The 70,767-nt window shown below is 24.4% G+C and overlaps 10 protein-coding genes across 47 annotated transcripts in view; 8 read left to right on the top strand and 2 right to left on the bottom strand.

Moving 5' to 3' along the window:
- LOC126907377 (short/branched chain specific acyl-CoA dehydrogenase, mitochondrial) overlaps positions 1-1,898 on the bottom strand; it is a 9,602-nt gene extending 7,704 nt beyond the window's left edge. Inside the window, exon 1 of the mRNA XM_050688605.1 lies at positions 1,744-1,898. Coding sequence (XP_050544562.1) covers positions 1,744-1,776 — 33 coding nt within the window. The 5' untranslated portion in view covers positions 1,777-1,898. The remainder of the gene's footprint in view (positions 1-1,743) is intronic.
- Positions 1,899-15,881: 13,983 nt separating this feature from the next.
- LOC126907392 (zinc finger HIT domain-containing protein 2) lies at positions 15,882-20,404 on the top strand. Of its 2 annotated transcripts, XM_050688639.1 has the most exons (8): positions 15,882-16,180; positions 16,246-16,258; positions 16,335-16,460; positions 17,839-18,022; positions 18,155-18,251; positions 19,026-19,235; positions 19,316-19,487; positions 19,612-20,404. In XM_050688639.1, exons 3-8 carry the CDS (start codon positions 16,400-16,402, stop codon positions 19,767-19,769), a joined length of 882 nt encoding a protein of 293 aa, XP_050544596.1. In that variant the 5' UTR covers positions 15,882-16,180; positions 16,246-16,258; positions 16,335-16,399; the 3' UTR covers positions 19,770-20,404. The 2 variants fall into 2 exon arrangements, with proteins under 2 accessions (XP_050544596.1, XP_050544595.1); XM_050688638.1 differs by having other exon boundaries at positions 15,885-16,180; positions 16,246-16,460; positions 19,612-20,398.
- A 1,373-nt stretch (positions 20,405-21,777) lies between these two features.
- On the top strand, positions 21,778-27,479 carry LOC126907391 (heterogeneous nuclear ribonucleoprotein A1, A2/B1 homolog). Of its 11 annotated transcripts, XR_007704506.1 has the most exons (15): positions 21,779-22,043; positions 22,120-22,253; positions 22,325-22,445; positions 22,628-22,835; positions 22,911-23,081; positions 23,446-23,520; positions 23,590-23,793; positions 24,049-24,150; positions 24,297-24,381; positions 25,527-25,583; positions 25,721-25,789; positions 25,861-26,603; positions 26,665-26,779; positions 27,042-27,132; positions 27,260-27,479. XR_007704506.1 is itself a non-coding variant. In XM_050688637.1 (10 exons), the coding sequence occupies exons 1-9, from the start codon at positions 22,032-22,034 to the stop codon at positions 24,359-24,361; spliced, it is 1,089 nt and encodes a 362-aa protein (XP_050544594.1). In that variant the 5' UTR covers positions 21,779-22,031; the 3' UTR covers positions 24,362-24,381; positions 24,517-24,777. The 11 variants fall into 11 exon arrangements, 2 of the variants coding, with proteins under 2 accessions (XP_050544594.1, XP_050544591.1); XR_007704502.1 differs by having other exon boundaries at positions 25,721-26,603; XR_007704505.1 differs by having other exon boundaries at positions 25,527-25,789.
- Positions 27,480-28,913: 1,434 nt separating this feature from the next.
- Positions 28,914-34,449, top strand: LOC126907401 (heterogeneous nuclear ribonucleoprotein 87F-like). Of its 21 annotated transcripts, none has more exons than XR_007704513.1 (14): positions 28,915-29,116; positions 29,191-29,339; positions 30,198-30,318; positions 30,382-30,589; positions 30,653-30,793; positions 30,958-31,077; positions 31,458-31,550; positions 31,634-31,682; positions 31,820-31,882; positions 32,331-32,570; positions 32,644-32,696; positions 33,111-33,254; positions 33,320-33,406; positions 34,048-34,449. XR_007704513.1 is itself a non-coding variant. In XM_050688660.1 (9 exons), the coding sequence occupies exons 1-8, from the start codon at positions 29,105-29,107 to the stop codon at positions 31,678-31,680; spliced, it is 888 nt and encodes a 295-aa protein (XP_050544617.1). In that variant the 5' UTR covers positions 28,915-29,104; the 3' UTR covers positions 31,681-31,682; positions 31,824-32,152. The 21 variants fall into 21 exon arrangements, 4 of the variants coding, with proteins under 4 accessions (XP_050544617.1, XP_050544616.1, XP_050544615.1 ...); XR_007704515.1 differs by having other exon boundaries at positions 32,644-32,713; XR_007704514.1 differs by having other exon boundaries at positions 32,331-32,583.
- Positions 34,450-35,052: 603 nt separating this feature from the next.
- Positions 35,053-39,323, top strand: LOC126907413 (polyadenylate-binding protein-interacting protein 2). The gene is made up of 5 exons (XM_050688683.1): positions 35,053-35,416; positions 36,527-36,710; positions 36,996-37,105; positions 37,164-37,251; positions 37,430-39,323. The coding sequence occupies exons 2-5, from the start codon at positions 36,531-36,533 to the stop codon at positions 37,514-37,516; spliced, it is 465 nt and encodes a 154-aa protein (XP_050544640.1). The 5' UTR covers positions 35,053-35,416; positions 36,527-36,530; the 3' UTR covers positions 37,517-39,323.
- Positions 39,324-40,336: 1,013 nt separating this feature from the next.
- On the bottom strand, positions 40,337-42,543 carry LOC126907405 (PRADC1-like protein). Of its 2 annotated transcripts, none has more exons than XM_050688674.1 (5): positions 42,324-42,543; positions 42,100-42,242; positions 41,722-41,840; positions 41,536-41,654; positions 40,337-40,723 (listed from the first exon to the last, which is right to left on the bottom strand). In XM_050688674.1, exons 1-5 carry the CDS (start codon positions 42,397-42,399, stop codon positions 40,716-40,718), a joined length of 465 nt encoding a protein of 154 aa, XP_050544631.1. In that variant the 5' UTR covers positions 42,400-42,543; the 3' UTR covers positions 40,337-40,715. The 2 variants fall into 2 exon arrangements, with proteins under 2 accessions (XP_050544631.1, XP_050544629.1); XM_050688672.1 differs by having other exon boundaries at positions 41,487-41,654; positions 42,324-42,540.
- A 3,277-nt stretch (positions 42,544-45,820) lies between these two features.
- Positions 45,821-51,074, top strand: LOC126907381 (venom protease-like). 3 transcript variants are annotated; one of them, XM_050688614.1, is made up of 8 exons: positions 45,821-45,952; positions 47,056-47,140; positions 48,831-49,220; positions 49,339-49,492; positions 49,611-49,777; positions 49,836-49,937; positions 50,263-50,411; positions 50,501-50,838. In XM_050688614.1, the coding sequence occupies exons 2-8, from the start codon at positions 47,071-47,073 to the stop codon at positions 50,660-50,662; spliced, it is 1,194 nt and encodes a 397-aa protein (XP_050544571.1). In that variant the 5' UTR covers positions 45,821-45,952; positions 47,056-47,070; the 3' UTR covers positions 50,663-50,838. The 3 variants fall into 3 exon arrangements, with proteins under 3 accessions (XP_050544571.1, XP_050544570.1, XP_050544569.1); XM_050688613.1 differs by lacking the exon at positions 45,821-45,952 and adding an exon at positions 50,922-51,074 and having other exon boundaries at positions 46,773-47,140; positions 50,501-50,687; XM_050688612.1 differs by lacking the exon at positions 45,821-45,952 and having other exon boundaries at positions 46,773-47,140.
- A 3,273-nt stretch (positions 51,075-54,347) lies between these two features.
- Positions 54,348-64,178, top strand: LOC126907369 (serine protease 7-like). 4 transcript variants are annotated; one of them, XM_050688591.1, is made up of 8 exons: positions 54,351-54,698; positions 60,600-61,737; positions 61,796-61,943; positions 62,026-62,192; positions 62,271-62,372; positions 62,434-62,582; positions 63,606-63,797; positions 63,880-64,036. In XM_050688591.1, exons 2-7 carry the CDS (start codon positions 60,738-60,740, stop codon positions 63,765-63,767), a joined length of 1,728 nt encoding a protein of 575 aa, XP_050544548.1. In that variant the 5' UTR covers positions 54,351-54,698; positions 60,600-60,737; the 3' UTR covers positions 63,768-63,797; positions 63,880-64,036. The 4 variants fall into 4 exon arrangements, with proteins under 4 accessions (XP_050544551.1, XP_050544548.1, XP_050544549.1 ...); XM_050688594.1 differs by lacking the exon at positions 62,271-62,372 and having other exon boundaries at positions 54,348-54,698; positions 63,880-64,178; XM_050688592.1 differs by lacking the exon at positions 63,880-64,036 and having other exon boundaries at positions 63,606-63,873.
- LOC126907188 (tigger transposable element-derived protein 6-like) lies at positions 55,499-57,777 on the top strand. The gene has a single exon (XM_050688296.1). It carries the CDS (start codon positions 56,275-56,277, stop codon positions 57,775-57,777), a length of 1,503 nt encoding a protein of 500 aa, XP_050544253.1. The 5' UTR covers positions 55,499-56,274.
- A 3,250-nt stretch (positions 64,179-67,428) lies between the features above and the next one.
- Positions 67,429-70,767, top strand: part of LOC126907186 (transmembrane protease serine 9-like) — an 11,328-nt gene continuing 7,989 nt past the window's right edge. Inside the window, exons 1-6 of the mRNA XM_050688294.1 lie at positions 67,429-67,641; positions 68,528-68,947; positions 69,012-69,159; positions 69,221-69,387; positions 69,443-69,544; positions 69,623-69,771. Of these exons, the coding sequence (XP_050544251.1) occupies positions 67,572-67,641; positions 68,528-68,947; positions 69,012-69,159; positions 69,221-69,387; positions 69,443-69,544; positions 69,623-69,771 (1,056 nt within the window). The 5' untranslated portion in view covers positions 67,429-67,571. The remainder of the gene's footprint in view (positions 67,642-68,527; positions 68,948-69,011; positions 69,160-69,220; positions 69,388-69,442; positions 69,545-69,622; positions 69,772-70,767) is intronic.

Here is a 70,767-nt window from a genome sequence, read left to right as displayed (position 1 = left end):
AGAAAATAATGCAGTTATTTTTAAACAATTTTGAGCAATATAAGTTATAGCCAACAATTATATAAATTATTATAGTAATTTTAGAGAAAAAAATTATAATATTTGACACGATTCCCTCGAGCCGTATTGCTATTCACTATAAGCTGACGATGGACGAGAGACACCCTACAAATTTTAATATAATGTATCTGATAATATCAGAAACGTCTAACTAAATAAAAGTATAAATTAGTACATTTTTACACAAATGATATCTATAGTTTAATAATTTAGTTGTAAAATGATATCACAACTTTTAGAGCTGTTTATTTTTTATTATACTTCGTGTTTTTTAAATGAAGTTTGGCAAAATGTTATTTTGGAATAATTAACTACTAGAAACATTGATTTTGTTATCTTGATGGCTATTAAAGGATATAACCACTTGTGTTATCCACAATTATTAAATTCATATTACATAATGGCCAACAATTTTTTAGCATGTAAAATCAAGCAATTAATATAACATATTATAATATAATATATGATGTTATTTTACAAACATAAAATGTAATAATAATATGACAAAAATATATATTTTTGTTATTTATTTTCATTTAATTAAGATATAAATTTCTTAGTTGTATAATTCACGAAATGTATCAATCAAATTTAAATTTATTTTTTTTAACCAATATAATATTATATCGTTTAAAAAATTAAACTGTGTATAAATATATTAATATAAAGTTTATATCTTTGTAAAAATTAATGTCAAAACAATGGAATATATTAATTATAACTAATTATAATTATTATTATAACTTCATTATAAGAGTTCCGTTGTTGTATAAAAACTTAATTCTATGAATAAACTAGATAAACATTTTAAATCTAGTTTTAATATGGACAATTTTTTTTTTCTGACACTACCATAAATAATTATTGTATATCTTATCTATTATAATGTTTCTTAGATTTTATCAAAAATAAAGAGATCCAGAAAAAAAATTTTTGTGTTTAAGTGCATTAATAACTCATTAATTAATCAATGATAAATATTAGTAACACGTTTTTTCTCTTTTAACTAATGAGGGTGAACCGCACTGACTCTCATCGGAATATAAAAAGTCATGAATATTAATTTAATTATTTTAAATTGCCTTTACTAAAAAAAAAAAGTTTATTAGTAATACTAATTTCTTAAATTTTGTTTGCTATAGTATGCAAAATTAATTTTAAATAGGTTTCAAGGACACATTTTTCTTATAAAAAAATTTAGTTTAAGGATAAAAATATAAAATATAATTATATTACTGGACAACATACATTTTTTTACGTATGTTTTTTATAATTGATTTTTTTATATTTATATCATTGTTTAAGGTGTAACACATCTTATCTTGTCTTACCAAATTTTCGAACGCCAAATATAACTATTAAAAAACTAAGCCATTTTTTAAAAAATATATTTATTGTCATTATTTTATTTATAATTTAATGATTTATCGTTCAAAAGTTAAATATTGACTAAAAAATTAAAATTTACAAATCAGTCATCTGAAATACTGCCATCACTTATTGACCAAAATTGAACTTGGTTAATGTGTAAACCGTAACTATGTAGTTACTAATAAAAAACAGTTTCCAACGCTTTAAAATCTTATTTTTACAAATATTTTTTAAAAATATATTGATGATTTTACTTTAATACTTAACATAGAGTTATTTAAAAGTTAAAATAATTAAGATTTTATTATTTACCTTTAAATGATTTCTTAAAACTATGGATCTCATTTTAAATTTTTCGATGATTTATTTAAAGATAAAAATTGCTAAACAAAAAACACTTATAAAAAAAAAAATTAAAAACTTAAAAAATATTTATATAATAATTAATTTTGTTTGAAATAGCTGTAAGCTTTCATAAATATACGAGTTATATATATATATCAATGTTCCTATTCACTAACATCGACATCCAATTCAAGAATTTTATATATCTCAAACAAGTTATACTAACATGATAAATACAATATCAATTGAGATGGTTAGCAATTATCAAGTATACACTAAGGCCAAGTTATACAAATGTTGTCCCTACCACAAGTTATAGTGTTGTATAGTTTACGCTATTACGTCAATATTTATTATAAATTAATCGTGTTCCGTACGTATTTTATGAAAACTTTGGTTTCTTCTCTTATCATTTAGTTAAATTTTTTTCAACAGGAAAAAGTACAATGATTTTTTTCACATGCTATTGTATCAAGGAAAAGAGAAAAGTAGTGTGTCGGTCAAGGTAACAATAATCCAGTACAATCAATATAATTGTATAGTTTACAAAAAAAAAAATGAACTTCAATTATCTAGTGATTGGTAGTAGCTCGTGTGAATAAGCTACAATATATCATTCTATTTTCAGAATAACGTTGCTATTTCATAAATATAGTTACAATTCATATGATTTTTGATGTAAATTATGTATAATTTTACTTTTTGACTTTTTATATTAAGTAGATATTAATAATTATTTCTACTAGTGGATCATAGAACGGTAAAATGGGAACAAAACAACCTATAAAGCACAAGTCTCTATATATATCCGAAAAAATGTTATTCATTGTTTTATATATTATATTTAGAGTATAATAAAGAATATTATGATACAATATTGAAATACAATCCTCAATTTTCTACAAACACATCTTTTACATAGTAAATAACTGGCTATTTCTATTTATTTTTATTTTTATCATGGAGACGCAAAAAATGATATAATTTTATTTCTAAACTTTTTATATTATTTTAGGCAGAAAAATTAATTTTTCTATCGGATATGTTTAGAGATTTAAATTATTGAAAAAAAATAATTTCATTCAAAAATATAGACTAGTTGAAAATCTTTGTCCTAATTTAGGCTAGTAAGTAACCATAAAATAAACGATCATGATGCGCGCTAAAGTACACATCAGCTAACATAAATAACGGGAATCAACTTTATTATAGTTAAAAAAAAATATAAGATGCAAAGATCAAAGTGATTGTAAAAATACTTCAAAAATGACAATGTAGACTTTATTTTAAATTAGTTAATATATTAAAAAAGCTTGCTAAAAAGAGGATACCATATTTGTGAAGTCTACTATTGGCTTGTCATTAAATGAAATCCAGACAAAATTGATTCGAATGGTGAATTAACTAAAAACAAAATGAGCGGGTAAATATTGAACATCACGTAACAATAATGAAGAAGACACGCTAGAAAAAAATTTAGGAACCTTTGATCAAACAATTCGGTGACTAGATTATAGGGCAAATTTGCTAAATAAAGATATTTATGAACCAAACACTCATTATATAAATTACTTTTAATTTCATATTATAGTTACATAAGATTTTTAAATAATTAATAATCAATTTGTTGGAATAAAAATTGTCATTTCATACTGAGTTATCTGGTATTTTATTGATCACGAGATAGTTAAGATTGACTAACTTACCTAAAATACAATTCAAAAATTTGTTCATAATAAAAGTTAATAAATTATTACCATGATAACTAGAATAAAATATTCAACGTTTATACACAATTATTTCTCTTTGATAAAAAATTAATTATTAATTATTTAAAGAACACACACGGAAATTGAACAGTTTCCTATATCAATATTTTTGATAAATATAAATGACCTACTGACTCTATTATGCTATATAATTAGTGTTTAATTATTAATTAAAATTTTCTTAACATTTTATAACACACCAAATACGGAAAATTTTAAATGTAATCAATGGTGTATTTAATATTTTTTCTAAGTTGAGATTTTACATAAGTAATTTTTTCTTCCCTTCTACGTTGTATCAAAATCATGTAATTTTTTCAATTTAGGCGTTGACATGAGACCATCCTCGTAAATATACTTCTGAATGTGATTTAACATGTCTAAAAACTTATATTTTCTACGGAAAGGATAAAATTTTAAGGAAAAATAAATTGAAAAGATTTTTTATAAATTTACAAACGTTTCTCTATTATTCAGTAGATCCTAACAAATTTTCTACCTAAAGATTTTATTAGAAACGATAAAATGATAAACTTTTTATCTTTAAACGGTTATTTATAAAAAAATTTTGTATAATAAATTTAGAATAATACAATTACTATAAATAAAGTGATTCTTTTAACATTAAACATTCAATTTCTCTTAACATAATAAGTTTTTTGGATTTCGTCCTTTATCCCTTATAAGAGTACTATATTTATTTTTTTAAACAACAACATACTTAATTAACCATCTTATGAAATTGAAAATAATCCAATTAAGAAAATGATTAATCGATATCAAATTTTGAACCAGTACTTCGGAACTTATTAGCATTTTTATATTATGGCAGTTTGAAAAGTGCGGCCTAAGATTGTTAAATAATAAAAATGGTCATCTCGAATCACTATTATACAAGAGCAATAAATTGAAAACTACACAACATATTGGCAACAAATTCATTGGTTATTTTTAATTCTATAAATAGATATTTAAGATAATGAATACTGAAGTCGATGGATTCAGGTAGTAATAAAAACAATAAATATAAATAACCGAGTTAACATACTTAAAATGACATAGGTGTATAACATACATGTCTAACACTATACACTAGTTTATATACAGGGTGTTCAGTAAGTCAGGAAACGGGTTTCTATTGTTCTCATTGTTTGTAACAATGAGAACAATAGAAACCCGTTCCTGACTTACTGAACACTCTGTATATATCTGATGCATTATATACTTTGTACAAACTGCATGATAGAACGTAACTCAGCGGTCAAATTGCAAGATAAAAGTCTCCTGTCTTATTCAATAGTCACTCAGTTGCGTTCTCTTGTGTCCTGTCTGCGGTATAGCAAATGCATAATTTCATAAGTAAACTGGCAACGTTGGTTTAATAAGTCTGTATAGTTAAAAGAGACAGAGTGTTAAAAATATTCTTATAATTGCCATGTTGCCAGTTTATTTATGAATTTATCATTTATTGGAATTTGTCGCTCTTACTACCAGGCTCGATTGACTTCAGTATTAATGTACTCAAATATCTGTCCATCGAATCAAAATAATCAATGAATTTGTCACCGCTTTTAAAATATTGTTTCCGTCTGCTGAAAACGGTTGTTTGAATTTGTCGCCCTGGTATTAGTAATATGTAATGTATTGTTACTAACAGTATTCCTGGACTGTCTTATATATCTATTTGTCGGCTATTAGTGTTACAAATATATTGAATTTATCAAATGTATACCTTTAATTATGTCGGTTTAGTCAATTGTTGGTACATATTATTAAAGTACCACTTTTACTACATTATTGTCTTTTTTATTCTATTTTTAACAGAAATTATTATTATATTTGTATGACAGTATAAAATTTTCATTATGTGTTTTATTTATTTTAACTATTGTTATAAATAATTGTTATTTAACCCTAATCAAAATGGTTCTTTATTTAACTTCTTTCTCTGTTTAAAAATGGAAGATGTAAAATTTCAATTTATTTTATTAATACTTACTCTACTTCTTTATTTTTAAAGCTAGTCCATGGAAAAATGTTTGATTATTTACAACCAATTACAATATATAACAAACAGTTTTAATAAATAAAATCATCAAAATTTTTGTTATCATTATATTGCATTAAAAAAATAATTCTATGGTATTTAGTGTTTTTAAAGCAAAAATGATTTAATTTAATAAATTATTCTAATGTTTTAATAAAACTCTGTGAAATATTTATCATTGTCACTCGTTTTGATTGTTATTTTTACTACTTTAGCTAAATTAGGAACGTTAGCTATCTAATATTATTTTATTAGAAAAATATTTATTTTAAACTAATATTGATAGTAATTATTAAATTAGTAACAAACAGAACCGGATTTGTCGGAGGTTATAAGGAGAATTGAGAAAAAACATGTAAAAAAAAATAAAAATTGGTTTGAATAGTTTTAAACAAGATTAAAATGTTTTTAACATGAATTTTTCTTAAATATCTTTTTACATATTTTAAACAAGTTTTAATCTCAATTTATTCACGTTCAAATAAAATAATAAATTCATATTATAAGAATTGCAGGCTAACTCAAGGTATAACAATATTATAACACTATTGCTATAACCCAATAGTGTGGCGATATCATAACATTTGTTTACATCTAGTGTTTCATCAGCAGGTATTAAATGCATATTTTCTTCTTATGGTACAATATATACAAAATTATGATACAGGTCAGGTATAGAAAAATCTTCTAAATTAATTTCTATATTTAAAAATCCGAATAATATTAGTCATCATATTTTATTGATTAAAACTTGAATTTCCATAATATTTTCCTAATTTGTTAATTATAATGCTTATTGAATTAATATGATTGTTAATTTATTTTTTTATGTTATTCAACTTTTTATTTTATTTAATAATATATGAATTTCTGTTATATTTAATTAATTACACTCAATATAACATTACATACTACTAATAAAATAAATAAGTAATTAAATAGATTATTTTATTACTTGACAATGGTACTTAATGTTGAAATTCAGTTTCTGATTGTGTTATCGACAAATATAATAGGCCTTTGTTTTGTTTATTTGTAAACATATTTTAGTTGGTAAAATTTAAAAATTACATTAGATTGCAACGATAATAATTTTTATGTTTGTTAATGACCAATTTATACGTAATCTAATCGAGAAATGTTCTCTACAGTAACCTTACAATGGAAAAAATCATATTTTTATTAGATTTTAGCTTAATTATTTGATGATGCATGGGAAAAACGTCAAAGTCAAAATAAAGTAAAAATAAGTAATTTCTTTTTTTACTTGGATAGTTATCTTACCGAGCACCATCAATATGATATGTACATTTTTTTATAACTATACTTTCTTACATTTTCTAAATAATTGTTTTAAACAACACAGTATTTGTTTAATTTAGATAATTTAATCGTGGATTTTATAACAAAAAGAATTGAACCAATTTGTTGTGCAGTTTTAAATTTATAGCTCTAATATATCAGTGATCTGGGATGACCATTTTTATCGTTATACAGACTATTCAATCCAACGTTGCCAGATGTTTATGAACTATTGCTATACCGCAGACAGGACACAAGAGAACCAAACTGGCTGACTATTGGATTAGTGATGGGAAAAATTAACAGTGATTTATAACAGTTACTACTGGAGTGCAATAACAATTTTAGACTAAATACTAACAATTAATGTAATTTTGTGTTTTACACAAAAGGTGCATTAATTTGATCGTAAATTCTCTAATTTTCACTGAGCCAAATGTTTATTAAAACGGCAGATTATTTCCCAACTAAACCAATACTCCAATGTCTTTGAATCTATTGAAAAAAAATTAACTTTTGTAAAATATAATATTATTATTATATTGTTTTAGCTTCGATGCGAAGCTGAGAAGGTATTGGTTTTACTAAGATGTGTTTTTTTTTTTTTTGTGTCTGTTACCACTTTTTCTCAGCTCTCACCGAACCGATTTCTTTCAACGATACGTCAAAAGATCACAAATCGTATCTAGTCGAAGACATTACCCTCAAAAATTGAAAAAAATTCCCTCGTTCCCCGTAAATGGGGGAAATCTCCAAATAAATTACGAATTTAAAAATCGTTAAATTTCGAAATTTGTCTCGACACTTTTTCTTCTACATTTAAACGGCTGCCGTAGTTAAAAAAAAACTATTTTTGAGTTAAAATTTTCGATTTTTGATTTTAAATTTTCAACTTAAAAATGCTATAACTTTTTGAAAAATGTATATATCAGCACAAATTTTTTTTTTCTAAATACATTATAAGTACATCTTTCATTTGACATACTTTTTATTAAAATTGGACAATTTCCCTTTATATAGGGGGGGTTCAAACTTTGAAACATTGTATCAAAAATAGAACATTTTCAACTGAACTTTTGAAAATGTTCCGGAAATACTGCGTCCTTTAAACATATATCAAATTAAAGCTTATTTTATGTACTACTAAATGAAAAAAAAAAATTTGTCCCGACGACCTATCTTCTATGCGCAAAAGGCTACCGTATTCAAAAATATGCTATTTTTTATATTAAAATTCTGGGTTTTGTATTTTATTTTATTTTAAAATATCTTATTAGGGGAATAAACTGACTTTCATGAATATTATATAATATCATTGACATAGAATAAAGTTCATAAGACATATGAAATTATACTTATTAAAATTTTTTTACTTTTTTATAGTCGAAAAAGTAATTTTTAAATTTGAGTTAGCTTAAATAGCCAATTTTATCATGCAACAAAAATCAACGAACAGTTGCCGAATGGGTAACACCGTGATCTTTAACGCCTAGGGTACGAGGTTCAAATCCGTTTGTGGCTTCTAAAATTTTGCATTTTTTTTTTGAGTTAGAATAGAATTTTCAAATCATTTGATATTTATCTCATTTAGATTCAATAATTTCAATAAATATAAAGGATCTTATCACTATAGTCTCCCCTCGTGAGAAGAAATTGATATTCATGTTAATATTATTTTACTATGTGGTTCTTTTTGTGGCTACGATTTATTTTGCCAACCCTCACTAGACCTACTTTTTTCAACGATACGTCAAATTATTACAATTTGTATTTAGTTTAAGTTAAAATGATTAGTTTAAGTTATTACTCTTAAAAATCAAAAAAATATTCCTTATTCAAATAAAAAGTAGCTTAACTAGATTTGTCCATACAAACAATTAAAATCATTAATTTTTAATATTCTTAAATTATTTATTGTCGAATTAAATTTGATATGATAAAAGTATTCAACTACAAAAGTAAATAATTTTACTTTATAATTTATTAATTTTTTAACTCTATTTCTGTGTGCTACTACCAGTCTATAATATTCCAAATTTGTTTGTAATATGTTGCTATATAAATCATAAATTAAAAAAAAAAATGATTTTTAGTTTCACCTGAATTTAACGATGGATTTTTACAATTATAATTATATTTTATAATACGCTCAATTGAGTAAATCTTTTTAACTACTTTGTTTTGATTGGTTCATTTAGTTAAAGTAAATTATTAAAATTAATTAAGTTCTGAATATTTCAATTGCAGAATCTTTTTAAACACCAAAAGTTATTAGGAAATGATTACTATTCTTTCTATTTCAGTTATCTATTACGATAAAAATGCAAAAAATTGAATTTTTCTGATAAATGTATTGTAAATAGTAATTATAAAATTTCTTGATTGCATATTAATCTTGAAAATTTCATTTTTTTCTATTTAATAATGTCACTTTCAAACTTGCAAGTTGAACTATAAGTTATGGTAACAAATTCATTTTTTAGCTTCGATGCGAAGCTGAGAAGGTATTTTTCATTAAAACTTTCACTTTAAAAGACAATAAAAAATAGGTTCAAAATGATTACCTTTAACATATTAAAAATCAAAATCAGTATTAATTTAATACAATTTTTTTTGTTCTTAATTATTTTTTTTTATATGTAAATACTTATTTTTTAATAATAAGTAATAATATTAAAACTTAGAAGTAATAAAAAAAGTTTAATTGCACATTTGAAAACATCGCGAAAAGTTTATTTAGAAAAGTATATTTTTTTTTCTGATGAAAGTTCCTTTTGTTTAGTGTATTTATTCATAAATAACAAAATTTTTTTATTAAAAAGTATTGCATCAATTCCTTTAAATTTGTATACGCATTAAAAGTATATGAATATACAACTCCTTTTTATTTTTATAATATCTCCGTAAAAATTACAATATTATATTATTGAATACCACTTTCATACTCAATTTAATTACTGTAATTATTATGTATTCATATATTATAATTATAAATCGGGGTAAAATTAAGGGAATAAGTGTTATTGTTGTTTTTGAAATACTCTACCAATTTCATTTTTTTCTATTTAATGATATCTATTTCAAACTTGCAAGTTGAGTTAAAAGTTATGGTAATAAATTCATATTTTTTTTTTTTAAACTTTCACTTTAAAGGACAAAAAGAAGTTGGTTCAAAATGATTACTTTTAATATATTAAAAATCGATAATAATTTGAAAATAATTAATTATAAAAATTATATAATAGATAATTAAACGAATTACTAATCTGGATATAATTATGGAAATAGGAGTTGATGTTGGGTTGGGTTGGTTACATTTTTAACTTTATAATGCTACAACTCATTGAAAAATGTATGAATCAACACAATTTTTTTATGAGAAATAATATTTTTTAATAATCCCTTTTTCATTCGACATTCTTTATCTTAATCAGGGTATTAATAAGGAACTAGCAGATCATGCAGCTTTTGTAATTATCCACCAATTTCTTAGAATTAAACACTATCTACTGATTTGCATCGAAGCGTTTCTTATGATAGTGATTTTAATCACTGTCAGATTAAATCTATACTGGACCCAACTATGCAACGTCCCCACTATGCCGCGACTCCACTGTGCTGGATTTTTTTGTATAACCATCCTAACATACAAGGTGATTTATTTATCGCTGACGATTTAATTTCTTCTAAAATAACACAATTTTGAGAATATTTTGTTTTATTTTATTTTTAAATTTTCTTTTCGCATTTTACTTGAAACTAAATATGTATTGTAACTTACATTGATTAAATAATAGTTGAATAGTAATCTATATAAGATAACCAATCTTTACAAAAAAAATAAAAAAATTTGTTACTTCATGGTAGATAATTTTACTATTATTATTATTATTATTATCTTTTAACTACAATTCTATATTTTAATANGGTCCAGCGAGAGCTGAGATTGAGCGTTCACAGACACAAAAAAAAAAATAAAAAAAAAAAATAAAAAAATAAAAAAAAAAACACATCATAGTAAAATTAATACCTTCTCAGCTTCGCATCGAAGCTAAAATAAAAGTGATGGGGATGGTATTAATAAAGATGAATGATAATGGCATCATCCGTAAAGACATAATAGATACAAGTACTTTGTTTCTAGTTATTACTTTATTAGTGTAGTTAGTGTATTAACACTACTCTTAGCTGATATTCACTGATGGTGATAGAATCTTGATTGTAGGCGTTTGTTTATTAAGAATGTTGTTAAGATTATATTAGGTATGTTAATGAAAGAGAATCGTATATGGTTAATAAAAGCGTATTTATTACTATGGAAAGTGTTAATTATTTTAACAAATGTATAGTTTAGATTTAGTGACAAAAGTTAAGTTTATAGACACACAGTATAAAGAATACACTTGAGTACGTATGGAATAATCTTAAAGTTTTTAACTTGATAAAAAGATTATTAAATGAGAAAAAAAGGCAAGAAAAATGAGCGAGTGACTGACTGGAAAAACAGTGTCTTCAGCCTTTAATTTAATGTAACACAAACGGCATAATCAGGGATGGGAGTCCCGATTGTGTCATGCATTTTCATAAACATATTGAGTCACCAATCCGCACTACAATCAAAGCAAGACAGTTACTTTTTATTAACATCCCTTATTTAATGCTTTTGTGGTGCCTCGAAGACGCTAAGAAAGACAATGAATCATAGCTACTTTATAGTGATCAAGGTCAGAATTATATGCGTAATCGTGTTAGCGTATTCTTTTCTGTGGTCTAAGAAATAAAAGAGGTATTGATTTTTGTAATATTCCAGAGGAGAATATTACATCATCAATCAAAATGGACGAAGTAAAATTTTAATTTGTTATATAATATTAGGTCTACTTTTAAATTTTTTAAGGTAGTTTTAAAGATAATTTTTTTAGTCATATTATAAGCAATTGCAATATAAAACAAATTATTTAATTAAATAAAATCATGAAAATTATTATTATCATTTTATTGCTTAAAAAAAATTTCCTGAGGTATTTTCTTGTTTTAAAAACTTATGATTTATGTATTTAAGACTCAAATTTGGCTATTGATCGACTTGTTCCTAAGTCTTGAATTAAAATTGCCCTCCCTAATATTTTTAATAAGCTTAATTTTAATTTCATTTAAGAATACCAAATGTCGGATCATTTTAATAATTAATCAAGTGATTAAATTACAAAATGTAATATCAATTTATTCAAACTACATGAAACATAATAATAATTAGGTTTAAATATAATCTGACATGCCTTAAAAGACATTGGAAAAGTATATACACGCCATGAAAAAAAAAAATAGATTCAAAAGTCTGACCAAAAAATTGCTATGACATAACATTATCGACAAGATAGAAGACGTTTGACTTATTACAGTACGGGGCACAGCGATGGGAAACACCATGAAGGCAGGAGGGAAATTTGCTTGATAAATATTGCCAGACCTACTCCACACTTTCAGTCCATATTTTAAAATAAAAATAACATCCGAAGTAATGGGTCAAAAGTTGTTGTCGATCAGTCATTTTCTTAATTAAATTATATTATATTTTATAAGCTAGTTAAATTTGTATATTGTCTTTTACAATAATAAAGTTAATAAAACTTTTTCTTTTTTAATATATAGTTATTTTTACAGTATTGTACTACGTAATTGCAATTTTTATAATATTTTTGTAATTTTTAAAATAGCCATTTTTATCTCTTTTCTTACAAAAATGTCTGATGGGTCAGTAACAATTTTAGGATAATTACTTATTAAAATACAAACATTTTAATACATAGAATGGATATGTAACGCTGATGTAGTATGTATTATAAATATAAACCTGTGCTACACACTCATTATATGTATTAATAAAAACAACACATGACTATTTTAAAATAAAAAAATTAATTTTTTTTATTAAGGACAAACAATAAAAAATATTAGGGTTAGATTTTTGATTAGTCAAAAACTTTTTCGGTTATTTGACAAAATTTTGACGTGTCAAATGGTCCAATTTGGTATACAAAAAATTAATATAAAATTTAGGTTAGACAAGTTGGTTATTTTTTCTAATTTGTGATGTTATGTTAGATTAAAAAAATATAAAGTTGAATTATAATTTATACGTCACTAAGTCTTAACAGTAAATTTAAGTTAAATTTCTAGTTACTTCAAATAGTAATACTAACTTTTTCACGTCAGTTAATTTAACTAATAGGATTTTTTGCTGTCTATATGAAAAGTAATTTTTTTTTATTCAAAAGATGAATATATTACAACTATTTACTATAAAAACTGTAACAAAGAAATCTATTTTTTAACATTTTGTTAAATTGTTTGCTGATAACTTAGAAATGATTTGCCAATAGAATCTTAAAAACAAATATTACTTAATGTATTACCTCATCACTTATTATATGTAAGAAACCTTAAGTATTTAACTATTTTCTGGCCAAATATTAGAAGTTTAATAATTCAATTTGCTTAAAAACTTTAAAATTCTCATTAGTACTTTCCTGCCTTATGTATGGTTATATTATAGTCTATTATATCCATTCTTAATAAGTTGTATTAACCGACTGAATAATGTTCAATTTTTTTTTACAGAAATTTATATAATAAGTTAGGATTGCATGAATCTACCAGTGGCGTAACTAAGCAAGCGCGCGCCCCCCGCAGAATTTTCGACGGCGCCCATTTACTAAATTTTACTACACTTTCAATCATGTTAATTATTATTATAAGGGTTGCAGCGCCCTCTCGTGTAACTTTCTATGAACTAATAAAGGGAATTTTCTTTGTCTGGTCATTCCGTTCGTAAAAGCGGTATTCAGCATTCGTAATTTGGCGCCCATGACCTGCTGGCGCCCCCGCATTACGGGTCTTGCGGGGCTGTTTACTGGAATCTACGAATGAGTTAGCTATAGAATCAGTATTAAATACAGATTCGTCTAAAAGGATGTATAAAAATATATTGTTTATATATAAGCTAATGGATGATAAGATAAGTTGTCTTGAAGCTATTCGAAAAATAAATTGGTTGATACCATGTTTCAATACGTTAACTACCTTTTTGAGTCATCCGCACTCAATCTTATAGTAGTAATGAACAATTAAGTCACATGCTTAGATCATGTAAAATATAAATTTTGGTTTCAATTTTGATAATGAATTTAAACTTGGTATTTTATGCCTAGGTTATTTATTTTAATAATTGTTTTTATTTTATATATTTATTCTGAAAATATTTTTTATGTATTTTAAGTTATTCAAAATTATTGTATACACTTATTTTTATACACTCTATTGCCTTATGGACATAATATTAATAATAATATAATATAATTAAACACAATTACTGAACACTAATTTAACTTCTAAAAAATAAAACCGAAGTTACTTATTAAGTTTTCTAGTGAAGTTTTTTTATAGCCTTTATTAAAATAATAATTGGCTCAACAATTATAAACAAAAAGTAAAACTCTTCGAACAACTTTTTAAAATCATCAAAGGTAAACTCATATATTTACTTAAACTTCCTTGTTTCAGTTTTATTTTGAAGTCATAATATTGTTAAACAATCAACTAAGATAAATTGATATATATGTTTCTTAATATTAATAATATGTATGTATTTATTCATATCTTATTACGTAAAGAATAGTAGTATTAATGATAAGCTATAACTGAACTTATATTTCAATCATTGCTTATTTACTTACTTCTATGATAACCTTTACAACTACGTAATATTTGATAAATGCTAATCAGGGTTACTGAGATTAATTGTATTTCGTTTAGTTAATTTCATAAATAACAATTAAGTTTGATAATTAAATATTTGATAAAAAAAAATGTTAGCATAACATAGGTTCACATAAATATTACAAAATCAATTAATTGATCAATATATTTAGGATACATAGTGTAATATTTCTATTCTCTTAATATGTAAAGAATATTGATTTTAGGTGATTCAAAAATATTTAAAAAGATAAAATATATATACTAATATTTCTGGTTAGAATAATTAAAATACATAAATAGATCAAATTCAAACATAGGAAAAATTATTTTTAAATCAATTTTTTTTTAATTGCCCTGAAAACTGAATTACATAAACTTTAGGTTTTTTAACAAAGATAATATAATATAATTAACCTAAATATAGGTATGTTGTAATCAAACAATTAAGAATATAAAATGTTCACGTCGTTTATATTTTATTATGTACTCTACACGTAATTTATTAAAAAAAGTGTATGTATATATGATACAGGACCTAAAATACATTCGTTTTAATTAAACTAATTATGTATATTATTCTTTAAAAGTATTTTAAAGTATCTCAAATTTACTGGCCTAGTCATGATTAATGACATGAGTTGGGTGGGGTTTGGTTCGAGCTACCATCCTGTTTATAGGTCTTAATCCGGCTCTGTATTAGGTGATCATTTTTTCACAAAGTTATGGTATGATGGGCAACAAAATGTAATAAACTAAAAACGGTTGATTAAAAACTTTAATTTCGTGCATAATGCATAAGGGTAATAGGTCTACACAGATCTGACAATTTGCCTTATATTATTATATAGTAGGCAACCAAACGGGTACTATCATATTGCTATTGAAAAAAACAAATTGAAATTTTGAAATTTTTTTAAGTAATACACTTAAGAATGTAACAATAGCTAAATTAAATAATTAAGTATAATATTTACAAATTAGTAATGGCTACATCTGTTATGTGCATAAAAAAAATGTGAAATATATGTATATATTATATATTTTTTTTTCAATTTATGATAGAAATATAATTTAATATAAATACACATATATAATAAAAACATAGTATAGGGGCGGACGCCCCATATCCTCCTTCTCATAGGGACTCACATGGTGGATCTTCTCCCATAATTCGACTACAGAAAAATCGATACAGCCTTAGAACTCACTCATAACTAGAAGTAACTGCCGTTTAAGGATGACGTAAAAAGTTCAAATACGGTCTAATCAATAATATTACTATGTCTAATAGAATCAAGATTTATAGATTTTAATCTAAAATCCTTGATATAAAATGGGCCACGATTATAGATAAGACTTATCTATAATCGTAAAATAGGTAATGAGTTTAGAGTTATTACGTGGGTAATACGATAACTTGATAGTAACCATAGTTTGTAATTGATAAGAAATTGCAAACTTCCCGCACGTTTCTGAAGTTTAAAAATTACCGAAATATGAGTCAACTAGCAAGCATTTGTAAATTGTAAGTATTTCTAGTTATATTGGTGTTATTTTATGTGTTAATTTATATAAAATAACTATTTTTAGCTGTTCAGTAAACGTAAGTAAATATGTATGCCCTAAATGCGGAGCACCCTACTGTTCTTTAAATTGTTATAAAACTACCAATCATTTAGAATGTACTGAACAATTCTATAAAGATTGTATTGGTAATGAATTAAATATTCATGGCTCTAATCAAATGGGTCAGAAAGACATGATTGATATTCTTAAAAGAGTTTATGGTCAAGATGAAGATTCAGGTAAATATAAGTAGGTTTGTACAATTAAAATTATTGTGTATACAACGACAGTAAAGGCTACTTTTTCTGTCCTTGAATCATCTAGTTTTATTTAAGTGGACAGTTAACAATTATATTTAATAGACAGAATACTAATTTAATTAGATTTTAAAGAAGAATATCATATTTATTGTAAAAAAAAATGTAATCTAAGTTTAAAAAATGTGTTTTTAAGGGTAAATACTTTACATATTCCTTATACATTCTATAAGGTATATGCTGTTTAGGAAAACTTAAATCTCTATAACTTAAAATTTATACTGAAATGTTCAATTACATTAAATCAACATTGATAAGTTACAAAACTATAAAATTGAATTAATTTAGTATATATTTGTAATGTAGTATTTACATATTTTATGAATCTTTTTTTTTTAAAGGGGCTTAGTTGCATTAGACCCCTAATTATACCGATAATTATACAGAGTAGAACAGATTATTATTAAATGAAATAGTAAAAAAGATAGTGGATGATATATAGATCTAACCGACACTCCTAATATTAGATACAATTAACATTTTGTTGTAATTTTTTTTTTTAATAATTTATGCTTGGACTGAGTTAAAATTATATTTTTTATTCTTTGTTTTTAATAATAATAAAATATATATATAATTTTATTTATTAAATTTTAAAATAGGCAATTTTAAGCTGTTTTCATACAAAAAATTTAATGAGTTAATAACAACTTTAGAATAAGTATTTATTAAGTTACAAGAATTTTATATACATATAACAATTATACACCTCAGTATTTTAAATCATAGAGTGGGTATGTAACATGAGTGTAGTATGCATTATAAATATACACCTGTGCACTCATTATATGTATTAAAATTCTTGTAATTCAATAAGTACCAAGTATCAAACCATTAAAAATGTTTGTAAGAAAAGTGCTAAAAACTAGCTATTAAGAAAAAAATTTTTATTATTAAAATCAAATAATAAAATTTATGATTTAAGGTAGTAAAATAACACAGAAATTATTTTTAAAAAATTACAGCTAAATGTAAATTATATCAAAAGTTATAAGAGCAATTAATTAGTCTAGTTCCACTCTATATGTCATCCACTATTTTATTTAATATGAAATGAATTAAAAACAGATTTCTTCAATTCCGTAGGTTTTGTTAAACAATTTAAAAGTAGTAATTAAGTGACTTAGACTTCAGATTTAGTTCAGTAAATGGGTATGATGAAATTTTTAATTTAAATAGATTAAAAATAATTATACTTCGAAATAATTATTCATAATGGTTGTAATTTATTTATTAAATATTTAATATAGTAGTGTATGAATAATGAATAAATTTATATGCTTAATTTTTTGTAATAAAGAAACTGATTCTGATGATGAAGATTATACAGATTTGAGCGAACGTTTAAAAGGAATTGATTTAGATGATCCTGAACAAGTTTGGTATCAGCTTACAGATACAGAAAAAGCAGAATTTGAGCATCTTGTTAAGTCTGGTGATATCACTAAAATATTACCACAATATACACCATGGTGGTGTTTGCCGTAAGTAAAATTTGTAACGACTTTGATTGTGTAAGTTACTATTTTAAGGATAAATTATTATTAAATTGAATTTTCATAAATATGATATTTAATATACATTGTTAAAGCACATTTTTAACAATTTTGGTTTAGAATTGAAAAAAAAATTGTGTCTGAATTTTGTGATGACGTTGAAAATTCAAAGATTCCTTTGTTAATTAATAATATTATAAGTTTTTCTTCTATTTCAGTAAGTATTTTATGTTTTTAATTTTATGTCTTAAGATTATTTTTACATTCTGTATTAAATTACACATAAATAATTTCAATTTTAGTAATTCTTATTTATTTCTTATTCCTATTTATTTATTTTTATGTCTAAATTGTCACCTATAAATTGTTATTTATAAAAAAAGTTACATAATTAAATAATTAAAGTGATCAATGATTTATAACAGCGTTTCTCAAACTGTGGGTCGTGAGTCAATTTTTGGGGGGGTCACGAGAAGTAAAATAGCTACATTTGACGTCGATGTTGGTGCTGCTATCACCAATAGCAGAAAACAAGCACATTCATCACATATGCCTAATTATTAATTAAGTATTATATTATTATATAAGTATATTATTATAAAGTAATAAAATAGAAAAATTTTTTTTTTGAATTTACTTTTTTGATTCTCTAAATGTAAAACTAAGGAGGTCACGATAGATTTTTGGAAGAAAATTTGGGTCACGGTCCTAAAAAGATTAAGAAACACTAATCTATAAGATCCCATTGACAATTATGTTCATTTTAACTTTTCATTACAGTATTTTCTATAACTATGAAAACATCATATTTCTATTAAGGAAGAATTATTTTCTTGATTCAACATTGTAGAAAATACTATTGGGTAACATTAAAAATATAATAAACAAGCTTAATTTAGTCATTCCATAGTAAACAAAAATATCAATTTGTAGGTGACAAAAAATTGTCATTTAGTAGTTGTATGTTGTTATAATATACTTTTTTTTTTAGAATAAATCTCCATCTGAATTTGTTCAATGGAATTTAGTTAATATATTAACATCTTATGTATTTTTAATACGCTATTATAATGGGAAGCATAAATCGTATTTATCTGAGTTCGTAAATGGCATGTACAATTTATCACAAAATCTACTTTCTAATCAAAATTTCGAGTCTTTCAGCACTGCTGTGAAATCTGTTGAATTGTGTATTCTTGAAGTAATTATTTGAATAATTAATTTGTCACCCACGAGTTTAATATTAAGTTGAATTTTTAATTTTATTAATTTTTTTTATAGATTGATATGTTTAAAGATTCCACAGGCAGTTTTAATCTTATAAAAGATGACTTGATTGTTATTTTTTATAATAACTTACAAGCAAACTGCAATTATAATGTTAAACTGGCTCTGTGTGATATCTATAGCTTGTTAAAAGATTATAAAAATAAAAGCAAATTAAAATCTAATGGTAAGTTTATGATCAGTTTTTTTATTAAAAAAACATTTTAATTGGGACCTCAGTGAATATTTTATATCCATTAGAAATTAATTAATTTTAATTAAAAAAAAAACTTAAATAAATTCTATTTCAGATAAAATAAAACATGGAGAATTTCAAAAAAAATTTCCCGATTCAAAAGCTAATTTCTCAAATTTTATAGATTCAAAAAAAGTCCGCTTGTTGATTAAAAAAATTGAATATTATTTATCTTGGGCAAATGAATTTCAGATGCAAGAAGTTGAAAGCTAATTTTATAAATAAGATAATTTTATGATTTGTATAATATTTAATCAAATATAGTATGTTATAAAGTTCTAAAATTAAAAAATATCTTTTATCTTTTTGAATAATTAAAATCAAATTCCACTTAGTATTATTGTTCATTTTAAAAAACTCAGCACAGTGGAGTCACAGCATTGTTAAACTGTATCCAAGGCTATTAAATAAGTGAAGTTGCCTAAAAATAATGCAAACAAATCCAAACCCACCACTGTTTCTTATTTAGAGAATTTCCATGAAAAGAAATATAGAAAAACATATCACCTAACGGCAAAACCTAATAACTTAAGCTTCGTATCAAAACTAAAATTAATACTTTAATCTACTATTTATATGCAGTGTTCCATCAGGTTTTAATATCTTAAATAACTTTAGATTAGTGGTTCTCAACGGGGACGATATCGCCCCCTAGTGGGCGGTGAAGTGTCACTGGGGGACATTAAACTAGTTTTGGGCGGTAGGGGCGCAGTGAACTAGTTTAGGGGTGGTAGAGGAATTGACTCGATATCGTGACAAGAGTACACTTATCAATCATGTTAACGAGTATCGAACTTAATGTCGAAAAACTGACTAAAAACCACCAAGTTCAATCATCTCACTGAAATTATGTCTACAAAAACAATAAAAGCAATGTTTTTTATTTGATTTTAAAATCTTTTTTAAAAGTAATATTTTTTCTAAATAAACTAAAAATTGTATTTATTATTATAAAATAAAATTGATAAATTATTAATTCTTTTTCAAATGTTCAATTTAATTACTTTACTAATACTATAATTAAAAAAATATGAAAAATAAAACATAAATGAAAACATTAGTTATGGGATAATTATTCAAATTTTTTTTCAAATTTTCCAAATCATTAACTTCCTTCCTATCACTCAGCCCATATCATTAATTATAAAATTTTCACATAGGGGGGCGTTAAAGAATTAATTCCTACTCAAGGGGGCGGTAACATAAAAACGGTTGAGAAACATTGCTTTAGACCATGGAATATTTTGGGTTACCTAATTTTTAGAACGCTGGCGAAGTGCACATGCACTATCACGAGCTGCTATCATCTACGCTACATACCCACTCTATGTATTAAAAAAATACTTGTAACTTGATAAATACTTGTCCTGAAATTATCACCGACTAATCAAATTTTTTTATAAGAAAAGTAATATATACAGCTATTTGAAACTTTGAAAAAATAATTTATTTTTCTTATAACTGATAAATTATAAAAGATATAATTTGTACGTAGTCTAAGAAGATAATGATTATTTAAAAAAATATGAAACGCAAAATATTTGTTGGATCAAAAGTATTAAAGAAATAAGAACCTGGCGGTACACTATTGCATTTAATTATAGTCATCTATATATGTCTTTACGTTTAATATATACTATACATAATTATAGTTATATTCATGCAGTATTTATAAATTAAATTAAAAAACTGGTAAAATGATGGTCAAGTTCCTATTTTGGGGGTCATAATCTGAATTCATCATTGAGTATTAAGTATATCCAAACATATTAGAAAACTGTATATGTTGTTATATAAAAATATGTTTTCAGCCGAGGCAAAAAAATCAATTCTGCTCTTTCATATTTATTCTTAATTTTGCATCTATGACGTTAAATCGGCTTAGAGATCAGAATATAAGTAAACTATAATTAATTTTATCCGTGGCCTTTGAAATTTTTCATTTGATTTCATAGCCCGAGCTTGTCATCTTGGATCAAATAATCCTTTATAACTAGATCTAGTTATACAGTATAAACGTATCTGAAAAAATTCAACTTATAAATTTAACTGCAAAATTATCTATAGAATTTTATGACAGTTTTGTTAAATTACAGATAGTAGAAAACTTCATATAATCTGTGGTTAAAGTAAACTTATTTCAAAAACCTTAAAATCGTTTAAGTTGTCTACACTGCCACTAGTAAGCGTCATACACGAACGTATACAGCTGTAGCATCATATTAGTAAAGGAAGGCTGTCCACCATTTTGTGCACTCGTACATCGTTACCAATTGTAGGTCTGCCACCGACGCGTATTTTATCCTCATCTGTAAAATATTTTAATTATTACTGAATTTTTTGATACTCGAAAGTCTCTTTCCGGTTATTGTAACTGAACATTTTAAATAAATTCTTCTTTTAAGAACTTATAAGTTTAACGTGTTAAAGCTTTTGTATTTTGTTTTTCGTGTTATTTAAACGAAATTTTTAAACATGGGATCTGATGTGAGTGTTTTTTATTGTTTGTTTACTAATTATGAATAAAATATATAATTTAATTATTTACTAACTAATTTAACAGGAACCTGAACAGTATAGAAAACTCTTTATTGGTGGACTCAATTACACCACTACAAATGATTCCCTTAAAGAATTTTTTGAACAATGGGGAGAAATTGTTGATGTTGTAGTCATGAAAGATCCTCAGACTAAAAGGTATTAAAAGTAATTTTTAATTACATATTTATATCAGCTTTTGATGTTAAAACATTCATCCATTTTTTTAGGTCTCGAGGATTTGGTTTTATTACATATTCTCAATCATCCATGGTTGATCAAGCCATGTCAAATAGGCCTCATAAAATTGATGGGCGTGAAGTTGAAACTAAGCGTGCTGTGCCTCGTGATGTAAGACTACTTAATTTTATAATTCAAAATTGATATTAACTTATAGTATTTAAATGAATTATTTTATAATCCCAGTATTATTTTGTTAAATATTTTTGATTACTTAAGATTATATTATAGATTTTTTCCGTTCAATTAAGATTTTCATTGTGGAACCAAATATTAATGAAATTTATTTGTAGGATATTGATAAACCTGATATTGCTGCTACTGTTAAAAAAATGTTTGTGTCTGGAATTAAAGAACAGTCAGAAAATGAATTGCATGAATATTTTGGAAAATTTGGAAATATAACAAATGTTACTATTGTTACTGATAAAGATTCTGGCCAGAGAAAAGGATTTGGATTTATTGAATATGATGACACAGATTCCGTTGATAAAGCTGTGTGTATGTATTCACATTATGATTTCAATAACTAATTTATTAAATAAATGGTCATTTAATAAATAAATATTATGTTAGTAATCAAAACCCATCAAGTTGCTGGAGGCAAATTAGATGTTAAAAAGGCTATTAGTCGCAGTGAGAATGCTGGAGGTGGTCGAGGTAATCGTGGTGGACGTGGAGGTGGTGGAGGAAATAGAAGTTGGGGTGGAAATCCAAGAAATGATCAATGGGGTGGCCATCATAATAGTAAGTTAATAAACATTTCAACATTATGATAAAATTTTATGTAATAATATATTAGTTAATGAGTAAGATGTTTAACTATTCATTTTACTATTGATGTTATTTTACATTTTCTTTAATATTATGTTTAAAGATTTATTGTTTTTAAAATATATTTAATTTAATTCGAAAGTATGCTATTTTAATGTATAAAATGTAAAAAAAAAAAAAGTTATATTTGGTGGTATTATAATTATTAGAGTAAAAGCATCAAGTAATAAGATACTTTGGACAAAATATAATTCCATATTTTGTACAAAGTAATCTAAGTATACATGTTAAATTACATGAAAAGTGTCAAAATAATATTTTTCTATTTTGTGAATAGGTCAAGGTCCAGCCATGGGTAGAATGAGGCAGTTCAATTCTGTTAAGCCAAATGGCCCATCATTTAATAATCCACGTAATTTATTTACAAAATATTATAATTTAATAAATTAATTTTATCATTACATTTTGTTATTTAATTTAGGTTCAAATGGCGGTGGATATGGAAATTCTGGAATGGGAGGTGGATATAACTCTGGTGGAGGATATGGTGGAAATGCAGGATACAACTCAAATTCAGGTGGTGCTTGGCAAGGAGGTGGCGGAGGAGGTGGTCCTCAAGGCTGGGGTAACAACCCAGCTTGGGGAAACCAAGGTGGAGGAGACAATTGGGGAAATTCTCAAACAAGTAATATAAAACTTTTCAAGAACAATTGCTTTATTTATAATCAGCTTTTTGGTTTTAACCAAAGAGATAGTTATTTCTTAAAGATAATTTATTATCTTATTTAATATTGTATTCATGGTAAATAATTTACTTCTTTAAGCTTGATTTCAAATTACTATGTGTAATATTAATAAATATTTTGTACAAGTTAATTAAGTTTTTCAAACAATAGCTAAAAAATAAAATTAATTAAAGTGAGATCATATTTATTTTTAGGCAATAATTGGGGTCCCAGCCAAAGTTATGGCGGTGGCGGTGGCCCAATGAGATCCAATTATTCTTCTAATAGCCGTTCTGCACCTTATGGAAACCCAGGTAGTTGTAGTAATTTATTGTCTTCAAACTCTAATAAAACATTTGAAATTTTGTAGTGGTTATAAACTTTTTCTAATTATTTTTTAAATATAAAAACAAATTTTGTTTTGATTTATGTACATTTTCCATAATAAGTTATTATTTTTCAGGAGTGGGTAATGGAAATGTTGGTAATCCTGGTGGATATGGTCAAAATGCTGGAAGAAGATATTAAAATGGATCTTAAATATCAAGGTATTATTAAAATTCCAAATTGATCAAAATGAACTTATTTAGTTTCTTCATCCTATGATAATAACTCATATATTTTAAATCTTTTTTGTATTGGGATAATTATTAAAAATAGTTTTTTATTTTGAAAATTGTTAGGTAGGATCCATGGAGCCAGTTTGTTAGGAAGTTAAACAAAAATAGGATACCAGTTATTTCTATGTATAATAATTTAAAATATAATATTTGTATATATATCTCTATATACTAATATTCCATTATTGGTACATATGACACAAGAATCAGTCATTTGAATACCTTTTCATCCTCGCCTACTGCAAATTAAGTTTAATCATTTATCTATTAAGTACAATGACGTGTTTTGTATTGGTAATATAATTTTTATATTTCTCAACTAAATTTTTTCTTTTGTATTTTTTATTTGAAGTTTTACCTAAGTATTGATGAATTTTCAACAATTTTGTATTTGAGGAAGTTGTATTCTATGAAATTTTTTTTTTTACTATTATAATTATTATTACTAGTAATTTGTGACTATATTAGGATGTAGGTAATAAAAAAAGATAATGTAAAATATATCTAAATGGTTGGCAGTTTACTGAAAACTATTTACTCAATGTATGTAGTCTATGGTGTTTTAATAACTATTAAATTACTAATTATAAGTTTTTTTTTCTAATTAGGTAATATTTTGTATTAAAATAATAATTAAATGTTTCATTTATATATATATATATATATATATATATTTATAAATATCTATAAATATCTTGGTCATTTTAATAAAGCTATAGTTGAGGAATACTGTAGGAAGATTTAATTTTTATTCAACAGACAAGAAAATGTACCTTTTAAAATTTCAAATTATAAATACTTTTTAAAAATGTAGTAATTTTTTTAAACTGACTATAATTATATAATATATGCTTAGGACCATATTATATTTTTAATATTTACTTCTCAAATAAAATAACTATAGTGGTAAACAGTACCTAATACAAATTGGATGATATAAGTATTTTAGTACTTATTTTTGGATCTATGAGGAATAAACTAATAATTTTAAATTAATCTAATTTTTAGTATTAGTAAGTCCTTACTAAGAATATAAAAGTCTTTGTTAAAGTTTTAATTTTTTTTTTCTTTAGGGATAATTTGATAATAAGGTTTTAAAAAAAGTCAATATTAATTTGGTTATTTTCTCAGTTAAGTGTGCTATTTAACTTGTTTTTTCTTTTAATTTATTGATACTAATGTTAAATCTCATTTCTATTGTGTTGATGATTAAAAATACATATATTTATTAACTATTTTATTATTGTGCAATTATATTTGTCATTAGGTATACTTCTAAATAAAAAATTCTTATTTTAAGAGCTAACTAGATGTGTAAAGTTACTGAAATTGTGAAGTATGTTTTTCAAGAAATTAAATATTGCATCAATACTTTTATACTAACTGAAAATTTTTGTTGAATATTAGGCAATCAAATTATAACTTTTAGCTCTAGTTAAATGGTAAAACATTTGTGGTACATCCAAACAAAAACTGAAATACTAAAGTACTGTAATATATTTTTTTAAATGTTCATTTTTATAATTTGATATAAGTTTATTACAAAATGTTAGTTTTTCTTCAACAATCTTTGGCTTTTTATTTTAGGTAAGCTGTAAGCAGTTATCAAATATTTACTAAATTGCTTTTATATCAATTTTTCTTAACTATGTCACCACATAAATGATAGAAAAGATAAATAATTCATATGTTAGTGTAGGTTTATTAGATATCATAGAAAAATTAGCCATTTAGGTCTTATGCTGACATCAAGTGGGTTTAAGACTCATCAGACCACATAGGTGAATCAATTTAGGGCAGAAAACCTCGATAATGAATCGTAGGTAGGTCAATCAAATGCTGAAGGTAAATCTTAGCTTCATTGTAGGGGTTGTAAGTAATTAATTTTGTTTCACTTTCATAGTGTTTCTTTAATAAACAACAAATTTTGAAAAAGATTCTAGTGTACTATTTTTCTATAAAATTTTGAAATAGTGATAAAATTTAAACTAATAAAAATTATTATGCTATCAACTGATTGCTGTATTTAATTACTTTTTGTATATTATCTTATTAAATATTAAAATTTAATAGTGCCAATCATTTTTTATAGTTAAAAAAGTCATAAAGAGGACTATTGTTTATACTCAAAATTTGTTGTTAGTTTCCTGGTAATTAAGAGTTATATTATTACATTTAAATGTTGTAATTGTTATTTATTTATTTTACCAGAAATTTATTGGAAGGAGCTATCCAACTTAACAAATTATGGCATTTCATGAAATATATAGCAAAATAGAAATTTTACTGTGGTCCAACTTATGAAGTATGGAGCTTGTTGAATTTTGTGAGTAAAAATTTTATTATATAAGCAAATACAAAAAATTATATCCATTTTTAAGTTTTATTAAATTATTTAAAGGGTGGGTGTATAACTTGGGGAGCAAGGAAATCTCTTTGTTCTAAAACAAAAATATTTTTATTGCTTAAGTGTATATCTGTACAAACTAGCATCTTCCTGATGTACCTAAAGTAATTAAAATTATAAATGCATATAATTTTGTGTTCTAATTATAAGATGTTATGAAAAAATATTGAATTATTTATAGGCTGTATTGTAGTTATGGTTTTGATAATGATGGTACATGATAACTTCAAAGAAGAGAAGTATCTTTTAAAACATTAAGAGTTATTCATAAAGTAAGTAAATATTTAAAAAAAAATACTATACAAAGTTAATTTTATAATTCAACTTTTTTACACATTTTTTTAAATGATTTTTCTTTTTACATTTTTTAAAAACTGAAAATTATGTTTCCTATTTCAGAATTGATGATCACTACTGTACTTCATGCATTCAAGTGTAAACATTGTTCATTTTAGACTATCGAATACACCTGTACTTGTATTTTAATAAATGCAGTTCTAATTTATTAAATGAGCAGTTATTATAAATATTTAAAAAATTATTCAAAATAACTTGTATTTATATATTTTTGTATTATTAATTTTTTCAAGTAAAATACATGACAAAATAGGTTTTTTTATTGTATTTTAAAATTAAATTTTTTTTCATCAAAAATCCATTTATATGTAATGTCTACTGCTAAAAAAATTACTTAAGTGTTAAAAAGTTTTTAAATAGTTTAAAAATAAATATTTTTGTTTTTGCACTCTACTCTTATATGAATGTTGAACAAAAGATTTTATTACACTATCTTTTAAAAAAGTTTTTTAGTTGAGCTTTGTGTTGCTCAATTTTAGTAAATTTTATTATCCAAATGAAACCGCTGTTTCAAAACAAAAAATTTATTTTTTATTTATCTAAACCAGGACTTGAGCTCATCTATATAACAAAATATGAAAAGAAGTAAATTTATTGATATTGGGGGTAAATCTATATTAAGGCCATTTTGTTTCAAAGTAATTACATCAATTACAATTTTATATTTTACCCTGAATGATAAAGCTTAAAAACTATGTCTTAACAAATGCTTTATTGGCTATTTTTTATAGTTTGAGCACTAAGTCATATTAATTTGATAAATTTTTTGATTTTGAATTATATTTTATTTGTATTATACAAAGTGTCTATAATCTCAATATTATTAAAGAAAAGACTGGTGTTGAATACTTTCTACTTTTTTAATTATTTAATTGTACTTCTACTTGCCTAATTTTAAAATTATAGCATCTACAGTTGTTATGTGTTTTTGACAATCAATTACAGATTTAAAGAGGTGCTTGGAAGCTAATTTGTTTTTGATTTCCTGCAAAATTGCTAATAGTGACATACCAGCTTTTGAGAATAGTCATAGACTTAGGTGTAAAATAGAGGGGGTTAGGAGCTTAATTCCCTTTCAAAATTAAAAAAAAAAAATGATATATTTTTATACAAAAAAAAGTAGTGTTTGAAAAATCAATGAAGTTTCAAATTTTATCATAAATTTATTACCTTGGCGACAAGTATGTTTGGAACAAAATATATTAATATAAATAAAGTAAGAATGGATCTGATAATGAACTTTTCTCAAATAATACAATTATTTTAAAAAATTAATCAATATAAATTGTTTTTTTAATAATTCATAGCACTTAATGAGTCAATATTTTATTACGGGAAAAATTCTAAGAATTACATAAATAAAAAATGTAAATTTTATAAGAAAGACTGCAGTCGAGATCATTATTTAATCTGGCTCTGAGTATTTAATAATCTTAATTCCAAACAAATAAGATTTATTGATATATTCAAATAATTATCAATTAGATATATGCTTTAATCTTAAATTTTTATTCAATGAAAATTGCATTCATTAAAAATTATTTTCAAACAATACTATAATTATAATTAACATCACTAAAAATAAAATTATTATTTTTTAAAAAAATTATTTAACTTGTCCATGAAAAATAATTGCAGCACGTTGACAATTTATATTTTACCGGCCATTATGTAGATAATTATTGTGCTATCAATGATATGCGCCTGTGCTATTAACCAAATTCAATTCGTGTCGCGTTTTGTTTGGGTGTTGTTGTTACTAAACCCAACAGTATTTTCTTACAAAATTTAAGTAATTTTTCTAACGGTAGCGGACTTATCTAAATTTTGTAAATGAAGTTACATCTCCCATAAACGTGTTTATTTTATACTATAATATTTTTAATAATGAGTATGACGGTAAATTGTTTTCGTTTATTTGACAGTAAATATTTCTTTAAAAAATATTTATTTCAAATGTTTTTTTTTTGTAGAATGAAAATATAGATGAACCTGAGCAATTTAGAAAATTATTTATTGGTGGTTTGAATTATACAACTACAAATGATTCATTGAAAGAATTTTTTGAAAAATGGGGTGAAATTGTTGATGTGGTTGTTATGAAAGATCCTGTTACTAAAAGGTTAGTTTCCAGTATCAAAAACATAGTTGTATAAATAATGCGGAGATAACGATACTTCTTTTATATTTATTAAACTAGTCAGTATACAACTTTAACAGTTGTGTCATTTGATAATTATAATTAAATTAAATCAAATATAAATTTTCCTTAAAAATTCCTAAAAATATAAAATTTTCTCTCATTTTTTTCGCTGATTCATAGTACAATTCACCAAAGTACATTCATTATTAAGTAATGTCATCAATATAAATACAAAATTAAGGGAATCATTGTTGATTAGTTTAGAATAATATGTTGAATTCAAGTCCTTAAGCATTTATAGAGGTCTATGTTTCAAATAGTTTTAAGATTACTAAAGTTTTTTAATAAGTATAAGTTATATATACCTTTGTTGTTCATGATATTATTAATTTATAATTATTGTTAAAAATCTTAGGAAATACAAATTGAAAAAATTAAAATATAATTAGTAAATAAATGAATTATAATATCCCTAGTTTATTTTTATTCCTTATTTAAGATAAATAAGGAAAAATTTAATTAAGATAATTGAATTGCCTTAAATTTTGCTCATTAAAAGTAATTATCTAATAATAAAATAAGTTATGTCCTATTTATTTTATATAAACATTTCAATAGTTGGTTTTGTTTCACAAACTTTAAATAATAGTTGATTTGATTTATATAAGAGAAAGTTTAATTTAATAATTCCCATTGTTTTTAAATTTGGACAAGTTTTTCATTGCTATAAGAATGTCTAAATATTCACCCATTTAGAAGCATACAACGGTAAATGTGGTTTATTGTTGAAGGTTAAATATTAATATTTATATATTTTAATTAATTATACTTATCTAGATCAAGAGGATTTGGTTTTATAACTTATTCAAAAGCGACCATGGTAGATGACGCAATGGCTAATAGACCTCATAAAATTGATGGAAGGGAAGTAGAAACAAAGCGTGCCGTTCCACGAGATGTAATATTAATTTAGATTAATTTTCACTTAATATTAAATCTAAATCTCTTTTCATAACTATAGGATATTGATAAACCTGATATAGCATGGACAGTAAAAAAAATGTTTATGTCTGGTATTAAAGAACAAACTGAAGAAGAGCTTCGAGAATATTTTGGCCAATATGGTAATATATTAAATGTTCAAATTGTGACTGATAAAGAAACAGGACAGCGTAAAGGTTTTGGTTTTATTGAATTTGATGACTCTGATTCTGTTGACAAAGTAGTTTGTATGTTACTTATTGTCTTTTTGATAACTTAAAAATATATTTCAATTTTATATTACACAATAGTGATTAAAAGTCATCAAGTTGCTAATAATAAATTAGAGGTGAAGAAAGCTGTTAGTAAAGATGTAGCATCAGCTTCTAGAGGAAGAAGAGGTGCAAGAGGTGCTAGTAGAGGTCAGAATTGGGGAGGACCTAACAATTGGGGTAAGTAGTAAAATTTTAAATCAGAATGCATGTTATTTATTAATTGAAATATGCAATAAATTTAATCTTGTAAAATACAATGTACTATGGATTTTTATAAATTCATTTCTTTTTATAAATTGTTATATTATTAATCAGAATAATTCTTAAATTATTTTTTCTAGGTGGTAGTTTTGGAGGAGGTAATGGAAATGGCTATGGTGGTGGATGGGCTCAAGGTGGTCCTCAAGGTTGGAATAATTCTTGGGGTGGCCAAGGTAGTCATGGCGGTTGGGGAAATGGAGGTAAGTGTTAAAAATTATTGGTTATTTATTGTTAACTTTAATAAGGGGAAATTATTTTATTAAACAATTGTATCACTCCTGTTTTCTTGATAATCATTAATTTATTCATATATTTTTACTTTTTTTATATTATTGATTATTTTTACATATAATTATTGTTATTATTTTATCTTACTTTAATTATAATAAAAATTTTAATTAGAGCATGGTAAATTTGTTGTTTTATAACTGTCAAAGTACAAAGTTATTGTTTATTGTACTTGTTATTGATCACTCTGTTATGAGAATAACTAGTATGATGTACATTGATTTTCAAAGAAATAGAAAAGTACTAAATAAAGTGATATTTTGTAATTTATAGAATTTTATTTAAATAATAGGTGGTAATTGGGGTGGTAATCATAGTGGTTATGGTGGTGGTCCAATGCGAGGAAACTTTGGAAATAATAGAGCAACGCCATACCACACAGGTCGTAGTATATTATCTTATTCTCACATTATTTAAGCATTGTTGTATTATTCAAAATATAATATTATATGTTATATTTATATGTAGGAGGTGGTGGTGGTAATTTTCATCAAAATTCAAGAGGAAGATATTAAATGTTAGTATCATGCTAATATATTTTAAGCTACACTATATTACTAAGATAAATAAATGATGACTTTTGGTATATATTAAATATTTTGAAAGATTACTATTATATTAATGGATAATGATTGTGTTTTTCTATCTTGTTAGGCAGATTGCTGAAGCCAGACTAGGAATCAATAACTATCAAAATTTTTCTTCATCAACTTTTGGGTATTTCAAATGAAATTTTGTCAAAATTATTATTAATCTGATCTACATATTATGTTGAATTTAAATACCTTTTCAAGTTACTAAAAAATGATAATGCTAGTTGTTTTAAGTGTTATGGTTTAAAATTTAGGATAAATAAGTTTTAAAAAAAATTTTATTTTATTTTTTATTTTTGACTAATCATTATAGTTTTTTTTCCAATGCATTTTTTTTTAACAATTCATTGATGGAAATTTGTTATATTTCGTTATAGGTGTATATTTCTATGTAATAATATACTTCAATGTTTATTATTATTTTAATAAATTAAACTATTTTCCTGACAACAGGAATTTATTAAAAATGTGAAATAGATTTTTTTAAAGTTTTATGACTAAATTTACAAGAAAAATTTTAAATAGTGATTTCAAGTAGTATTTGATTATTTTGAATATTAAATTGTAATTAGGTATAGTTTCATATTTCAAAGGAATAACATTGTAAGTAGTGTACACTATTGTTTTGTCTAAAATTCTACCTTAATTTCATTTTCATAGACCTATCTGATTTTAAATATAATTTTGATATCTATAGATTAAAAATTATTCTTATAGCTTATAAGCTATTGAGTTGTTAGGTTTTTAATGCAGAATCACAATTTTGAGGCTTCTATCAACAGCGTAGGACGTAGGCTACCAGTTCAATGATAGTAAGTGATTTAGGTAGGTCTGCCTTTTAACACAATAATTACTAATCTTTTATAATTAATTATTCATTTTCAGAAAAATAACATAGTTAATGAATCTAGAGTTGAAAAATATTTATTATACATTTGGTATATAAAATTATTATGTAATTACTTTATTATTAGTGATTTATTTTTAATTAACAAACGATTACAACCATACAAAAATTTAATAATTCATTATGTTTATCTAAGTAATATATATTTTTTTATTGTTGGGTATTATTGGAATTATAAAATAGGGATGTTATTATATTAAAATTGACAGTAAAAATTATTTGATTAAAAAGTCTTAAACGATTAGTAATAAAATTTGAATTTTGATCTGATTAAATCATATATATTTGTATATTTTTTAAGAATAAATGAGTGAAGTCAGAAAAACTGACTTAACTATTTATTAATTTATAGTAGAAATATATCCATAGTACTTGAAAGTAATTTTCTAAGCCTAATTGATATTAAAATTTCATCTATTAAAAATAATAATTCTTTTTTGTTTAGATATGGAATAAAATAAGCATTGATTGTATTGAATTAAATCAAAATTCAGTTAATCTAAGTTTTGGAAACTTGAAATTTTTAAAAATTAAGTTTCAATGATCAATTAGAATACAAATTATGTTGATTTTATCAACAATTTATATGGTTTGTACTTTGTTTATCCTTTTCATAAAAATCAATATTAAATTTTAAATTTGGGTTTATCTTAGATGAATGTAACATACTTAACAAGATACTAATTCACAGAACATTGCATGGCTTTTGTTTTTTTAACTTACAAGATGATGTTTAAATAAGTACATATTTTTAATTGATAATTTGTAAATTAAAAATTAAAACCCTGGGTAAAAATTAAAAACAAGGTAGCCTATCTTGTTAATACAACTTAAATACTTGGTTCATTATTTTTTTGTCCTCAATTATTAGCTAAGATAATTTTGACAGAAAATATTGTTTACCTACAATCAATATTTAGTGTGTTAAGTTAAATTTACTTTTGTCATTTTATAAATGTTGCTAGTTTTGATAAGGTATAAAATATGCAAAAAAATCTGAGTTTTTACAAACTTTAAAATGGTATTGAAATTTATCCTCTTAATATTAACAAATAAACTTTATTACTAAATTATTTTACTAATTTTACTTTGAAAAATGGCCATTTAAACATTTTTTTTATATACCATGAAAATTTAAAAAATTTAATTTTGTTTGTTAAGTTATAAATATAATATTTGTTATATCATTATTAGAGCCTATAAGTGTTTTATTTTGAAGTTAAATTTCTAATTTAATTTTAAAAGATATTAAAGTTGTTAGAACAAGCTGGGTGTTCCTGTGTACATGATTTTTTCTCTCTTGCTTTATCTCTCATCTTATTTGAAGTTGGCTAAAATTGATATGTGCTTAGTTTTTTACTATATGTTTGTTTTTTTAACAGGTTAATTCAATAATTAACAGTGTACAGTTACTTAAAATATTACAATTCTAAAGAAGGCTGATGTTTATATAAATTCTTATGCTGAAAACTGGATGGATAGTATTTAATTCATTAGAAAAAAAATGTTGAAGAAATTATAAATGTACTTAAAGTTATGTTCACATTTTAACTTCTAAAACTATTATTGTTGCCATATTAATTAATTAGATATAAGTAATTTTTATATAAAAAAATAATTTGAATTGTTAGTACATTTTCAGGTATTTTCTAATGATAATAAAAGCAGATAATTTGTTTTTTTATTTATTTTACTAATATTCTAAACGGCTATATTATATTACAGCTATATATTTGTATGGAATTTGTTGTTCCAGTTCCTAAAATAAAAATTATCCAAATTTTCTTTTATTGTATTGACTTTATTAATTTCAATAACACTTTTTTTTAACCAAAGCTTTACATAACACAGAAACAGATACCATAATCAGTAGTGTACTTCAAAAATTTTTATAGAAATGTGTTCAGATAGCTATCAAAATGTAAAGTAGTAAGGAGTTTCATCCATTTACTCTCTTCATTAATGTGATTTTAGATCAATGAATAGTATGGTCTCCCCGCAAATATACTACTGCTCATAAAACTGTAAAATCTTATAAATTAACTTAATTATTTAAAAAGCACAAAATCAAATAATTCATAAGATAATTTTATTTTAAATTGTCTAACAATCTTTCATTTGAGTCCAATGACATAATTACACTGTAAATGTAATATAATCCATAAAACAAAACAGTGTAATTTTATTAGCCTTTTTAAAAAATGTTTTTTTATTAAGATAAAATATAATACTATCTTAAAATATCATTCTATCTTATTACGGATTACTCATTAGAATGTAAACTAAAAATCAAATGTTTAAATAATGGCGGTACAACAATTTAGTAGTGTATTGACATAGATGTCGCTGTGTACTCAACTGATTTGACGACACTGTAACACGCGGGCGCACAGCAAAACGTCGTCGGTCGCTGGCAAGCTCCAACAGAGCAGTGGTCGCCCCTTCTTAAATATTGTTATTTTCTATTTCTGTGCGTTTTGTGTTGTACTGTAAAGTGTTTTCTGTCTTTACGAATATTTCTCGTTCACCTTTCATTTTACGCGTTACGTTTATTTAACTTACGCGATTGTGCGGATCTTCAATCGTTGACACAGATATCTTAAAATATTTCTATTGTTGTTTGTTTCGATATTGTAATATTCAAGTGCTGAGAAGAAAAACGTGTTCAGAGTGTGTATCAGCGTATATTGATACACACGCGTGCGTTAAGTCTGGTTAATTTTTTTGGAGGTTCTGTTTGAGTTTTAATAGGTTAGTATTAAAGTTTTTTAAACAATTTTTTATTTTTATTAATAATATGTGGTTGGTTAAAAAATAAATTAATTGCCATTAAACTTCTTACGTATGTATACTTGTGTTGATAACTTAAAAACTAGGGCAATGTGAAAGGAATGACCATTGCAAAACAACCAATAAATTCCATAATATTTTTTCTATTAACATTTTGATATTTTATTATTTTATAATTTTAATATAATATATCATTTGTTCTAAATTTTAATTAAGATTACTTAACAAATTTGAGTTATTAAAAATTCAATTTTAAAGCATTTTTTTGAATACTTTTAATGGAAATTTAGTTTCCCTATAGATAGTTTTATATGCTAAGTTAAGATATTTTAAGTATTAAATAAGTAGGTAGGTCAAGTTTTGAATAATTTTTTTTTTTAATTGATAATTCTTGTGCTTTAATTTTCGAAATAGATGTTTTTTTGATAAGTACTTCCTTTGAGTATTTATTGTTAATCTAATTATAAGTTAAAATATTTTGAATTTCACTCTTTAAATGATATATTGTAAAATAACAAATATTCTCTATAGTATTTGAGTATTTAAAGTATGTTTTATAAGTATATTACTTAAACAAATATATCAGTTAAAAATCTGTAGAATTTTTTTTGTGATATTATGGCATCAAAATAATAAAAATATCCTTGGACATATATTTCATTATAGTTACATTAAATATATATAAAGGGTACACTGAATAAACAAGGAAAATCAATTTTTTTTTTTTTTGAAAATTGAGATTTTGGTGACTAAATATGTTAAAATTTAAGTTACTAAACTAGTGAAAAAGTGGATTATTTGAAAGTATTGTTGTACTTTTCAATAACATGGTGTTTTAATAATTAAAATTCAATTTTTTTTTGTTAACAATAAATTAACTTTCCTTTTTTTTTCTGTGTTTACAGAGTTAACTCAACTAAACAATAAAATAATGAGTTAAAATATTTATTTTTAATTTAATTTGTTAGTTTAATAAATTTCGCACTTAATTACTAAATTACTTATTAATATCAAATGCTATTTTTTTTTATTATTTTTTACATTTAAAATAAAACTCATGATTTTAATTAGAAAAATGAAGGTACCCAAAGAAGAATCCAAAGAACAAAATAACGATAACACTGTCAATGATGATGACAATGATAGTAATCCTTACGATGCAGATTCTAACTCAGATTCAGTTGACCAACCTACCAGAGATGGTGATTTTTCTGAATATATGTGGATGGAAAATCAAGAAGAATTTGATTTACAGGTAATATATAATAACGCAATTCTATTATTAAATTGAAAGATTTTATTTAAAAAAACTTCATTAATTAAAATTTTAAATTATCATTGTTCATATCTCAAATTTTTTAAGTTGTTTTAAATTATTTAAAACATTGAAAAGGTATGAAGTATTTGACTATTTAATCATTTACTTTATTTGTTGAAAACTTAATTATAAATTTTCTATTTGGGTTAGAAAATGGAAAATTTGTTTAAGAAAAATAATTTAATTAAAAAAAAATGTAAAACTATTATGTTCAATTTATAGGTCATGAAAGAATTAGAAGAAAAAGAATTAATGAAAGAATGTTTGGAAGCTATGTTAGATGATGAGCACAGTAAATCTAATGGCGGAAGTGCTAATGGTGATGCGCAAACGTGAGTATGAATTTTCTTCTTGAAATATAAAAATTTTTAATTAACTTAACTATTATAGAAACGGATCTAGCAGTTCAATGATTAACAGAATTGAAAGAATGAGTTTAAATTCATGTAATAATGTTGAACAGCCAAGACAATCAACAGTAAGTTATTATGATAACTTAATTTATTTCATCTAATATTAAGTTAAATTTTAATTAACAACTTAAAAAATTAATTAACAAATGTTATAGTCACTAATATATAAGTAAATTTTATATTATTTTAATAAATTATTTATAATTAAAAAACAAAAAGTTACTTTTTTCTTTACTTTTTTAGAGTACTCTCAATCCAGATGCAGCAGAATTTGTACCAGGCACTAGATCACTGAATAATTCATCAGTGGTAGTAGCAAGTCCATCATAATATGTAAAATTATTCTAAGAACATAACTTTACAATATTAAAATGAGAATCTACTATTCACTATCGCTAAATATATTTTCATGAAATGAAAAAAATGTTAACAAAAAATGGCTGTGATGAGGTTTTTTATAATCATCATTATACTCATAACACTTCTATACTACACTTTAAAATTTAACATTTAAAATTAATGACTTATGTGAAAACATTAATTTTATATTTATTTAAATAGATATATTTTTAATATGGTTTTACAGAATACTTATTTTTAGTATACTTTAAAATAAATTTATTTTAATACCTAGAAATCCATTTAAAGTTTTATAGATATTTGTTAATCATACTAAGAATTGTTATAAGTTTCAACTTGTTCATAGTTATTGATTCTGATATTGATTAAATTAGCTAAGTTATATTTTAAGTTCTACTTTATATTTAAAAATATTATCTTAAGCAACCAATAGTAAAGGATCATGTTGTAATGAATGAAGTGTGGATAATTTTTTTTTTATTTTACTGTGGTACTTTACAATTATGTAAATTAGTTTTTGATGTATGGAAGATAAATAGATTTTTAAATCACTTTTATTATGATAAAGTATTAGAAAAAGTCAATTTTTTGTCCAACTGTTATGTTTTATGCAATATGCTTAAATAAAACTCTAAACAAAATTAATTTGCTTTAACACAATAAGAATATTTCTGAATAATAATTTTATTACACTGTAACCAATTATTTTTCCTTTTTTTTTAGTTAACTAATATATCCAATATTTTATTTAAAAATAAAAATTAAACTGTTTAATGATAGTATTTAAATTTTTTTACAATAGTTTTGTAATTTTCGAATCAAAAATGACTTCTAAATATTTACTCTCCGTTTTATTTTTTTTTATCATGTGTACATTAATTTGTTAAATATGAATCTTAAATAATAATAATAATAACATAATTGACTATTTAGTGATATAATATGGAATATTTTTATAAAATGTGTCTATCTATATTTGTATAAATATTATTGTACGTTTTTCTAGTTAAATTATTGGAAATGGCTTGATTGGTTATATGTTATGCTTGTAAAATTTTATATAATTTAAGTTTGAGTTGGTTTAAAAATTAAAGTTAAAATTCAATATATTATAATATCAATAAAACTCCAACTATGAAAATATTGGATGAATTCATGGTTATTAAATACGGTTATGGGAATTACATATACTTGGTATTTAGGTTAGTTTAACTTTCTAAATATTTTCAATAATATAAACTGGAAAATTCATAATTAACTTTGTGCATACATGTTTTTCTATTTTTTTTTTTTGTAAATACATTTTATTTCTTCTATGTATTCAGCTACATTTTTCTTATTTTCCTAAAGTGAAATAAGTCTCATAAGTTATCCGTATTCTGTGCATTAATTATAAATAGCTTATAGTTTTTGGAACTTAAAAAATTATTTTAAATGTCGATTTGAGTATATATATTTATACATTTACTAACAATTTAAATTTCTAAATTATGTTGCTACATGATACAATAGTTATCTTTTACTAATAGCGTAAACAATTTTATTTTAAAGTAAATAAAACTTCATTGTTATGCATTCATGTAAAAAAATTTACTGGGATTTACATTACACTTTATTAGTGTTGTTTGATGTTAAGCTGATGATTTAATTTTTAATTATTTACACTATTCTTTTATATGCATGCGAAATATGAATTGAATCAAACTTCAATTATTATATTCATTATAATTAATATGGTTCATTTATTTAAATAAAGTAAAGTTGTGATAAGTTGTCATTTAGTTTGTTCATTACCTGTAGTTTAAAGTTATAAAAATATGTGCTTATTAAAAATTAGAAAGATAAAATGTAATTTTTATTACATTTTTAAAGCCTTATTCAAAAACTTATAAGTAACTTATCAAACAAAATTATAAAAAATGAATAAATTTTGGTACTACTCAAGTGTAGTTATGTGTTATGTCGTATACAACAGTATATATTTGTTATTGCTTATGTCACACTGGTCTTAAATAGCTGTTGATAACTAATACATGAAATAACCAGATAAAGTAAATTAGATGGCTTTAATTATCATACTTTAGTTACAAGTAAACAATAAAATCATATTTATACCTATTTCTTGGCTAAATCATGATATTTTAAAATAGTACTTTTTACTTTAAAGTCTTATAGTATAATAAGAAATAAAGAAATCAATTGAAGATTAAAAATACATACATTTATTAGATGTTTAACAAAGGTATACTTAGCATTTTAATATAAATTATAACTAAATATTGAATAGAATCTTGTATCATAATCTAGCTTGATTACAAAACTCAGTTAAAATTTAAAAAAAGAAATTTTTCAGTTTTGATAGATTTATTATTATATTACATATATGTAATAACAATTTTTTTTCAAATTTCATAATTAGTAAAAAGTATGTGGATATTCATTGTTTTTCTGAAGATAAATAGAAAAATATAGGCATTTAGTAATCAAGTTAACAATATACTTTAACATTTAAAAACTGGGTACGAGAAATTGAAATTACTTTAGTTTTATCAACTTAATATTCATTTTCTAGTAAAATTATTTTATATTCTTTTAAAATAAATTTATAATTTATTAGGCATTCACTGGTATTTATTTTAGATATAGTGCATATTTTTAAAAAAATGTGATTTTCTAACATTGCAAGACTTATGTATTTAATAAGAAATAATTAAGATTCTTTGTATTGCAACTTTATACCCTGTTTTATATGGTGTCTAATTAATAACAATATAATGTCAAATGCATAAAGAAGAACAATTGAGCAATTTATTAATGATAATAACAAATATCTTATTGAAAAACGAATATACATTTTATTTACAAAAATACCTTTGTTTGAAACTCAACTCATTTTTCTAATAATAAATTTAAAAAAGAAGAACAAATAGTAACAAATATTTGATAAATCTCATAATCTAAACAATAAATATGTACTTAGTAACTTTAAAACTATTTTTCATGGTAAAGATTGAATGATTTTCAGTCTAATAGTTTTAATTAATGTTCTTAAATAGTTATATAGGGATCCAAGGCGGTTGATTCATTTCATGTAGTGATACAAATGTCATATTGAGTGGGAAAAAAATTGGCAGTTCTTTTAACTTTAATTCAGCCATAGTTGATTGAATTAAATGACTGGAAAAATAATAATTATGTCAAATGATTACCTATGTAATACTTTATTCAATTGAATCATATTACTTAAAAAGAAAATATATTTAATTTTTTGATAATTATAAAATAATGGTAGAAAACTAATTAAAAAAGAAGAGGAAAATAATAATAATAATTATAGACAGTATTATGACAGAATCTTTATAATACATAATAAACCTAATTTTCATATATATTTTAACACGGCATTATTATGTCTTTATTTAAGTTTTTTACATAAAACAAAAAAAATAAGTACTTATATTGTTTCCTTCTGCAATTTTTTAAATTATGATTATGGAGCTACTCCTGCGGAGAAAGGACCTAACATGTAAGAGATCCCTGGGGCGCAAATTTTTTTAGTCAGACCCTGATAAATAACAATCTATAATTTGAAGTAAGTATAACAAAGAATATTTTAATTGGTAAGTAATTAAGATAAACTAGAGTGATGAAAAGAATAAATTTGTTTGAATTTAGGATGCAATTAAAATTAACACTTGATCATAGTAAAATAGCTTTGAACATACACATTTTACCAGATATTTTATGAAATATTTAATTTTGTAACATTAAGTATACAAATAAGTATTGTTTTATTTTTTTACTACTAATAGTTTTAAATTATTACAAATTTACATAACAAAAAGTTAATTGTGATGAATTGTTAAATTTTTATAACAAATATATCGCATACCATTCAGTTTTTAATATATGGGCTTACAAATTACACAAAAATAGTTACCCAGATTTCCCAACTAAAAATCCAGCAGGAATGTTAGCTTTTAACTCACTGTCATCATTTATCATATGTACATAAGCAGAATCATCATAAATATTACTGTCTGTGATTATAACAGCTTTTGCTCCACATGATTCCATTACTAGGGTCTTTTTTAAGAAACTGCAATCTCTATAACAATTAATTAAATATCATGTAAGCAATCTCTCATTTAATATAGAAAATTTAAATAACAAACCCTCTTTTCACAAATGCTACTTTTCCTTTAATTGCTCTAGCATTTTTTGGTTTATGACATCCATAAATAGGATCAGGAAGTATCAGCTTATTATTTTCAGGAGGAAAATTCTCTTTACGCTAAAAATATGAGTTTTATGTTAAATTTTATTTTATAATCTACAAAATAAATATCCTTACTATAATATAAATTGAATGTTTATACTCAGTAGGTATACTCAATAACATTTTTTTTATTATTTATGTATAAAATTAATAAAAAAAAAAAAGGTTTATTGTGAAAACATCATTGATTAGATCATAATAAAGTACAATGATTTAATATAAGATAATTTGAATAGATAATATAATAATAAGAGTTAAAATTTTGTATACATACAAAAGGAATACCAATATCTTTTGCTGGTCTTATGCGATAGGTATATTGTAATTCTGGAGGATACATTATCTCAAAGAATAAATCATCACCATATTCAAACTCTTTTATATTAACTATACCTCCAGTTAAATCACCAATAGTATCTAAAAATATTTTAAAATAAGGAAATTTTTTATTAATATTATTTTTATTTATTAAAATTAAAAAAAATTGATTGTAATTACAATATAAGTTTAAGGCTGTCAAAAAAAAAACTGTAAGGAGTTTGAAAATAATTGTTAATTTTTGAATTAAAAACATATTTAATCAGAATTAACACAAAACAAAAAAATTGATTTGAAGACGTGCAGATTCATACCACTTATGTGTTATTTTGCGATTTGGTAAAAAAAATTATTAATTTTTCAAAGAATAATTTAGTAAATATCACCAACATAAATTTATGCGCATGTGTAATTACCAGTAATTTAAAACAATAGCAAAAACAATTTATCAATCTTGACGAATTCACTTTGATAACTGTTATCAGATTGTCAACTTCATATATGTCGGTTTTTAATTTGAAAAGATTTTGATAAATATCAATTAGAATTTTTTCTACTGGCAGATATTGTTGTATTTTTGATCATCGTATTTTTTACAAATATTTGTAATATAGATTCTTTACATTAGTTTCTGTCAAAAATATTATCTATTTAATTATTTTAATTACCAAACCTTTTATTTTTCTAGGAATTTAGAAAGTTAAATTTAAGAATTATATTTTCAATGAATATTTTTTTAATTACTTAATTTTAATAAATAATTATGGGTAAATTACTTTTCAAAAATAATAAACTAACTTTTACATTTAAAATATTTGTATACATATTTCAAATACGTAATGCATTTTAAACAATTTTTGTATTAAACCAATATATTAATGTCCTAGCATATTATGTTCGCGCAAAAGCCAAAAAAGGTTTTTTTGTTACCAATGAATGATCAAACTTAATTGAATTAAAATTTATGTTCGATAAAGAATGTACTCAATAATTTAGGATTATATTAGTTACTGTAATAATTTATTATATATTACATTATCAATTTGAGCTGATTAGTAGGATATATTTTGTAAGTCACTTGTATCTTTCATAATAGCTGAGTCCGATGCAAAAATAAGACTTTTTGATACTAATTAAATTAATTAATTCTTATGTATAATGGTTAGCTATAATGTATCTTATATGAATCATAGTTAATAGTGTTACGTTATTTTATACATAATATTATTTATTTTACAGAGGTATTTTAATATTTGATAATAGAGATATACATAATTAAAACAAATGTGATCATATCTATTGATTTTAAAGTATTTAAAAAACGTGTATCTTGAAAATTTTTACTAGGATCTTATATGATTTTTATGAATTGCTCTAATGAAATTTATTCGAGGTATTCTTCATCACACTATCTTTGAATTGTGATATTATATACCTAAATATCTCTTTAATTAATTTCATTAAAATCACTATTTTTATTTTTATATTTTTATCGTAATAAATCATTTTAATAGAAATAATTGTAATCATTTCTATTTAACTCTTGTTGTTTAAAAAGGTTCTACAATTGAAATATTCAAAACTTATTTAATATTAATGATTTACTTTAATTAAAAAAAAAACAATCAAAAAATCGTTATAAAATCAACTCAAATTGATTATAAATGTAAAATCCATTGTTATATTTAGGTGAAAACCAAAATAATTTTTTAGGAATGATTTTTTGGCAGTTATATGTTGGTAAAAAGTTTGGAATATTATAGATTAGTAGTAGAACACACCAAATAGTTAAAAAATTAATTAATAACAAAGTAAAATTATTTAACTTTGTAATAGAAATCTATTATAATAACAAACCTAACTCGGCAATATATGAAATATTATTAATGAGAAAGTTGACTAAGCAATATTTAACTTGTTAAAGTGGAATTTCAATTTCTGAGTGTTATATATTAATTCAAAAAAAAAATTATTTTTAAAAATGTTTTTTAATGTTTTTGAAGTTTAAAGTCAAAATAAATATTTTTGGATTAAAAATTAAGGGAAATTTGTCCCTTCTTACATTAATTTCTTAAAAATACTTTCAAATAATATTTTGTACAACAATTTATAAAATATTTTTAATTTTTTCAATTTTTACACGTAAATCGTACTTTTATCTTTAACTTTATTCGCTTTCATCATGAAGACATATACNAAAAATACTTTCAAATAATATTTTGTACAACAATTTATAAAATATTTTTAATTTTTTCAATTTTTACACGTAAATCGTACTTTTATCTTTAACTTTATCCGCTTTCATCATGAAGACATATACAGAGGTAAAATTTTTTTTTCAAAATATAGTACATTACATAAGCTTTTATTTAAGGTATGTATAAAAATGTCAGTATTTCCATAACATTTTTGAAATGATGACTTAAAAGTGCTACTCTTTATATGCGTGTTTTGAACATAGTGTATATATGTATAGGAAATAACTCGATTTAAAAATATTATGTTTGATGAAACAGATATGTATAAAGTACTTATTAAAAAAAATTTGATTGATCCATTAATTTTTTAAAAACTTATTGCAATATAAAGTTAAAAATATAATATAGAGAATTTTAACACAAAAAATAGAATATTTTTGAATACGGTAGCCATTTTCACCATGAAGTCAATAGGTTCATGTTTTTTTTTGAATTTAAGTATATTACTTAAGAATTATATAAAAGTGTCAGTNGAAGTCAATAGGTTCATGTTTTTTTTTGAATTTAAGTATATTACTTAAAAATTATATAAAAGTGTCAGTTTTTTCAGAACATTATCAAGAGTTAAGGTGAAAGATTTTTAATATATATATATATCAAATAATAGGAAAATATCTAAGGTTTCTATAAAAAAATTGTTTTTATTCATTCATCTTTCAAAAATTTATAGCAGTTTTAAGTAAAAACGATTTAAAAATTACTGATTTTTAAATTAAATTTTTTCGGGTAATTTTTCTCATTAATGAGGACATTTTTTGAATTCTTCTACTAGGGCCTTCCTTTAGTTACTTTCTTGAATATCACTGCAAGAACATTTAAACAAAGTATTATTATTCAATTTTGGGGGAAAATATTAATAACTTCCACCATAATTAACACAATAATGTGATATTTCGAAGCAAATTTGATTAAGCAATTTTTTCTCATAATTTAAATATTTTATTTATTTTAAAATACGACTTCAAGAATATTTATAAAGTTTTTAATTATGTAATAATTGACAAAATTATGTTGAATAAAGTAAACTGATTTTATAAAATAGCCTAATAAACTAAAAAATTTCATTTTTCCTATCGGTATTTAAACTTTTGGTTTATACTGTATGTTATATACTTAATAAATATATATAATACAATACAAGTCATATTGTTATTAAACATTGTATATTAATATTACTTATATACATTATTGAACCACAATATAATTCGAATATAATTAAAATATTTTATATAAATATCAATACGTATATATATGTATTAATACATGTTTAATTCATTTTTTTCATGAGTATAGTATTAAAGGAAACCAGTTTAGGTGTGTGACGAATGACAAATACTCATATTGAATAGACCGGTTTTTGACTACAAATTAAAATGGAGATGGAACTTAAACTTCAATATTTATTTTATTTCTAATTACATTTATTTTTATTTTTTGGTTCGTGATGGTGTTAAAATACAGTGTTTAAATCATAGTGTCTTTTTAACAATGTTTCGAATTTAATAAAATCGTAGATTTAAATTTTACTTGAAAGAAATCGAATTGTATAAGGTACATTCTTTTAAAGTTATTGCAATTTAAATTTTATTTGTAAGAGTATTCATGCTAAACATGCGTTAAGTAAAAAGTATTTAAATATTATGGACAGTATCTTTCTACAATGTCACGGTGAAATTTAAAACAAATATCTATAAAATATTATCTACTAGTAATATTAAATATACATTTATTATATTAAATGTTCACAAGTATGTTTCAAAGTTACTTTTATCCAATAGATTAATTACAAGCAATAATGACAAAAATTTTAATGTTTCCTTGTGCATTTACTAGTTTATTTTTCCTTGAGATATCAACCTAGACCTTCGGTATAGAATACTTCGCAGAAATTAGCAATTTTTTGTTAAGTAAGAGCAAGTGCCAAATAACCTGAGGTTATTTTGTTTACTCGACGTCATCTATTAGATAATTGTTCACTCGTATTCAAAATATCATTAATAAACAATAACGATAGTATTCTGACTAGTTTACATGCTCTAACGTTATAAAAACCTATTAAAATAATATTTATTATTGTGAAATAATAGATAGAAAGATATTTTTTAAAAACAATATAGTGAAACTATTACACGCATTGCCTATCAGTAATTTTAGCAGGTATATTCTCAATTTGAAATTAAAATTTTATTAACAATCATGAACATTCTTAAACCTTAGGTGTTTGTGTCTTCACTGATCCGAACCAGATAAAAACGAGCAAAACATTAATGATAAATAAAAGTTCTTTGTAATAACATGACAATCAACCGTATCAGTTGACCTGCGGTCATGTATTTCTAATTCTAGATACCTATCTACCCAAACACGCGTTTTCCGTCCTACGAGTGTTAACTGTATTCATTGAACCTTAGGCTTTATAAGTGCTTATGATACACCTTTCAACGTGTGATTTTATACCATCTCTCCGTTCATTTAAACTTGATATCCATGAACATTGACATCGTATCATTAGCAGACGTTAGTGTGCCGTTAAGTTGTCTGAATGTAAAAAAAACACGCTAAGGCAACATAGTGATCAATTTTCATAAGCGCAAGCATTCAACAATCAACTAGTTGTTATAACTTTATAATGGTGTGTTTTGTTTGATGTGTAGATATTTGATTTTATCATGGAAAGTATTTTACACGTAACATGGTTGATATTTTTGCTCAAAGCCGTTAATACGCAAGTAAATTCCGGTAAGTACCAAACGTCCAACGTTGATAAATTTAATTAACAGTTCATAGTAAATATTAAGCATTGATCTCATTGATTTTTTTTTTGCATTATAAAATTATTATTTTTTCAAAATATACGGATTTTAATTACCTGGTATATTTACATTATTGGCAAAGATTACTGTTTAAATAATCTGTCACATTAAAATTTGAAGTACTTTTATATTTTATAAGTAAAACATTGAATTTTACTTAAAAATGAGAAAAATACTTAATTACATATGAATTTAAAATTTTTACCTCTATTGATATGGCAGTGGTGCAACTGGGATAATGAATATTTTTTTACGATTTGCTCATGAAAGAATTTTTTATTTTTAAGTTATTATTGAGTTCTAATTTTTAAGCAAAATTTAAGCAAAAAAAAAAATATATATATAAATTATCAAAATTGATTAATATTGTAAAAAATCTAGTGACAAGTTAAAGCAGATTGTATGGTTGAATTTTAGATTTTCATTTTGAAATGTATTACTTATTTTTCTATCTTTTTAGTTCAACCAAACTAGATTTTATATTAATATATTTTAATTTAGGTTTTGGTTTGTTATCAATTGAATAATTTTTTTTTAATCACACGCCAAAAATATTTAATCAGTTACCTTGTAATAAATAATTTGTAGAGTAGTTTCAATTTAAAATGTTTCGTTTATATAGGTAACAAATTAATGATAGTTAATATATTAATAACTTAAATTTTTCTCTCTCTCTTTTTTTTTTTTTTTTAAATTTCGTGTTCAATCCTTTAGAATCATTATTGGTTAAAAATCGCTAAATATTTTTTCTTCGATGGAGAAGATATATAATTTAATTATTAAATTTGTTCAAATTAAAATCAAAAATAAAATAATTCACCAGTGAAAAAATATTAATGTTTGAAAAGTTTCCCCATAAAGTATTTAAGGTTATTGATCTGTATTTATTAAAAATGTTTTAAAAATTAAATAAATGGATAATTAAAAGTATATTTTGATTACACTTGGAATGGCGTTAGTTAAATTATCACTATTATCATTAAATTGACCAATTAAAATTCGTGGTAAACAAAAATATTGTCTTTAAGAAAACAATATTAATTAACCAATGAAAATTAGATTTTTAAAGTTATACAGTTTATTTTAATAGGTTTAGTTGAGCGATCTAAAAGCTTTGTAAAGCAAGGTCGTGTTTTGACCTTGATAAAATGTAGAACCTTTAAATTACAAGTGTTATCATTAAATGTTGACGAAAACTCGCGTATATGCATAGCATATATACATTATTATATAGAACTTAAATGTAGGTTATTATTAGTAGGTTAGTTCGAAGTACTCTTTTTTTATTGTTATAATTTAATTGTATGGACTTTTTACATTTAAATGAGTAAATAACGAAATCGATATAATTTTTATAAAATATTTCAAGTAGATAAAATAAAAACGAATTGCTATCAAACAAAAGAAATCAACCGAATGTATTGTTTTTTATCAGAAGGTTATTGAAAAAGGACCATACATATTAAAAAAGAATCATTATTTAGGTCCCTCAATATTTTTTATTCACCTGTATCTATAAAATTATCATTTCGGTCATTATTTGTAATGCATACATTTTTTGACTACGAGTTGTTGAAAATTATTAAATATTAAATAAATTCATTTGTTTCTCGTAGATTGTTTTACGCCAAATGACGAAAATGGAGTTTGCGTGAACATAAAACGTTGTCCGCATTTATTGAATTTATTAGAAAGTCAAAGGAGAAATAGTACAGTTGTTGCTTTTCTTCGAAATTCCATGTGTGGATATGAAGGTAGAGATCCTAAAGTTTGTTGTGGGTTAGATAATGAAAATGCAAACAACAACGTAAATATGAATAGCAATAATGGAAATGATGATAATTTTGGTTCAAGTACCAGACCGACAAGACCAGGAACAACTCAAAGACCAACAACTTCTTCATATTCTGAAACAGTGATATCTTCTAAACTACCTTTATTAAATTCGTGTGGCCGTAGTAACGCCACTCAAAACAGAATAGTCGGTGGTCAACCAGCAGATTTAGGTAAGTTTTAGTTTATGGTGCATCGTATAATACATCATAGATGTCTAAACAAAGAATCACCATTTAAAATATGTAATATCATTTGAAATTGAAATAATCTAAGTAAAATTGATCTTAGACGATTGGCCTTGGATAGCAGCTTTGGGATATGTAAGTAGTAATTCAAGACAAAACTCAAATTCGCCTCAATGGCTTTGTGGTGGCACGTTGATCGCCGACAGATATGTTATTACAGCCGCTCACTGTACTGTCGGAATCGGTCAGAGAAGACTGTAAGTTTAAACATTTATGTTTTTCGAAAAATATTAATTAACACATTTTTTAAGTACAAAAAACATGTTTTGCTTAATTTTATTAAAATTTATTCATATATTTTAATTAAAATATCAGAGCTATCGCACACTTAGGGGATTTAGACTTGAATCCCAACGTGAGAGACGGAGCTGGACCGGTTGATGTTCCCGTCGAAAGAGTAATGACTCATGAAAACTATAATGCACAAGACTATACAAATGATATTGCGTTGCTTAAGCTTGATCGTTCTGTTGGCTTTAACAGTCAGTAAAAATTAGTAAATTAGGACGATCTTAACTTGACATTGAATCATTTTTTTAGGACACATTCAACCAATCTGTTTACCTATTTCGTCTGAATTGAGAGCCAATAGATTCGTGAAAAAAATGCCATTCGTTGCTGGATGGGGCGCTACGTCTTTTCGTAAGTTTAAAAATTTATGTTAATACGTTATAAGTTTAGTATACTATAATATATAGGATTTTACTTGTTATTTCTCTACAATTGAGCAATATAACTTTGTCGCATCTACAAATTTACTTAAGAACATTTTATTGACGGATAAAATTAGTTTAATTAATAAAAGGATTATTGATTACTAACTAATATAATTATTAATTATATGATCAGTAGATTTATTTAACCAATTGTAAAATTGAGCTTTTAACTACTTGTTGAGCATATTTAAAATTTAAAAATAATTATTAACTCAGAGTATTCTTTACTTGAAATTTAATATTTTACTTAGGTGGACCATCGTCTACAGCATTGATGGAAGTACAAGTACCTGTCGTAGAAAATGCTGACTGCAAACGTTCATATGTTAATAAAAAGACTGTGATTGATGATAGAGTACTCTGTGCTGGATATTCAACTGGTGGCAGAGACGCTTGCCAGGTACATCTGACCGTTAACGTTTATGAAATAGCATGTTGATCAAGTGATATAATTTTAATTTATTAATCATAATACTTAATAATTTTTAGGGTGATTCTGGTGGCCCCTTGATGTGGCTTAGTGGAAATCAGTATTATTTAATAGGAGTGGTATCATTTGGTTTCAAATGCGCAGAGCCAGGATTTCCTGGTGTATATACTAGGGTTACACATTTTGTTGACTGGATAGCTGAAAGAATGAACAACAGTTAATCTTAAAAATACTGTTTACCTACTGGTAAATTGTCATACATTGATTATTTAATTTTGTATAGTTGCTATTTATTTCAATTATTATTATAATAACTAGTTTTTAAAATATTATTGTTTTAAGTCTTACATTTGATAAAACAAATCCTTAAACATTATAGCTATTATTGTATAATAAAGTCGATTGTACAGTTATTTAACACAATACAGATTGGGTTAGTATAACAAATAATAATATATTTTAAAAATTTGAATTTTTTAGGCTCTTGGTCGTCCTACGGGTTCTAGGTGTTGGGAGTGGCATACTTATACTGGTAAATATTTTATCGTCTTAGTCAGATATTATTCGATATAAAGATTGATTCATTTGTCACAACCACTCCATTACGTACACAATAAAAATAATTATATCAATTATTAAGTATATTTTCAGTATACCCCTTATATCATTTAAGTACCTAAACTTAATTTTTTTAATAATACGTATTGAATTAGCTAAAATGACTTAGTACAAAATATTATCAAGATACTCTGAACACAATTAAAGGGTATTGAAGAGAAAAAATTCTTCTTTTTTTTTTTTTAAATCACATTTTATATGTATAAACATATAAATTTTGTTAATATTCAAATTTTGGTTAAAATATTTATGGTAGTGCAAAACTAATAGCATATTTGGAATCAGCGTCGAAAACCTAGTAGATAAAAAAAAATTATGAGAAACATTACAAGACCCAATTTTTTAGATTTGTAGTATATTATTTTGGGGATTTATAAAATAGATCTGGTATATTAATGTGGTATAAGGGGTTGTTGACATGAAAAATATTAATTTATAAACTGAGAAACAAATATAAATAAAAAATGCCAAACAAAAAAATTTTAATTTATACAAATCTATACAATTTAATTTATACAATTGTATAAATTGCGATTTAATTAAAAATTGTAGTTCCATAGTATATACAAGGTAACTCCTTAACTAAGGCTCAGGAAATATTTTTGAAAATATTAGATTTAACCATTTTTTTTTTTTGTAACTATAATGATTGTTGAGTTTTTTTATGAGAAAAATTAAATGTCTACTATCATCTTTTATGTCTTAAACTATCAACCACTTTTATTTTTCAAATTACAACCCTATTTTTTTAATCATCAAGTTAGATTGAATAAAAAAAAATTGTAAGAAAATGTCTTTATTTTGTTCAATTTCCACTGAATTACTAGTTTTTTAAGTTTAAGGGAAGTGAAAAAATGAACATTTATTTATATAAAGCGCGAATGCAATAAATTGCCAACATACCTAAGCTTTAACAATCATTACAAACATTGCTAAAAACCGGTAGCACTTATTGATTTACAGCGTTTTATAAATTAGTAAAATCTATCTAAGGGGTCGTATAATCGAAACGTATTGATTAAATAAGGCGAGAAATGAAGACATTTTGTGGATTATTAAGAAAATTATTAAAAATTTTTATTACATAAACCTAAAAAAAATGTCCAAATTTTTACATACTGGAATTCTTAACAAATGCAATGTAAGGGAAAATTTTGATGAATAATGATAAAAATGTATTATTTGTGTGCAAATGTTTAATACTTTGTGTCATAAATACACTAGTTGTGTGTTAAATTAACGAATATATTAAAAATATATCACACTGATGTATGAAATTTTATTTTTTTGTTTTAAAGCAATACACTGAAATTACGATGTGTAAAAAAAATTAAATTGATACTATTCAAGGTCTAAACTTTGAACCTATGATAAAATAATTAACATAAAAAAAATGTTCAAGCAAGTAACATATTCCGAAGTAAAAATTAGTATTATTGTATAATTTCCTAATCTGAATTACTGTTGTAATTTTATTTTGCGTCACAAATTAAAAATTTCAATATATTGATTTGTTAAATATTTAGAAGTTGGATTAATAAAACATCTTAAATAGTTGTTATACAAATTTAAATTTAAATTTTATTGGTTGCTGAAAAATATATCATAGTATATTCTCATTTTAAGTTACTATAAAATGAAGATTATAGTTGCAGCAACTTAACACACAATGTGGCGATTCTATTAATAATACTCAAAAACTGTGTACAATATCTAAAATAATATCTTAATATTACAAAATTTAGTGTAATTAATTTAATTTAACAACAAAAGAATGTCGATTTAGTTATTATTCTGAATTTTTTATTTTTATTATTAATATTTATTATTATATAATTCTTTATTATTCTAGTTCTATAATTATTCATTATAACTATGGACAATTATTTGACTAAGTTTTTAAAAATATAATTTAAAAATAAAATATATTCATTTTTAATGTTCGATCTGATATTGTAGGATACAATTTTTAAAATAAATTAAAAATATTTTTTTTAAGATTGGGTTCTTTTTATAATTAAGTGAAAGTAGAGTGCGGGTTAATGTATTATTAATTAATTTGGGGTATGAGCACGAGGGTTTGTAAGAGAAATAGAAAATTATAGAAAAATAAAGTTATCTTTATTTTATTAATAAAATATTTATTTTAATTAATTGTCACATTTTTTGATATCAATAATGCCACGAGTTTTGACGGTTATCAATGATAGGTGGGATTGAGTCACCACTTGTGTCTACCCAGAGTAGTGTGGTGGTTATATATGAATCTCCTATTTAACTTCTGAAATAGACACGTATCAAAGATATAACTGCCAAATAACTATGTACAAACATTATCGATTTATTAAATTTACTTGGTATATTTTTTATTGTTAATAATCACTTGATTATTCCTAGTGTTTACCTAATCTATGTACTCATCAAATTTAATTCTAAACCTTATATATTTTTTGTGAAACTATTAGTCTCCTACCTTAATATTTCCAATAAATACTCTGAAATAAATAGATGTTTTCTTATGCAATTATAATGTAGACCTGGCGGATTACTACTTGATATACTCGATAAGAAAACAGTGTAAATGGGCTAAACGCATTTGAACGTGTTGATAAACTCTGAGAATAACTGACCGCATCAGTGGCAAAATGCTACTTATATTGAGCTTTTTATATTACATTTTATGGTTATTTCAAAGGCAAGAAGTGATCACCGACGCTACCATCATTTCTTTATTAATCATAATTTATTACATGTTATTTATTACATCAATGATCTTTATATTATAATATACTGTCATTTCTTACATAATAACTTAGACATATTTTATTACCCTACATCTTATATGCTACCATTACATATTGTTTATTATTTCCTGATTGTTTTACATAATAATTATGTAAAAAACATATATTAATTATTAATATATGTTTTTTTCTGCAAAATTTCATTAATATATTTTTAAACATTTAAAAGGTATATATGTAGCTTATTTTTATATTGGTATGTCATGTTATGTGATTTATTAATTAAAATCCTACATAGCACATTATAACACTAATGATATACTGTATATCGTAACACATTGTAAGTTGAAATAAAAGTCAATAAAGAAATTTAAAGGAAATCAAAACTCCCATGTATATTGTTTTTATCAATTTAAACAATTTCTAATAGAAATGTCATGATAAATTACGGAAATTTTCGAACAAGATTGTACGTATCAATATAACCTATGGTATTATGGATTTCCTAATTATTCAATATATCATTTATATATTTACATTCAAGTACGTAGAAACAAAAAATAATATGCGATACGCTTTATGTTCAGTATTTATTCATGTACCGTCACATTTAATGATTGTAGATTAGATTTTTATAATTCACTATCATTGTATATGATCGTTTATCGATATTGATTAAATACTGCAAAAGTACAATTATTGACTGTTTCAATTAGTTTTCATTATTATTTATACTTAAATTGTATGCATCATAAACATAAATTTTTTTACGTTTTATTCTATTTAGTGATTATTGTTTGTTATTTATTTTATAATTATAATATGACACGTATTAGATATTTTATTTTATACATTTTCGTTTTTAAAGCAGCTCTTGGACAGTTTGGAGATGAAAGTGAGTTCATTAGTTTTTTTTAATAAAACATTTGCCAAAATATATATTTTTTAAAATATTCTGATTTTAATTAATAGAAATCAAAAGTCTTTTTCTAACATGAGAGTAAAAAGTACTTATAAGTCTTTATATTATGTTTTATTGTAATTATTTTCTTGGGACTCTTTATTTCATTATTTTTACTCTATGTAAATTTATATAAATTGCAATTGATAATCAATGATTAATAAATAATGGTAGCAAAATTTATCTTTAGATTTTTAATTTAGTTACTTTTAATATTAATATTGAGAGCTAAGTAAATTCCTATAAAATTTTAACTTTACTAGATCAAGATCTTATAAGTAATTATATAGCTACGTCTAGTCTGTCTAGTTTTGGTACAGAATTAGTTTTTTAAAACTAAAATTGAGATTTGTAATCGACAAAATAAAATGATATAATAAACTTTGTAAATCCCTACTACATGAAACATTATTCTTTATTAACAAAGAGAGTTTTAATAATTTTAATTTCGATGCGAAGCTGAGAAGGTATTAATTTTACTATGCTGTTTTTTTTTTTTATATATATATTTTTTTTTTTGTGTCCAGGCACGTAGCCAGAAAATGTTTATTGGAGGGGCCAACAATTTTGGGCCCTTGTATCATTTTCCATAATTTGTTTCCCATGAAAAGCTTGTGGGGGGTCCCTCCACTCCTCCTTAGACAGTATCCTATTCTATGAATCTTACAAATTCAAAATTTGTGTTTATTTTTAAAAAAATGGTGGATTATTCCAAAAGCTACATGATCTGCTAGTTCATTATTAATATCCTAATTAAGATAAAGTATGTCGAATGAAAAAGGGATTATTAAAAAATATTATTTCTCATAAAAAATAATGTTGATCTATACACTTTTCAATAAGTTATAATATTAAAAAGTTAAAATGTAAAAAATAAAATCGAGAATTTTCACACGAAAATAGAAGTCGGTAGCCATTTTCACCACAAAGACATGTCCAGAGGTCAATTTCTTTTTTTCAAATTAAAGTATATTACATTAGCTTTAATTTAAGATATATATAAAAGTGTCAGACTTTCCGGAACATTTTAAAAATTTAAGTGGAAAAAGTTAATTTTTTGTGAAAAAGTTGTCATTTTAAATCCCCCCCGTTGGCAGGTAAAGGGTCAGATTTATAAAACAAATACAGTGGACGCCGCTTATTGGACTCACGGTTAATTGACTCATTCGCTTATTAGACTCAAAACGCCTAGTCCCTATTTACACATATACTAACACACAGCAAAAAATTCGTATATTCGACTCACACACCGGTTAATAGGGTCATTTGAAAATTAGATAAATAAAAATAATGTGTACATACATTGAACAAACGTGCTATAAATACGTTATAAGTCGGTCCTAGTAAAATTGCTTTTATCGTGGAGATAAAATAAATTACCTTTTCACGATAAACGAAGCAGTCTTTAATGTCAATTAGTACGACAGGTAGTGTATGAATAGACGTCGTCGTGTACAGTGTGTTGTTTGTGTTTACGTTCTCTGTAAAAATTTTCATTTTTCGTGTTACAATGAACAAACGACGTGATTTGAGTGTAGAAGAAAAATTAGATGTTCTTAAAAAATATGACGAGCTTCCGCAAATGAGCCAGCGACAAGCAGCATGTAAGTTAAACGTGTCTCAAAGTTTACTAGGTAGGATGCTAAAAAGTCGACAGAAAATCGAAAATGCATCATTAGCAAATGTGAATTCAAACCGGAAAAGAAAAAGAGTCGGTAAAGAAGAAGAAGTTGAAGACGCTTTGAAACAATGGTTCACAAAAGTCAGAGAAAAAGATGCCCGAGTTACAGGACCACTGTTGCGTCAAAAAGCTGAGGAACTCGCGAAAAAAATGGACAAAAATAATTTTGTAGCAACAGAAGGTTGGTTTTACCGATGGAAGAAACGTGAAAACATTTCGTTTGTTAAGCCACATGGAGAACAGGGAGAAGCAGACCATGCAGCTGCACGATCGTGGATTCATTCAGAATGGCCATCTCTTATCGCCAAATATCCTCCGTCTAGTGTGTTCAATGCAGATGAAACTGGTCTTTATTTCAGGGCATTACCTGAACACACGTACGCGTTCAAAAATGAAAAAACTAGAGGAACTAAAATTAGTAAAGAACGTCTAACCATATTATGTTGTACGAGTATGGTTGGTGAAAAAAGAAAACTGCTTGTGATTGGTAAAAGTAAAAATCCCCGGTGTTTCAAGGGTGTTAAAAATCTACCGGTCGACTATACTGCAAACAATAATGCATGGATGACAAAAGAAATTTTCACCGAATGGTTGACCAAGTGGGACAATGAACTTCGACATGACGTCTTATTGCTAGTCGATAACTGCACGGCTCATATGGTTACAGTAAAATTCAAACATATTAACCTCACATTTTTACCCTCTAACACTACATCAGTTATACAACCATGTGATCAGGGGATTATACGCACTTTTAAAGCATATTACAGAACAGGCATGAGAAAGAATGTGATCAATGTGATTGATGCTAACCTGGAACAAGAATTATGTACCTTACGTGCTCATGAAATCGCTAAAAAAATAACTGTACTTGAAGGTTTGCATTTAGCCTATGAAGCGTGGAATATCGTCAGCAAAATCACAATACGCAATTGTTTCCGACAAGGTGGTTTCATTATCAGTCCAAAAGAAGTTGAAGCTGTTGTTGAAAGACCCGCTGACCTAACAACTGAACTTTATAATGAATGGATAAATATAGACGAAGAAGTCCAAACTACCGAACTCGTTACCGAGGAAGATATATGTGATGAAATACAGTCAAAACGGCCAAAAGAGAATGTGGCTGGTGATAGTGATGAAGATGAACCTGATGAAAAACCACCATCAACTAAACAAATGCTAGAAGCGCTTCAAATTCTACGCAGAGGGATTCAGCAAAGAGGCGATTTTGACGTATTCGAGCAACATAAATCCTACGAAAATATGATAATGAAGTTAGCCGAAGACGAAAAAGTCCAATCAACCCTAGATGAATTTTTATCAAAAAATTAGTTTCATTAGTGTTTTATTGACATTTATGACTACTGTCATTATTATTTATTTTGTTATTTAACTTTGTATAATATTACAAATATACATATTATATAGTCTTCGTAGGATTTTAATTTTCGTCTCGTCGTTACCTCTTATATAATATGAATATATATATATATAAATATTAGTGGACGCCGTTTATTAGACTCATTCGGTTAATGGACTCAAATGGTCAGGTCCCAAAGTGAGTCCAATAAGCGGCGTCCACTGTATATCAAATGAAAAATAACGATATCATGCATCTATATAAAAAAGTTATGGCAATTTTAAGTAAAAAAAATTTTAAAAATTTCGAAAATTAGCGATTTTTAAATTTGTAATTTTTTTGGAGGTTTCCCCCATTTACGGGGAACGAGGGAAAATTTTTCAATTTTTGAGGGTAATGTCTTCGACTAGATATAATTTGTGATCTTTTGACGTATCATTGAAAGAAATTGGTTCAGTGAGAGCTGAGAAAAAGTGGTAACAGACAAAAAAAAAAAACACATCTTAGTAAAACCAATACCTTCTCAGCTTCGCATCGAAGCTAAAAGAAACAAATTAAAGATAAGATTTATCAAAAAAATTTTCATAGAGTATACTCTATTGAATTTTGTAATCAACTAGATTCTAATCAATGCAGATACTTCGTAGTTTGTTATCATTTGTTGGACCAGAGTTAAAAAAATTTACCTACAACCACGTTTGGAGTAATTGCTATTCCAACGTCTAGAACGTTATCTTTTTCAAATAACGTTTTCTATGAATATAAAAATGAAAATACAGCCATAATAATAACTGTATTACTCAAAAGTAATCACAAATTAATAATAATTTCAATGTATATAAGGCCTAGCACGTTTTTGATAATTCGTAAAAATAATTGAATTTTAAATTTGGGGGCCACATTAAATCTAAGGGGGGCCAGGCCCACCGAGGCCCACCCTTGTCTACGTGCCTGTTTGTGTCTGTTACCACTTTTTCTCAGCTCTCACTGAACCGATTTCTTTCAACGACACGTCAAAAGATCACAAATCGTATCTACTCGAAGACATTACCCTCAAAAATTGAAAAAATTTCCCTTGTTTTCCATAAATGGGGGAAATCTCCAAAAAAATTACAAATTTAAAAATCACTAATTTTGAAATTTTTTCAATTTTTTTCACTTAAAACTGCCATAACTTTTTCAAAATTGAACAAATCAATATAATTTTTTTAAATAGATGAATAATGTCCTTACCTATCATTTGATGTATTTTTTTAATAAATTTAACCCTTTACCTGCCCACAGAGACAGGTAAAATGACAAATTTTTACAAAAAATTAACTTTCTCAACTTAACTTTTTATAGTGTTCCGGAAATACTGACACTTTTATATATATCTTAAATTAAAGCTAATGTAATATATTTTATTATGGAAAAAAATAATTTCGGACTTTATTTTTTCTTCACAGTGAAAATGGCTACCGTATTCTATTTTTGTGTTAAAATTATCGCTTTTATATTTTACATATTTAACTTTATATTTATATCACTTTTTGAGAAATGTATGCATCATTATAATTTTTTAAGATAAGTACTATTTATATTCTTTTTTAATGCGACATACTTTTTTTTTAAATCGGACCATTGCATTATATTCGGAAGGGGGGGGGTTAAAATATAAACAATGTATATAGAAAGTAGAACTTGTTCAACTTAATTTTTAAAAGTGTTCCGGAAATACTGACATTTAGATATATATATATATATAGATATTAAATTAAAACTTATGTAATATACTTTAATATGAAAAAAAAATTCAGACTTTAGTTTGTTTTCAAAGTGAAAACTAACATCAAAGTTAATAAACAAATTTTGTAAAAAAATTCTATTTTATATTTTTTATTTTATGATGCTATAACTTTTTGAAANTTCTATTTTATATTTTTTATTTTATGATGCTATAACTTTTTGAAAATAGATCTCTTTATTCGACATACTTTTTTTTTAAAATAAAACCATTTATATTACACTTATAAATCATAAAACTTGTAATCAGGATATAGATAAGGAAATAGGAGATCGTGTAACTTTTGGAATAATCCACCAATTTTTTAAAATTAAATACAATCTACAAAGTTGCATCGAAGCGTTTTTTATGATAATGATTTTAATCACTGTCAGATATCATTATACTTGACCCAACTATGCTACGTCATTACTGTGCTGGGTTTTTTTATTATTTATCATTAATACGGAAAAAATTAAAAATTTGTTATTTTTTCAAAATTTTAAAATGGCCATTTTTAGAACTTTTTAGAAAATATTTTAATGTGTTGATAACTATATTAGGGTAAGTACTCTTGACTTAAAAGTATTTTAAATATAGAGAAAGTAAGTAGGGTGGGAGGGTACAGTTCGTTCTGGTGTTTATTAATTTCATTCTTGAATCCCCTATAAAATTATACTTTTTTAGATACTTGTTGCTATTGAGGTAATGATATTAATTATTTTATATAATTTAATTGTATTTTAATTCTTATTATTCTTAATATTTAATAACTTCTATAGATTAGTCTATCATCAGAATATAATGTATACAATTATAATTATTATTTAAAATAAGACATACAAATCATATTTACATCAAAGTTAATTATCTATTTTTTAACTTTTACATTTTTATTAATTTAGGGTTATTGAAAATGCTTTCATTAAATTAAAAAATATATTCAAATATGTTTCTTAAATAAAAATAATATTTGAATTGAAAAAATAAAAATATGGTTAATTAAATATAATATTTTATTAAAATAAGGTTGGATACATAATGGGAACAAAAGTCATAAACATCATAACGACAACAGAGATGATAATTATCACAACGGAGATAGTGAATATAATAATGAAAATAGAGAACAAGAAAATAATTGGAATAATAAAAACAGAAATATGAATGATGGCTATGGATCAAATAAATAGTGAATCATTATTTTCATCTTCAGGACCTAGTACTTCACCAAGACCAGGTGGACATCATCACGGGCATGGTGTTCACATGCACTATAACGGTAATAGAGAAAGTGAAAATTATTTCGGAAATGGTGGTCACATGAATTACAATGGGCACAGAGAAGATGATTATTATCACGGGAATAGAAGTCATATACATCATCACGGAAATAGTGATCATGTGCACCATAATGTAAACGGAGAAAATAATAACCATCATGGAAATGGTGGTCACATACAAAATCATGGTCATAGTAGTGACACATACCATAACGGGAACAGAGAAGATAATAATTACTATGGAAACGGCGATCGTGGGAATAATTATGGAAATAGGGAACATGAAAATAATTGGAATAATGAAAATATAAATACAAATAATGGCTATGGATCTAATAGTGAATCATTTATTACATCCCCAAGACCTAGTATATCATCGGGACATTATCACGGGCATGGTGGTAACATACATTATAATGGAAATAGAGAAGAAAAAAATCACGGAAATGGCGATTATGGAAATAATTGGAATGGTGAAAATACAAATATGAACAATGGATTTGGATCAAATAGCGAATCATTCCATATGTCCTTAAGACCTACTTCTTCGCTAAGACCTTTTACTTCATTAAGACCTAATTGGAATCAAAACGAAAACAATTTTTATGGAGATCATCCGGGAAATCGTGAAAATAAGAATAATTATACTGATAGAAATAACAGTAATGGAAGTAATTGGAATAATGAGAATATAAATGCAAATAATGGATTTGAAAAGAATGATGGAAGGCTTTATTCATCTCCAAAGCCAACTAGTTTTTCAAAACCAGAAAGTATTAATCATGAATCTTATTTATCTTCTAAACTACCCACAGAAAGTTCATGTGGTCTCATTAATGCAACTCTCAATGATAGGATTGTTGATGGTAGTCCTGCCGAACTTGGTAAGTTCAATTTTATCAATAGGATAGACTAGTAATCTTACAGTTGATTTTATTATAGGTGATTGGCCATGGATTGCAGCATTAGGGTATGTAAGTACTAATAATCCCGAAAAAATTCCACAATGGTTATGTGGTGGTACATTAATATCTGATAAGTATGTTGTTACGGCTGCTCATTGCACTGTAGGAATAGGTAAGAGAAAAATGTAAGTAATAGATAAGTAATTGGAAAACACGTTCAAGTACCTTATACTAGTATAACTGCTATATTAAATATTTTTTTTTTAGATCTGTTGCTCGATTAGGAGATTTGGATTTGAATCCTGACGTTAATGATAGAGCTAATCCAATTGATGCCCCTGTCGATAAAGTTATCACTCACAAAAAATATAATAGCCAAGATTACACTAACGATATAGCTTTAATAAAGTTGCAACGATCAATTTCCTTCAATAGTTAGTATTATTTATTAAACTGTTGACTTTTTAGAAAAATAAAACTCTCAAAAGTAATTTTTTAAACATTTTTTTGAGAGTTCATTCAACCAATTTGCTTACCTATAACATCAGAAATAAGATCAAAAAATTTAGTCAAAAAAGTAGCAACTATTGCTGGATGGGGGGCTACTTCATATCGTAAGTCAATAACCTGTTTTTATTTTCTAAAGCTGTATTATTATTTTTTGTTTTTTTTAAGGTGGTCCTTCAAGTACTGCATTATTGAAAGCTCCAGTACCTATAGTAGATATCGATGATTGTAAACGATCCTACGCCAATAAAAAAACAGTTATTGATGAAAGAACATTATGTGCTGGTTATAAAACTGGTAAAATTGATGCATGCCAGGTAAAATATATACCTACTTCATATTTAATTAATTTATTGATTAATATTACATAATTTTAATTTAATTTCTTATTTGAAGAGGTCAGTAAATAGAGGTTTTAACTGTTATTTTTGAAATTGTTCAGAAATGTTACTTTTTAACTTCTTCTTTTTCATTGCCTTAATCCAAACAACTTGGAGTCAACCAGAAATACAACTTTTTAACTAATTATTAAAAAATTATGAAACTGTTTGCTGGTTCCCTCAGCCATAATGAAGTTGCGCCATGTCAACAATTGATGTGAAATTCCATCCAATCGTTAAAACTGGGCTGTTCCCAAATATTTGAGATAGAGGCTATGTTGTTGATGATTATTAAAAAGCTATGGGACTTTTTTATATTCAATGTATAAAATAACTTACAAGATGGAAAATATCGTTCTATGGGTGCTCTATAATTTACTATAACTTAAATATGATACTTCCACCAAGTTACTAATAATTTTTATTTTAACACTTTTCCAATACCCCCTTCATTTATAGTTAAAAATTTAATTAATAATATATTATCATAGGGTAATTAGTCTAGCTACTGAACATTTCCAATAAATAAACACTATCGATATTATTTAAAATTTTAACTCTCTAACTTCAAATTTTATTAGTTTGTGATGCATGAATTTAAAGACGTATTTTAAAACACTTATATTGAAATTTAAATATAGTATGAGAGATGAAAGTTCTATGTAATAACAGGGCCTTCTCGGTTTTTTTAACTCAAATTCAAATTAGTAAATTTGTTTTTTATTTGATGTATAATCTAATTGTTTTAACATTTAAGACTAGATAAAAATGTTAATTTTATATCCAGATATTAGAAGTTAATTTGAAATAATAAATCTGTCATGTAATTTTAAAATTAAATTCATTTTTAATTGTTTGATAATTAGACGAGTTACTCTAAGTCTTATATACCATTTGATAAACACAAATAATATTAAAAATAAAATAAATTAGTTAAGTCGATTGTGTAAAAATATTTAGGGAGATTCTGGAGGACCTTTGATGTGGTCACATAATTTAAAATATTATTTAATTGGAGTGGTATCTTTTGGATTCAAATGTGCAGACCCTGATTTTCCTGGAGTATACTCAAGAGTAACATACTTTGTCGATTGGATCGTTAAAACTATGGACAAAAACTAAGTCTATCAAATTTGACTATTTGATGATACAGTAATTATTCAATTAACCTTATTATAATAATTATGTATTTATTCTTAATTACATTTAATAACAATAAAATAAATTTATTCAGGTTTAATTTAAAAATACAGATTAAATTACCATTTTAACACGGTAAGTATTTATCTTAAAGTTGTTATCGAATCATCAAGATTTTTGTAAAAAAATCTATTTTAAAATTTTAAAAATATTTAAAAAAAAATTATTTTTTATCCGAGAAACGTTACAAATTAATAAAAAAAAAGTTTCATCAAATTGGTTTACTTTGGGTAGTAGTTAAACTCAAATCAATTTAATATCTTTTATCATTTTTGTCGTATAGTCGTTTACAGAACTAGTAAAATGTATACGTAAACATTTTACAGAAATAATTATGTAATTACATACTTTTTTGAGATACATAAGATACTTAAAATTAAAATTATGTTAAAAATATTAAAAAATATTTTTTAGTTTTAAATTAATATTTTTAATATAATTTTAATTTGAAATAATATTATCCTTAAATGGTCAATTTTTATTACACAAATTTTTTGTTCATAAAAATTAAGAGATGAAATCTATGGTGATCACACTAGTTTTTGATAAAACTCTAATGTTAAGCCGCGCCTACCACCGTAGGTGAAAGGATGGGTGACCATGCGTGCACTTTTACGATGGCGAAAAAGCACCATGTTCATTCACAAATGTTGTCCAAGTTAGCCCATTTGACAGTAATCTAAAATATTCATTAGATCAAAGAATACTAGATTTGTCAAAACATCATAAACCATCCTATATTTTAAAAAAATCAGCTTTTTACATTTTTTAGATTCAACTAAAATATACTTGTGTAAAACAAGTACATTATACGAATGTATATAATCTAAAATTAGTTTTACTCATCTTGCCGTATTGATTAAATTGATCAGTATATTTATTATCTACATTCAAAAAAATCCCTATGCGTCATCATTGAGAATTATATCACTTACTTATTTATCAACTATAATTAATTCCATAAAAATGGTTTGTATTGTTAAATTAATTTTTTTTAATTCAAGAATGTATGTATAAAGTTTGAGGAATATTTACCATATAGTGCTAAAAAATTGTAATTATTAATAAATTATAAAAAAATTATTAAATTTATGTGTGTATTTACATACTTTAAGATACTAATAGTAGCAAAAATTTATTGTCTTACTATGAGGTGTTTTTTCTTACAAATTATTTGTTGAGAAAATGTTGAACAATGAAATTATTTTTTAAAATGTGTTTTTCCTTGTGTGTAAAATTTTTAAATACATCTCTGTCTACTTTAATGTAAATTCACACACTTTGATAAGTAAATTTATTTATAAATTACTCATATTTCAATCTCAAAATTATACTTTTATATTAGCACAATTACTACTTTATTAAATCATTAAATCTTGAAATTTGAAATTACTTTTTACAAACATTTTATATCCATACAAAGCCTATCATATGAAATGTTAATAACAGAAAATATTGGGCTCTTCACAGTGTACGTGCACTAAAATTAATGAATCCAGCATTTTTTTTGCAAATGTCTGCTTAAAAACCGTAGTGTAAAAAATTTACTAAACCAACATAAAATGAGATTTTTAAAGATAATTACCATGCATGTCGACAGTCAATTCATATAAAAACAAGTTTCCAGGTAATTGTTGTTTTTCTTTTATTATTAAACAACAAATTAATTTATTAAATATATCTATTCCATTTTTTTAAAAATCTGATGTGTAACAAAATAAGTTGTTGGATTATTGTCTAATAGCCTAATCTATTATCTATTTTCTAAATAATTTTATATCAACTTTATAGAAGTAATTTGTTAAAATTTAAAAAATATAAATTTGTGTTTATCATTATCAAAATTAAAACTTCTTTATGTCTCCTCTGCATGTCATTAACAAGTTCTTGAATATTAACCTCAAAAATTATTATTTTTGAAATTTATTAGTAATTATTTGTATTATGAGTATTAGAATTATACTTTTTTACAAAGGCATTTTTATCTAGAAACATTAAGTAAGTATATGACATGCGGATGTTAAAGCAATTAAAACGTATTTGCAATATACGTATCAACATGAATTATTTATAATAATAGATTAATAATCTCATTTTTATGTTTTCTGTATTCATTTTAACTGAGAAGCCTAGACCTTGAATACATATAACAAATATACCGGATGATAACTTGAGTTAATTACGACAATCGTTTATAATGTCTGAACATTTCATTTACAAAAAAAAAAACTTATTATACTTATGTTATTGATTACATTATAGTATTAAAAAATAATTTTTCAATATTTTTCTGAAAAATAGTTATCATTAATCTTAACTATGAGAAGTTTTTGATCGAAAGATACGTTGACTTAACTTTTTGGAAGTAGAACTTTAACAATATTTTTTACTTAAATCTCTAATCAAAATTAAAATATATGGATAAATATTAGCAATATCAACAAATTATTTTAATTTAAATGAATAATTGGTAAAAATGAAAGTACAATGATTATTTTAAAAAAAAAATGATTCATTGATTTTTAGTAGTTTAAAATTGTTAAAACAAAATTTTTATATTTTGTAAATAATAAAATGTAAATCCATACTTTTAAAGAACAAAAACAAACTAAATTTATAATCTATGATTAATATACTTTTAAACTTGTAAATTTTAATTTTCAAATCATAACAATTTAATCGAATAAACATTGGCTTTTAGAAAAAATAGCCAACAAAATTGGCTAACAAAAAGAAAATGCTATGTTAGCACTATTACAATGATTATATTATATACAGAGTAATTTGCTAACTATGTCTTAAGCATAATAAAACACAGAATGAAGTATAATTCTTTATTATCAGAAGTTATAATAATTAATTATTCTAATATTAATTACAAAGAATAATTTAGTATAATTTCTTTTTTCCTATTAAAATTGGGTCAACTTTAAATTTTCAAATGGAAACATGTATGTTTAACTGATTTAATAACAAGAAAATTAATGTCGGATAAACATTTTTGAACCATTATTTTAATAGATATAAGTATTTTTACGTCGTAATGGAAGAAGATCGGCTTATAAATGCTTAAAGATAAAAATATCGATACCAGCTTTTTATCTCTATCTTTTATTCATAAGTGTTTATAACTTTTAAAATACTGGTTCAAAAGTTGTTATCGACTAGTCATTGCCTTAGTCAGATAAATTCCTTATTTGTTGCTAATTAAACATGTATGTTTCCTTCAAAAGATCTAATGTTGATACAATTTAAAAAAATAGATTATACTTGTGCAATATAAATGTATTTAATCTAATAATAAAAAAAAAATTAAGAAATTAAAAAACTAAAGTAAAATAATTTAGTAATTGATTTTCAAAGAAATAAATTGCGTTCGACATAAATAAAAGCACTCCGAAATAATCCTAACTGATGTTTCTAGATCGCACAAAGTATTTCTTTACTTGTATGGTGATCAAAAATATTTATATGATTTAATCTGAGATTGATATACGTATGTCTATGCTGCTATATTCCGAAACGCATGTACCATCTCTCCTCTTGATCATTCCGGATTATACACACTATGACCGTCATCAGCTTATTAGCAGTCAGCTATTAGTGTGCAGGCCATTTACACTCTTAAATTAATATAAAATACAAAGTTCTAATTTAATTAATATAAAATATTATAAAGAAGTACTTTTAACATTTTTCTCGGATATTATTGAATGGTTGTTCAGAATGATATCCCTTCAATACTTAGTATTTATAGCATTGGTGCTTAAAATAGTAATAGGACAATCAAATGAAGGTTAGTAAATTTAAAATTGTCCAATCATATGAAATTCAAATGATAAAAATATTTCTTGTTAAAATGTATATCAATGATTGTTGATTTTTATAATTTTTTATTTAGAACTCGTTAAATACTAATCCAATAATTGTTTTTAATTCAATGATTTTTTCAATTAATATACTTATTATTGAACAATTTGCCTTAAAAATCTATTTTTTTTATTGACATTTTCATTAATTATTAAGTATTTATTTTTAAAAATCCCTTTTTTTTATTAGACTTCGAAAATTGAAAATGCGTAAAATGATAATTTTTATATACCGCACAAGATAAATGACAAATATTTAAACAAACCAGTTTACCTAATAACTTTCTTTTTGACTTTGATAATACTATCTATTGAATAGTTGGGCAAAACAAACAAACTGTATAACTTAATTGAAGATTACTTACGAAACATAGATATAATTGCAATTATTTAACTCAATACTTGTTGGTTATTATTTAGTTTATATTAAGAATGAAACTTTTTGTATACGTGTTATAGTACCAATGAACTAAATTTGTTAAGAAAATAAGTTACTATATACGTCGTGATTATTATCAGTAAAATATTCATATCATATGATTTTATAATAACTTCAATTAAATGAAAGATTTTAAATAAAATAACATTAAGAACATTTTTTATTGATGTAGATTTAAATTTTACAATACTTATATATAAACTATAAATAATTTAAAGAAATGATACGTTATTGGTAATAAAAGATTAATGAACGAGTAATAATTAAAATTGCAATAAATTTAATACACAGTAAACCGTAGTGTAATAATATACACTAGGGTTTCGTTAAATATTTATAGGGGAACTATTGACACAATAAAATTTTGATTTAAGGTTGCATAAACCCCAAAAATGAAAACGGATATTGCATTAATATAAAAAGATGTACGTTGCTAACAACTATGTTACAAAACGACAGAAGAAATGCTACTGTTATCAAGTTCGTTCGAGATTCTGCATGTGGTTATGAAGGACGGGATCCAAAAGTCTGTTGTCCGATAAGAACCGAAGTATCTAACAACAATAATAACGGGAATAATTGGAGCAGTGGTAACACAAATAATGGTAATAATTTGAACAACGGAAATGTAAACGTAAATAGTGGTTTAGGAAACGGTGGAACACCCACAAGACCAGAAAGTTTTTCAAATTATGAAACTGTATCATCCTCAAAATTGCCATCGAGAAGTTCATGCGGCCGTATTAATGCTACACTTGGCAATAAGATTGTGGGAGGTCAACCAGCAGCATTAGGTAAATAATACGAGTTATATTTCATAGAGAATATTTGACAATAATTTTTAATTTTGATTATAAGGAGATTGGCCGTGGATTGCTGCCATAGGATATACAAGCATCAATGCACCAAATAACCCTCCACAATGGTTGTGTGGCGGTACTTTGATTTCTGACAGATACGTTGTAACAGCTGCTCATTGCACAGTAGGAATAGGTCAGAGAAAAATGTAAGCTATTTTTTTTCATTAGTTTTAAATGAAAATAATTCATTTATTCTTGTCTCTGCAGTTCCGTTGCACGGTTAGGCGATTTGGACTTAGACTCAGACGTTAATGACGGGGCCAGTCCAGTTGACGTTCCTGTCGAAAGAGTCATAACACATGAAAATTATAATAGCCAAGATTATACCAATGATATTGCAGTTCTCAAATTGAAACGCTCAGTTTCGTTCAATTGTAAGAATTATTGTTAGAATTTACAACTTGTAGTTGTAATACTGTTCTTTTTTAGATCTGATTCAACCTATCTGTTTACCAATTATGTCTGATATAAGAGCTAACCAATTTGTTAAATACATACCAAAGGTAGCTGGATGGGGTACTACATCATACAGTAAGTAAAAAAAACGTGTAAACGTGGTACGGTGCTTAAATTTTTATAAAATTATTAAAATTTTGTGTTAATACTTAGGAGGACCTACCAGTACTGTATTGATGGAAGCTCCAGTGCCTGTAGTGGAAAATGCTGAATGCAAACGCGCCTATGCTAATAAAAAAACAGTTATTGACGAAAGAACTTTATGCGCTGGGTACAAAGCTGGAGGAATAGATGCTTGTCAGGTTTGTTTGATTTAAAAATTATTACCGTAGATATTTTATACAAGTATAATAACCTTATTCTAATAGTATTAGTAATGCAATAATAGAAAATCTTATGCTAAAAGCAGAGACTAATTGCAGCCCTATCAGTCAACCTGTGTATGGCATTGATATCAAATCACTGTTACTATATTTTTAGGGTTTTGAGGAACAACACTCTCTTATAAAAACAGCTTAAATTTTCTGTTGCTTTATTCACTGAAATTGAAAATATTTTTTTGCTTTTCAAAATTCATCAACATTTTATTTGATGATCAATAAGTTAGCAATTTTGTACATTCTTTTAATAAATTGAATTTTCAGTTAACACAAGATAGCTGAAAAAATATATGGTTCAAAATGTCTCGATTAATACTATCATTGTTATTACTCTATTTATATTTAATGTCTTCTCTAAAGCTATGCTAAAATTATATAGAACAGGAAACCTACATAGATCAACCAACAAAAGTAAATCCCGGTACTAATGCAACTTGGCACGATCCGTTTTCAATTAAGATAGCGTATGTTTCAAGTTTTGAAACCATCTGTATAATGGAAAACGGTCAACATTTTTAAAATAGTATGTCGGATGAAAAAGATATGTACTAAGTACTTATAAAAAAAAAATTATCGGTCCATTAATTTTTTGAAAATTTATAGCAATATAAATTAAAAAATATAAAATCGAGAATTTTAACACAAAAATAGCATATTTTTTTTTTTAATACGGCAACTACTTGCACATAGAAGATAAGTCATCGGGATAAAATTTTTTTTTTAATTTTATAGTGTATAACATAAGCTTTAATTTGGTATATGTTTAAGGGATTCAGTATTTCCGGTATATTTTTAAAAGTTATGTTGAAAAAGCTAGTTTTTGAAAAAAATTTGCTATTATATATCCCTCCCTATATTATATCCTATTGCTATTATATATCCCTATTATATATCCCTATGGGCAGGTTAAGTGTTAGA

This window comes from Daktulosphaira vitifoliae, unplaced genomic scaffold (genome assembly GCF_025091365.1).
Source record: "Daktulosphaira vitifoliae isolate Bord-2020 unplaced genomic scaffold, ASM2509136v1 Scaffold_5, whole genome shotgun sequence".
NCBI lineage: Eukaryota > Metazoa > Arthropoda > Insecta > Hemiptera > Phylloxeridae > Daktulosphaira > Daktulosphaira vitifoliae.
Note: the sequence above shows the minus strand (reverse complement) of the source record. Positions and strands in the feature narration are given on the sequence as shown.

What these genes read in the sequence shown, in the direction of transcription:
- LOC126907392 (XM_050688638.1), top strand. Translation starts at nt 16,152, where the DNA reads ATGAGTCAACTAGCAAGCATTTGTAAATT. An exon ending in ACACCATGGTGGTGTTTGCC is followed by an intron (nt 18,023 to 18,154) that starts GTAAGTAAAATT and finishes ATTTTGGTTTAG; the next exon opens with AATTGAAAAAAAAATTGTGT. An exon ending in TTGAATTGTGTATTCTTGAA is followed by an intron (nt 19,236 to 19,315) that starts GTAATTATTTGA and finishes TTTTTTTTATAG; the next exon opens with ATTGATATGTTTAAAGATTC.
- LOC126907391 (XM_050688634.1), top strand. An exon ending in ATGGGGTGGCCATCATAATA is followed by an intron (nt 23,082 to 23,445) that starts GTAAGTTAATAA and finishes TTTTGTGAATAG; the next exon opens with GTCAAGGTCCAGCCATGGGT. An exon ending in CCCATCATTTAATAATCCAC is followed by an intron (nt 23,521 to 23,589) that starts GTAATTTATTTA and finishes TATTTAATTTAG; the next exon opens with GTTCAAATGGCGGTGGATAT.
- LOC126907401 (XM_050688658.1), top strand. An exon ending in TTCTGTTGACAAAGTAGTTT is followed by an intron (nt 30,590 to 30,652) that starts GTATGTTACTTA and finishes ATTACACAATAG; the next exon opens with TGATTAAAAGTCATCAAGTT. An exon ending in GGGAGGACCTAACAATTGGG is followed by an intron (nt 30,794 to 30,957) that starts GTAAGTAGTAAA and finishes TATTTTTTCTAG; the next exon opens with GTGGTAGTTTTGGAGGAGGT.
- LOC126907413 (XM_050688683.1), top strand. Translation starts at nt 36,531, where the DNA reads ATGAAGGTACCCAAAGAAGAATCCAAAGAACAAAATAACGATAACACT. An exon ending in AAGAAGAATTTGATTTACAG is followed by an intron (nt 36,711 to 36,995) that starts GTAATATATAAT and finishes TTCAATTTATAG; the next exon opens with GTCATGAAAGAATTAGAAGA. An exon ending in GCTAATGGTGATGCGCAAAC is followed by an intron (nt 37,106 to 37,163) that starts GTGAGTATGAAT and finishes TAACTATTATAG; the next exon opens with AAACGGATCTAGCAGTTCAA.
- LOC126907405 (XM_050688672.1), bottom strand. Translation starts at nt 42,399, where the DNA reads ATGTTTTTAATTCAAAAATTAACAATTATTTTCAAACTCCTTACAGTT. An exon ending in GACAGCCTTAAACTTATATT is followed by an intron (nt 42,243 to 42,323) that starts GTAATTACAATC and finishes AAATATTTTTAG; the next exon opens with ATACTATTGGTGATTTAACT. An exon ending in AAGATATTGGTATTCCTTTT is followed by an intron (nt 41,841 to 42,099) that starts GTATGTATACAA and finishes TCATATTTTTAG; the next exon opens with CGTAAAGAGAATTTTCCTCC.
- LOC126907381 (XM_050688613.1), top strand. Translation starts at nt 47,071, where the DNA reads ATGGAAAGTATTTTACACGTAACATGGTTGATATTTTTGCTCAAAGCC. An exon ending in TAATACGCAAGTAAATTCCG is followed by an intron (nt 47,141 to 48,830) that starts GTAAGTACCAAA and finishes TGTTTCTCGTAG; the next exon opens with ATTGTTTTACGCCAAATGAC. An exon ending in ATGGGGCGCTACGTCTTTTC is followed by an intron (nt 49,938 to 50,262) that starts GTAAGTTTAAAA and finishes TATTTTACTTAG; the next exon opens with GTGGACCATCGTCTACAGCA.
- LOC126907188 (XM_050688296.1), top strand. Translation starts at nt 56,275, where the DNA reads ATGAACAAACGACGTGATTTGAGTGTAGAAGAAAAATTAGATGTTCTT.
- LOC126907369 (XM_050688593.1), top strand. Translation starts at nt 60,738, where the DNA reads ATGATGGCTATGGATCAAATAAATAGTGAATCATTATTTTCATCTTCA. An exon ending in TGGTAGTCCTGCCGAACTTG is followed by an intron (nt 61,738 to 61,795) that starts GTAAGTTCAATT and finishes ATTTTATTATAG; the next exon opens with GTGATTGGCCATGGATTGCA. An exon ending in GGAATAGGTAAGAGAAAAAT is followed by an intron (nt 61,944 to 62,025) that starts GTAAGTAATAGA and finishes TTTTTTTTTTAG; the next exon opens with ATCTGTTGCTCGATTAGGAG.